Source organism: Myotis yumanensis, unplaced genomic scaffold, assembly GCF_028538775.1.
Source record: "Myotis yumanensis isolate MYYU_CA2020_CCGP unplaced genomic scaffold, mMyoYum1.0.hap1 SCAF_20, whole genome shotgun sequence".
Taxonomy (NCBI): domain Eukaryota; kingdom Metazoa; phylum Chordata; class Mammalia; order Chiroptera; family Vespertilionidae; genus Myotis; species Myotis yumanensis.
Genome location: NW_027223771.1, coordinates 14,837,114 through 14,908,937, shown reverse-complemented (window position 1 = coordinate 14,908,937; position 71,824 = coordinate 14,837,114). Strand labels below are relative to the sequence as shown.

Below are 71,824 nucleotides of genomic sequence, written 5' to 3'. Positions count from 1 at the left end.
TAAGGAAGAAGGGTAAGAGAGAAATAGATTATGGCGGTTGTGTGAACTGTAATTTTGGAAAAGAAGTTGATTAGAAAAAAAATTATCCACGCCATGGAAAATTTGCATTACCTTTGATGTTGTGCCTCTGGGAAAGAAGCTGTGTGAGAGAAGTGTTGTTCAAAGAACTATGTGCAGCAGGTAGTGCAAAGCGACAGCCTCATACCTTGGGGTTGGGATAAAGCTGATGAAGTGTGATGCCATGTTTTTGGTGTCTTCAAGGAACAATCAGAAGGACTACAAGTCTATTTCCTGAAGAGACCAGTATCAAATCACTCACACTATTTTTTATCGTCAACATCCCTTTCTAACCTGTTTTGAACACCCACTCTATTGATAAGAGGTAGTGTGGTATACATGGGATTTGCAGAGCTCAGGTATCTTCTATCTGTTCAACTGCGTTAATTGTTGTGGGAAGAAAAATATCAGCAGAAATATAAGAAGACAGTGGCTTTCATAGGATGTAAGCCTGGTATTTCATGTAATATATAGAGTGAAAAGAGAAGATGGGTGTGGAGGGTAGGGAGTAAGACAGACATATAAACTTAGGAGTGAATCTGATCATGGGCTGTACTGTCTCCATTATGACAGGATATGAACTTTGAGGATGTGGCCATTGCCTTCTCTCAGGAAGAATGGGGGATCCTTGATGAGGCTCAGAGATTTCTGTACTGCGATGTGATGCTGGAAGTTTTTGCACTTGTGTCATCTGTAGGTAAGACCTTCACATTCTCCCAGTGTCCTGAGGTGATGACCTCTCTTCCTTTATTCCTCAGCCGTAGCTTTCTCTCTCCCACAGCCAGAACATGGCCTCTGCTACTTTCCCCCACTTTCCTGTCAAACATGCTGTGGCTGTCAGGCATGAGCTGGATGGGGAGCTCTGAGTAAAGGTCTCCAGGAACATCACTAACACCTGTTACTTCAAAAAGTACAGGAAGTGTTAGGGAATCAGGAGTCTTGGAGTGAGCTTAATGGGTCCCAGCTTGCACTTTCTCTTCATGGGAGCCTGACAGTGTCCGCATGCATAGCTTCAACTTCTCCATTCTTTCTTTAGGTAAGTGTTCTTTGTAGCAGCTTGTGTCATGTTGTGGTCTTTAAATACATGAACCATTGGCTGTTCTTGTAAGGCCCTCATTCAATTGTTTGTTATGTTTTCTTCCCTGAATACTGTAGCAATCAGTGTTGCTCTGGCCCAGTGCTGACCGCTCACTTCTTCATCAGCTGTTTCTCTGCATTGTTGACTCTGCAGTATTCTGCAACATTGACTAGTGCATGTGTTATGACGTGCACATATGTGCTAAGTAGTCCTCTAAACCAGCTACTCCTTTATTGAATTTTACTTGGAGTAAGATGGAGCCAATGTCGTGCATAGCTTGCCCCAGTCCCCAGCAGACAAGCTTTGCTGAATTTTGTTAGTTGAAGGATTAGCTGGAGATCCATATTCTAATCCATGTGGTGCTTGCCATGTTTGTCATATTTCTGGTGAGGCCTCCCTGTGTTGTGATCTTCATTAGCGCAGAAAGTCAGAAGAGCCTCTTATTAATCCTTCTTGCACATCTCTTATTTTCAGACAATTGCATGGAACCAACATGTGATGTGTAACACACTTTTGTAATGGGACTTGCCCCTGTCACCACATTCAACATTCATTTCCTTACCCTTTCTCATTTTCAGGTTGTTGGCATAAAATTGATGGTGATGAGGCCTGTTCTGATCAGAGTGTATCTATAAAAGGAGAGTCAAAGGTCAGGACTTCTAAGACAGCTCCAATCACCCAGAAATTCCCTCTGTGTAAGCGGTGTTTCTCTGCGTTAAAAGGTATTTTGCACCTGACTGGATCTCATGTAGCATATTTTGAGCAGAAAGCATTCTATAGTGACTCATGTGTTGTAGACTTCTGTTTCAGTGCAAACTCTCAACAGAAACAGAGGAATGAATGTGGAGAGGAACCCTGGAAACAAGCTATGGACAGGGCTTCCTTTGTGAGCAGTTCCAGCCTCTACTTATCTACGATGCCTTCAACCAGCAGGGAGTATGGAGAAGACTTGCAATACAACTCTGATATTCCTAAGCACCACACCACTATCAACACTGAGGAGCTACCCTGTGGCCGTGAGATTTCACAGGAATTTCACAGGGGAAAAAGTCATCACCAGTGGGGTGAATGTGAAATTGCTGCAAGCCACAACCTGAAAGTTGTTCAGTGCCTGGGTGTGTGTTCTGGAGAACTGCTTTATGAGTGTAACAAATGTAGGAAACTGTTTACACGAATCTTTAACCTCAATCGACATAAGAGAGTTCACACTGGAGAAAAGCTGTATGACTGCAGAGAATGTGGGAAGTCTTTTCATCGAAGGGCTCACCTCACTGAACACCTCAGAGTTCACACTGGAGAGAAGCCATATGAGTGTACTGAATGTGGGAAGTCTTTTAGCCTAAAATCTAACCTTATTAGACACCTGAGAGTTCACAGTGGTGACAAGCGATATGAGTGCTGTGATTGTGGGAAGACCTTCAGTGATAAGTCTTACCTCAAACTACACCAGAGAGTTCACACTGGAGAAAAGCCATATGAGTGTAGAGAATGTGGGATATCCTTTCCTCGAAGGGCTCACCTCACTGTACACCTCAGAGTTCACACTGGAGAAAAGCTGTATGAGTGTAAAGAATGTGGGAAGTCCTTTCGTCAAAGTGCTTACCTCACTGAACACCTCAGAGTTCACACTGGAGAGAAGCCATATGAGTGTACTGAATGTGGGAAGACTTTTAGCGTAAAATCTAACTTCATTAGACACCTGAGAGTTCACAGGGGCGACAAGCGATATGAGTGCTGTGATTGTGGGAAGACCTTCAGTGATAAGTGTAACCTCAAACAACACCACAGTGTTCACACTGGAGAAAAGCCGTACAAGTGTAGAGAATGTGGGGTGTCCTTTCGTCTAAAGGCTCAGCTCACTGCACACCTCAGAGTTCACACTGGAGAGAAGCCATATGAGTGTACTGAATGTGGGAAGTCTTTTAGCCAAAAATCTAGCCTTAGTAGACACCTGAGAGTTCACACTGGAGGTAAGTTTTAAATGTGCAGGGAATGTTTTGTTTTTCTCAGTATAACAACACTGAAGGTGACTCTTTGGGACCTATTTTTCTGAATTTAAACCCATTTTAATGGAACATACACTCTGATATATTTCTCATAAGTTTCAGGTACAAGTGAGGCTTGAAGGAGCTGCATTGTACTTGCTAATATGCCCAGACCTGCTAACCGATTGATGTCACAGCAAACATTTGTGGCTGAAGAGATTTCACCTCTGCCACCTGGCTCACCTTAAGAGTGTGCATCACTCACAAACCCTCTGTGCTAAGGGGAAATGTATTCTATGTTTTCACTTGTGTTTAAGAAAATTATGATTACTTCAAGCTCTTGACAGGATCCTCATTCCTTCTCTCTGACTAGGGCATGCGTCTGACCCAGGGTTTGTCCAGACCACCCATCCTCAGCTAAGAAGCGCAACCTCTGTCAGGGACATTGTGTGTCTCACATTATGCTTTTCTGAATTGTTTTATTTTCTAATTCACCAACCTGCAAATTCTTACTGTCCTCTGTTCTAGTTTATGATCTTTTAGTAAAGGTGTTTTTTGCTTTTGTACCTTTAATTTTGTTGGTTATATTCACTGCCTGGGATGATTTGAAAGGTTAGTTGTGATCTGTCACACGCAGAGGTGAACAGATAAGGTAGGGTCCCAAGCTCTCTGTGCTTTGGAAGGCACATAATAATGACAAAAATGACTCTTTGGTCAATATTAGTTTATTTTGTATTGCTGACCAAGTCCTTTAACGAAAATCTGCATGACATTTTGGTTCTAATTTTTTAGCCTGGTGCCTATATTATTGGTGAGGTCAGAGAAGAGCCCTTTGTTGTGCTTCTGTGAACAATATGAATTATATTCTCTGTTCATAGTATGTCTTACATACTGTGAAGGAGCCCTGAGCCATGATGTGTGAAATTTCATAGGCTGGTTTCATTTGTTGTAACACTGTGAAGTGTAATCAATATTGGGACAAACACTGTTTTCATAGTGAGTGGAAGAGATGGCAGTACATTGGGTGAAAATTGCCTCTTCTAAACATTATCCACAAATGACCCAGTCCTGAAGCTTGTTTGTTCTTTTTGTAGCTGAAGTGATTTGTTGTGAAAAGAATCTCATGGTTTTGGGGATTTCCTGGGCCCCTCTATGGTGTTCACCTCAAGGTTATCACAACAGGCAAGAACTCGAAGCTAGAGGAGGAATCATCACATAATTAGTCCCAGGTTGTGTATTTTGTGACAGTTCAGCATTCCTGATCATTCTGATTGCAGTAGTGTTCACTTCTTGACAATATTTGCTGCCACTGAGGCAGCAATGATTCTCTCAGGAAATGAGGAGAGAGATGGTCATGTCTAAATAGAGTTGCCATCTTAATTTTCTAAATACAGAGGGATATCTGTGTTTTTATTTGGAACCACATTTTAAGGCTTTAGTTAGGTATATGTGTAACTGACATACAACAAAAAGCACTTTTCTAATGTGTACTATTTGGTGAGATTGAACATATGGATTAAGCTTCGAAACAGTTACAAGTGAAATAAACTTCTCTGTTACCCATACCCATGGTGGGGCAATAGTATGCTTACAGTTATGAGTATGCAAAACCCGTAATTTATTTTCTTATTTTAAATGACAATCTATACTAATGAAACAACAATTAGATCAGACATCTTCCGGACATCCTTCTGGACAAAGCCATGGTGGCGGGGGCCAAGGCAGAGTTGGTTAGGGGCGACCAGGCCAGCAGGGAGGGCAGTTAGGAGTGACCAGGCTGGCAGAGGAGGGCAATTAAGGGTGATCCAGCCAGGAGGGGAGGGCAGTTAGGGGCGACCCGGCCGGTAGGGAAGGGCAGGTAGGGGTGACCAGGCCAGCAGGCAGAATCTGTTAGGGGTGACCTGGCCAGCAGGCAGAGGTGGTTAGGGGTTACCCAGCTAGACAGGCAGAGGCAGTTAGGGGCAATCAGGCCAGCAGGCAGAGGCAGTTAGGAGCGATCAGTCTGGCACCGGTGGGAGGGGGGGTAATTAGGGGCTATCAGCTGGCAGGCAGAGGCAGTTAGGGGCAATCAGGCAGGAAGCAGGTGAGTAGTTAGGATCCAGCGGTCTCAGATTGCAAGAGGGATGTCCGACTGCCAGTTTAGGCCTGATCCCTGTGAGCAAAATCTGCAGTCGGACATCCCCCGCAGGGTCCTGGACTGGAGAGTGCAGGCTGGAATGAGGGACCCTCTCCTCTCATGCACAAATTTTGTGCACTGGGCCTCTAGTCTGTGTGTGTGTGTGTGTGTGTGTGTGTGTGTGTGTGTGTGTGTGTTATGCAAAGTGTCTCCTTGGGAGTTTGACCAGGAGACCGGTGGTTTGATTCCACACTATGACATGTGATGACCACCAGGGGATGGCATGGAAGGAAGGAAGGCCCAGATAAGTCCTGATTGCTGACCAGGCCTAGGGATTCTACCCGTGCACAAATGTTGTCAACCAGGCCTCTAGTTTTATATATTTTACAATGTATTTTTAGACAGAAGGGCAGAGGGTGAGAAACATCAATCTCCTGCCTCCTGCATGCCCACTACTGCAGATCCAGGCGGGCAGGTTCCCTGATCTGGAATCAAACCAATGACCTTTCAGTGAACGTGATCAAGCCCAACAAACTGTTGCAGTGTCGGTGAGTGTGTTACATTTTAAGATATGCAGATCTGTGATCTAAAATGGTCATTCCCTTTGCCTTCCCACCCACCCACAGTAATGAAATGTCCAGGTTTTACATTACCCTGCCAGCACATGTGATTTATTTTTTAAATAGTAGGCCAAGTAATGAGTATACTGTTAACTTGTTTTTTTGTTTTAATAACATTTCCCTAAGAATTCTTGGTGGTGAACATTTCTTACTGCATAATTGACACTGTCTTTATCTCCTTTGTTAAAATGTGTGCTCAGGATCCTTTGCCTACTTTTTCAGTTAATTTATTATTCTTACCAATAGGAGGACAGTGCTTGACATCTAAGACATGTGTTTGAGTTTCACTCCTTCCTCATTGACTCAAGTGATTTCTTTGCCATATGGAAGCATTGGTTTTCAATTTTGGAAAGAAAGTTGTTTTTCTCAACTTTTATCCTATGGACAATTAATAGTCACTCATACCATACACTTATAAGTTGAATCTGCATTATTAATATTCTCCACCAGTGTTCTTTAAGTCTAAACATTTAATAACACATTAAGTCAGTGGTTCTCAACTTGTGGATCGTGACCCCTTTGGCGGCCGAACGACCCTTTCACAGGGGTCGCCTAAGACCATCCTGCATATCAGATATTTACATTATGATTCATAACAGTAGCAAAATTACAGTTATGAAGTAGCAACAAAAATAATTTTATGGTTGGGTCACAACATGAGGAACTGTATTTAAAGGGCCAGAAGGTTGAAAACCACTGCATTAAGTGAAGTCTAGGTTTGTAGTATTTCTCAATTTCCCTGGTGTAAATACTCTCATCATCACTAGGTTCAGACTGCCAAAATGATGACATAGAACATAGACTTGATAAGATATTTCAGTAGTACATCGTTATAATTTATTTTCAGCATACTGATACAGTAGCAATAAAAATGCTCAAGAAAACATAATAAAACAGCTGAATTATTGGGAAGTGGCAAGTGTTAAACATCTTTAAAAGTGTAATTGATTTAAAATATTTATTTGACCTGAATACACACACACACACACACACTTATATATATAATATATAATATTTTTATTCAGAGAAGAAGGGAGATATAGAAACATCACTGATGAAAGAAAATCATTGATCAGCTGGCTCCTGCATGCCCTACACTCTGTATCAAGCCTGCAATCCTGGCTTGTGCCCTGACCAGACTCTAACCTTGACTTCTTGGTTCATAGTTTGTACTCAACCACTGAGTAATATTGGCTGGGCTAAAACACACTTTTTAACATACACTTTTATGTTTCCATACATGCCTGCCTCCCTGAAAGGAAATCCTCCTCCCCTTTTCAGTGCTTCCTCATTGGCATATGATATTACTGCTGCAAGGACATACTCTACCTTTGTAATAGCTTATTTCAAATATATCCATATAAAGAAAACATGATGAAACTTCATGAATTCTATTCTAGCCTTCCATCACAATCTGTCATCATGGTGGTTGTAGTATCTATCCTCAGATACATTAGTGACTTATTTTACTTAAAACCCCTGGTAAATTTGGCCTGGACTATACAGCTCAATTGATTAAAGCAACATCTCAATGACGCCAAGGTTGCAGGTTCCATCCCCCCTCAGGGCCCATGCAAGAATCAAATGATGAATATATAAAATTCGTGGGACAACAAATGGATGTTTCTCTCTCTCCCCCTCATACTATCTCTCTCTAATCAATATATCTGTGCGTTTTTGTTGTTTTTTTTTTACCAAATGAGTCAACACATGTGAACACTATCACTGACCAGGGGCCCTGTGGTGAACCAGCCATAAGGGTTCTCATGAGAGCAGAGCACACAGTGAGGGAGAGAACAGGAGGAGAGGGGCCCCTGCTGTCAGTGTGGAGGATGGGGAACGGGCTGAGCTGCACAGTCACCCTCAGGTAATTATGGCATCTGTGCTCCCTGAAACTAAACCCTAAGGGGCTGGGGAAAGCTCTGGGCCTGGACATCAGCCTTGTGGCCTCAGCACCTTCCAGCCACGGGTTGAAACTGGGCTATTTTGGATTCAGGTAGTTGAGACCAGATCCCTCCCAGATGTTCCGGAGCAGCTCCTGATACTTGAGGCCCTCAAATCAGCTCACCTGCCTCTGAGCAGCCCACACACCCCTGAGCCTCACAGGCATTGTTTGCATCTCTCTACTTTTGCATTTCTCGGTAATTTTCCATTTTCATTTCATTGAAAATATTTCAATGGTGAGATCATTCTGCAATACAAGCATTTCCAGAAGGAGAGGCTTGGTCTCAACAAGATACCACATTGGGGGGATGCATTACAGGTGGTCTCCCCCCTTCATCAGTTTGGCCTGTGCAGAACAGACATTTGCACCTGAAGTGAGGTGATGGAGCCTGAACTCTGAGGGACAATATACTGTGGGATGTGAGGTTGAGGGGGCAGAGAGGTGGGGTGTTGGGACAGGGTTGGTGATTGGGTTTTCTGCCAGCATATAGGGAAGTGTCCATTGTGTGCGTGTGTGTCCTGTGGCACTGTCTGGGTGGCCCCAATTATTTGTTTCTTTGTGTGTGTGTTCCCCTCAGGGTATTGCCCATGTCTACAGTGTGAGTCTATGTGAATCTGGACATAAGCCCAGCACCTGAGTGCCCTTCTGTACCTGTGTATTTCTGTGCTTGGGTTATCTGTGAGCCCCCAGGTGAGCGCCTTCTTCCCTTCCAGGTGTCTGGTGTCCCTCTGGAGGTCCCATCTCAAGTCTCAAGGATGGATTAAGCATAGGGTCAGTTCAGAGAATCCCAGGCTGTGGGAAGGTGGGGAATTGGGGGAGACTCTGATGACTGGAGATAGAGAGTGTGGATTGGGAACATTTGTGAAGGACACTAGTCTTTGTGAAGGAGTTGGAGGATCCAGGATCCTGTGAAGGAATATGAGGATCAGTTCATGTGGGAGGAAGCTGAGGGGGAAGACTTCTGGGCTCCTAAGTCCCCACTGGCAATGAGGAACTGGGCATCCCAGGAGAGGGGTGTCCCTTGCCATGTCAAAGCTAGGCTGACAACTAATACAGGAAGGTGCCTGGGGCTCTGTGGAGCATCACTCCTGGACTTCTGGGCTCTGGTCATCTACTGGGTGTGCATGGCCCACCCAACACTGGGGCCAGGAGGGAGAATGAGGACCAGTGTGGAGAACCATCCAGCGACCCTTTAGCACAGGTTCATACACAGAACAAATGGAAAGCACAGGATCACCATTGATGTTAACGTCAGCATTTTTCACCATCATCTTCACTGGGAGCTCTCACCAGGGCCATGCAAAAGATAAGGAGACTTGGAATCAGGTACTGACTGATGTCAATTGAAAAGAACAAGGATGCTGGGATGCTCACAGTCCTGTACCCTTCCCAATAAACATTCTTAATATGTGGGAATTCACCTTGACAATAGTAGGGGAATCCAGGCAGCCAGGGATTTACCCAAAGTCATACTCAGAATTGGTTTTGAGTTTGCTGCCCATGACATATTGCCAAAATCCTTTTTTGGAAGTTCACTCCTTTGAATCTTAAAAATCCATGTTGATGAGGAGAAAGCTAACCATCATGACTGACTACCATTGTCATTTCCTACCTGTCCCCACTCTCCTTTGACCTTACACAGCCCAAAAGAGGTTGGCACTATATGCTTACCTTAATGAGGCCCATCAAGTATACCAGGTTCCGCTGGTGAGGTTTGCTGCAGTTCTGTTATGTGCTTTGACCAATGAAATGTGGTGGGAGTGAAGCTTGTCACCACTAACAGAAGACTCTGGATCCATTGAGACTGTCCACCCTCTCTGTCCATCTCTGATAATGTCAACAGGTACCTACATGGTAGCACCTCCTTTATTCTGGTCCCAGGAGAATCAGGGTGGACATGTGGTATGAACAAGAAAGATACCTTCTTCAAACAAAGCCACTAAAGATTTGGGGCTGTAACATCTAGCCAATCCTAATGGCTATGAAACACCAACTCTACTCTCTAGGAGGCTTTGATGTTATTGTCAGCCTAACATTAGAGGCCAGACCTCTGTCATAGACACACCAGAGGACCGGTGCATGAAATTCTTGCACGGAAGGGGGTGTTCCATCAGTCCAGCCTTCACCCACTCCAATTGGGACCCCTCAGGGGATGTCCAACTGCCAGACACCCCTCTTACAATCTGGGACTGCTGCCTCCTAACCACTCACCTGCCTGATTGCCCCTAACCCCTCTGCCTGCCTGAGTGATTGCCCCTAACCTCTCTGCCTGCCTGTCTGATCGCCCCTAACTGCCTCTGCCTGATTGCCCCTAACTGCCCTCCCCTGCCAGCCTGATCGAGCTCCCATCTGCCCTCCCCTGCCGTCCTGATCTTGTCACTAACTGCCTTCCCCTGTCAGCCTGGTTACCCCCAACTGCCCTCCCCTGCCAGCCTGATCTTGCCGCCAGCTTCCCTCCCTTGCCAGCCTGATCTCTCCCCTAACTGCTCTCCCCTGCTGGCCTGATCGCCCCTAACTGCCCTCCCTTGCGGGTCTGATCTTGCCCAACTGCCCTCCCCTGCAGGCCTGATCTTGCCCCCAACTGCCCTCCTCTGCCGTCCAATTTGTTTCTGATTGGTCAGTTTCTATGCCAGTCAGCATCAAAAGCTCCACCTACTAGGCAGCCATTGTCTCCTTACATTCTCCCAGATTTGGTTCTGATTGGTCAGTTTCTATGCCAGTCAGCATCTCTGGGCCTATCAATGAGGCCTGATCAGAAAGGCGGGGCTGATCAGCAGCCCAGGTGGAGGGCTGGAGAGAAATGGAGGCGCTGCTGTTGGCTAGGCCAGGAGAGAAAGAGAGGCAAGTTCTGATCAACGGCTACTACAGAGGCTGCGGTTCACAACTGGCCTCTCTCTCTGCAGCCCTCTCTCCAGGTCTGATCCACAGCCCCCAAAGCAGTCAGTGCTGGGTCGGGGTGCCCACAGCAGCCCCGGTCAGTGGGGCTGACAGAGGAGGGCAGTGGGAGCAAAATCAGGCCTGCAAGGGAGAGTAGTTGGGGGTGAGATCAGGCCGGCAGGGGAGGGCAGTTAGGGGTGACCCAGCACTGTCTTCCGGTCTGGTTGAGCCTTGGGTGGTGATCGGTGGTTGGGACCCTGGCTCTTTATTATATAGACTAGAGGCCTGGTGCACAAAAATTTGTGCACTCAGGGAGGTCCCTCAGCGCGGCCTGTGCCCTCTTGCAGTCTGGGACCCCTCAGAGGATGTCTAACTGCTGGCTTAGGCCTGTTCCCCAGGGGATTGGGCCTAATCTGGCAGTCAGACATCCTCTGGCAGCCCAGGAGCCCTCGGGTGATGTCTACTTGCCAGCGGAGAGCAGGCCTAAGCTGCAGTCAGACATCCTTAGCACTGCTGAAGAGGCGGGAGAGGATCCCGCCACCACCGCTGTGCTGGCAGCCATCAGCCTGGTTTGTGGCTGAGTAGAGCTCCCCCTATGGGAGCACACTGACCACCAGAGGGCAGTCCTGCATTGAGTATCTGCCCCCTGGTGGTCAGTGTGTGTCATAGTGACCAGTCATTCTGCTGTTAGGGTCAATTTGCATATTACCTTTTTATTACATAGGAGTGCCTGGCCAGCCAGGATGAGGGGCTGATGGCTGTTTACAGTGCCTGTGAGGAACTCTGTAATGGAGGTACATATACTTGACTGGAGTCAACCCGCAACCCTTCAGTCCTAGGGCCAACACTCTATCCACTGAGCCAAACCAGGGAGGGCTAACATGTACACTTTTTAAACATGCCCTTTTGATGTTTCCATTCATGCCTGCATTCCTGAAACCAAGTTCCTCCTGCCCTCAGTGCTTCTTCCTTGGCATATAAAATAACTGATGCAAGGACACATTCTACCTTTGAAATAGCTTATTTTAAATCTATCCATATGAGGAAAATACCAATGAAACCCCATGAATCCTATTGCAGCCTTCCATCATTATCTAACATGATAGTTGTTCTTGTATCTATTTATCCGTAGGTACATTGGTGGGTTACTAAACACCCTATATGTCTGGCCTGCCCAGATAGCCCAGTTGGACAGAGCATCATCTCAATAATGCCAAGATTGCAGGTTCCATCTCCAGTCAGGGCCTATGCAAGAACATTTCTGACCAACCCAGGAAGGCCCAGTCTAATCCACTGTAGGAAATTACAGGAACAACAAATTAATGCATCTCTTTCTATTTCTCTCTCTCTAAAATCAATATACATGTTTTATTCACCCAGTCAGTCCACGTGTGAACACCAGCACAGCTCAGGGACCCCAAGGTGACCTGCAGCCAGCATCCTCATTAGGGTCAAGCATGCAAAGATCCAAAGAACAACATGGGAGGTGCCCCTGCTGTCAGTGTGGAGGGTGGGGAATCCACACTGAGCTTCACAATCACCCACAGGGGATGATGACATCTGTGCTTCCTGAGACTAAGAGGCTGGGAGTAGATCTGGGTCTTGACATGCCCTTTGTGGTCTCTGCACCTGGCAGCCAGGAGTTGAGACTGGGAGTGAGTAGATCTGGGTCTTGACATGCCCCTTGTGGTCTCTGCGCCTTCAGCCAGGGGTTGAGACTGGGCTGTTTCAGAATTCAGGTGGTTGAGGAGCTCAGATTCCTCTCAGGTGTCAATGCTGGGAGCAGCTATGGCAGCTGGGCAGGTGGGTGTGTGCAGGAAAAAGCCCAGGGCAGTTGCCAGGGACAGTTCGTGCTGAGTGATGTGAGTGGCACTGAGGCCGCTCTAGTCCCAGTTCAGGCTGGTGACCACTCTGTTCTTTGGGGCCATAGTTAGTGGGAAATGGAACATAAGTTACCAGGGTAGTCATGACCTGGGGGTCAGCATGTCCTTCAAGAAAACTTGTGACCCAGGAAGGGCCAACCTAGTCCACTGTAATGAAGGCTCCAGCCATTGACCAGCCCAGGGAGGGAGAGGAGCTGTCTCTGCAGAGGCTGATGCCCTATCTGCCCAGCGTGATGGGCTGCAGGCTGGTGAGACTCGGGGTCCTCTTCTGGGATGCAAGAGTCTTGAAGTTTAGCCACTAAAAGTTGTAGATATTATCAATCTAAGGAAACAAAATGGTCCTCTTCTTTCCTTATTGGGTAAACATCCACCATTGCCTGGCCAGTGTGGCTTAATGATAAGAGTGTCAGCCTACACACATAAAAGATGGTGAATTAAATTCCTGGTCAAGGGCAAGTGCCTGGGTTCAAAGTTTAATACATGGAAACTACTGGGGCCTCATGCAGGTGGAATCCAGTTGATGTGTGTCTTTTACTTCCAAGTTTCTCTCTCTCTCTCTCTCTCTCTCTCTCTCTCTCTCTCTCTCTCTCTCTCTCTCTCTCTCCATCCCCACTCTTCCACTCTGAATAACAATTAATGGAAAAATATCCTCCTGTGAGGATTATGAAAAACAAAATAGAACCATCCACCACCGCTACCCTGACAAGGGGCCTCTGCCTGCACAGCCCACCCCTCCTTGTGCTCTCTTGCCTTTTCCTGGGATGTTCCCACTGCAGCTTGGACAAGCTCTGTTTTTCCCAGGAGTTGGCAGAGAGGAGCCCCAGGCAAGGTCCTGGGAGGAACTTAGGTTCTTTATCTGTCTGAGAGGAGCTGGTGAGGGCTCTTCTATCTCCATCCAGAGGTCTCTCCAGCCTGCTCCTCCCCATCCCCCAGGCACCTGGCTCACTGCATCTGCACCTACTTCTGTATTCGGGAGAAGCCTATGATGCTTTGGGCCCACAACCCAGTTCACCTTGGAAAGTCCTGCCTGTGGCCAGCACACTCACACCCCTGAAGTTTTGGTATTGTTTGAGTCTCTGTTTTTGCATTTTGGGGGTAATTTTCCATTTTGATTTTATTAAAAATAAAGCTGCCTCCTCCACACACACACACAAAGCCAGTCCCAGAGGTAGCATGGATACTCCAGGAAATTGTGCTGTGTTTTTAGTTATGAGAACATTTGGCTATACATTGGCAGAGAATATAACCTAATGGTTTTGTGGATTGTACTGGCCTCTCTAGGGTGTTCACCTTAAGATTGATGCTCAACAGGCAAGAACTCAAAGGTAGAGGAAGGTTAACCCTCTAATGAATCCCAGATTGTGTCTTTTGTAACCAGTCAGCACTCCTGTTGGTTCTGATGGCATAATCTACACTGCTTGCCAAAATTTCTTGCCACTGAGGAAAGGCTCTTCCTCCCAGGATATGAGAACTGACACGCAACAAACTGCACTTTCTAATGTGTGCTATTTGGTGATCTTTGATGTACATATAAATCTGTGAAACCATCACACATGAAACAAACTTATCTGTCTCCAATACACATGGTGTAACAGAAATAAATTTACAATTTTGAGTCCCCAAAGCACAGAGTTTATTCTTTTTAAATGTATTTTAAACATTACTTTTATTGTATCTTTTAGGGAAATGGAAGGGAGGGTGAATGAGAGAGAAACATCTATGTCAGAGAAATATATTAATCTGATGCCTCCTGCCCTCCCCTCCTGGGGTTTGAGGAGTGCCCTGGCCTGATCTAGTGACCTTTAATTATAGGGGATGATGCCCAACTGACTGAGCAACACTAGCGAGGGCAGAGTAAATTTTTGTTTTATCATTTGTAAATTATTGTATTAATTTCCTACTAACAACTCTAGACCTTTTTTTTTGGCACACCCTATTTATCTCCTGTCCTTTTATAATCTTTCTCTCTCTCTCCCTCTCCCTCTCCCTCTCCCTCTCCCTCTCGCTCTCCCTCTCCCTCTCTCTTTCTCACTCACTCCCTTCCCCAGTCCTTCTTGCAGGCATTGGTTTTCCTTCCATTACAACACATTGGTTCATATTTTTTTATAATTTTACTAGAGGCCCAGTGCATGAAAGTCATGCACAGGGGTGGGGGAGTGGGGGGGGGGGGTGTCCCTCAGCCTGGCCTGTACCCTCTCACAATGTGGGGCCACTTAGGTAGGATCCCTAGGCCTGGCTGACGATCAGAGCCTATCAGGGGCTTTCCTTCCCCTGGCTGCCAGCAGCTGGCCCCACCCCTGCCGCTGCCACTGCTTGCCATCTGTGCGGCACTGCCCGCCCCTCCCCCAGGTTGCCTCCCTCTGCGACAGGCTGGGGTGCGATTGCTTGGTTGGCCTGGGCCTTCCTCTGAGGGGCGACCGCTAGCTGGCCTGCACACCACCTCAGTGTCACTGGCCAGTGGCCTGGGCCTCCCTCTGTGGGGCAGTCGATTGCAGGGCTCCAGGATTGATCGCCCAGCAGAGGGAGGCTGCGCCCACCTGGCCAGGGCTTTGTGATCAGTCGCTGTGCAGAGGGTGGCCTGGGCCTCTTTCTTTGGGGCGATTGTGGAGCCCCCTCTCACCCCGCAATGGATTGCCCCGCTGGCCAGTGGCCTGGGCCCCCCTCTTTGACAGAGCCCCTCCATTGATCATCCCACAGCGGGTAGCCTGGGCCTCCCTCATAGCGTGGTCATGGTTGTGTGCTGTTTGGTTGTTCAGTTGGTTTGCATATTACGCTTTTATTATTATAGATAGGCACTATAATGTGTGTCTCTTAACAAATATTGGTTTCCTCCATGCTGCACAATTATTTTGAGATTCAACACAAATGTAAATAGTTAATTTTTTATTGCTGAGTAGTATTGTAATCTGTGAATTACCACTTTAACTATTGATCCGTCTATGATTTTGGTCATTTCTAAGGTTGGGATATTATAAATAAATCTGCTGGGAATATTTGCATTCACTTCTCTATATTGATATATGTTTTACTGATCATAATGTTGTTGTGTAGGTGAATGTGTTACATTGTAAGATATGTGGAACTGTGATGTAAAATAGACATCCTCGCCCTAACCGGTTTGGTTCAATGGATAGAGTGTTGGCCTGCAGACTCAAGAGTCCCAGGTTCGATTCTGGTCAAGGGCATGTACCTTGGTTGCAGGCACATACCCTGTAGGGAGTGTGTAGGAGGCAGCTGATTTGTGTTCATCTCTCATCGATGTTTCTAACTCTATCCCTCTCCCTTTCTCTCTGTAAAAAATTAATAAAATATATTTTAAATGGTCATCCTCTTTGCCCTCCTACATACCCATAGTAATAAAAATTCCACATTTTCTGCCATCACATCCAATGGTTAATCTTTTTAAATACTAACACCATTAATGAGCATAGTATTAACTCCCTTTCTTTTTAATTCTATTTACTTAAGATTTTTTATGGTGAGAATTTTTTCATACATTTATTTACACTACCTTTGCCACATTTGTTAACATGTCTGCTCAGAATCTTTCACCAATTTTTTAAATGAATTTATTACCTTGAGAACATTATGCTAGGAAAAATAAGCCAGTCAGAGAAAGATAAATATAACATGATCTCACTCATGTGTGGAATGTAATGAACAACATAAACTGATGAAGAAAAATAGATCGCGAGACAGAGAAGATGCAAGCAGACCTTCAAACCTAAAAGTGAAGGTAGGAGAGGGTGGCTGGGGTGTGGGAGGGGTAAAGATCAACCAAAGAAGTTGTATGCATATAAGCATAACCATTGAACACAGACAATAGGGGAGTGAAGGCCTGGGCTGGAGGGTGGGCACGGGTTGGAGAGAAAAAAAGGGGGGATATGCAATGCTTTCAACAATAAAGAATTTTAAAAAAATAAAATGAATTTATGAATTTAAACAATAGGAGGACAGTGTACAAGGTAAGACATGTTTGAAGTTCACTCATTTCTCAGTGACTGCAATGACTTCTTTGCTATATGGAACCAGAGGTTTTAAATATTGGAATGGAAATTTTTTTCTCAATTTTTAACCCATGTAGAATTTAAACGCACTTGTACCATATACTTACAGATTTAATCTGCATTGTTAACATTCTTCACCAAACTTAATAAGTCTGACCATTCAATAATGCATTCAGTGAAGTCTACATTTGTAATCTTTGTTAATATCCCTGATGTAAATACTCTCATCATGTGGTTCAAACTGACAAAATGATGACACTGAACATGGACATGATGAAATATTTCAGTAGCATATCATTATATTTTATTTCCAACATGCCAAAATGGAAGCACCAAATATGCTCAAGAACTTTCATAATAAAACAGTCAAATTATTGGGATGCATCAAGTTTAAAGCTTTCTTAAAGTTTGATTCAAGTAGAATTGATATAAAATGAACATTTAAAAAACACAACATACCCTTTTGATGTTTTCATATGTGCCTGAAAACAAGTTCCGCCGACCCTTACCAGTGCCCGCAGACAGTGATGTCATAAGGTGAAGCCAGTGGTGGTCAGTGGGGGCCTCCCTGAGACAATCCGGGAAGGGGTGGCAGAGTCCAGTTGGAAGGCCGGCTGGGAGCACCTCCATTTGGGAGGTGAAGGCAGGTCACTGTAGCTGTTTGGACAACTGAAATTAGAAAGGGGGTGCTGACTGGCATGTGGGCACTGTGGCAGGACTTGGCCTTCTCCTCAGGAGGCCTCACAGTTTGCCTCCAGCCCCAGGCTGCCTTCAGGAGGGCTGATGGGCAGCCCCTTCAGAAAAATCATTGCCACAGGGAAATTTGCAGTCCTGAATGCACATAAAGAATCCAGGGACATAAACATGTTTGCTTATTTATGAGGAAAAGTGCATCTGGAAGGTACATTAATAGTAAACTCTCCACAAGGATGGTTCTTCAGAGAATATGACAAACGGAAATGTACAAGGAGACAGTCATGCTAGTAACCTTTCACAGAAGTTCAAAAACTGGCTGGAGGACACAGTAATAGGGTATGATATGCAATAGAGAAAATACTATGTGAGATCCTGAGGAGCCTTAGACATTTACAACACATGTCTCAAGAAATCATCTTTCGAATCCCAACACCGGCCTCCATGTGGTCTCCAGAGGATTCTCTGCTTTAAGAAAGACTGCAAGTTGGCTGACTCATGCCTCCTGTGTCACTAGCTGTATTTATAGACAATAAAACATGGGTTTCACTAGGGAAAGCAGTTTCTAGTTCACCATGGGCTCTGCTCACTCCAGTGTCTAAAGTTAGAATCCCTCAGAAACAGCTTCTCGCATGGGAAAGTTCATTTTTATCACTCAAAGACTAACCTAAGTTAAAAACATAAAGAGATGACTTTAATCAGAAACCATCAGATTTTAGGGATTAAATAAAAACAAGGTGGGGATCATGACTATGACCCTAATGGTGTGGAATTTCTCTGAAATCCGTGATATTGATTCTTTTATCCTCTTACATGAAAGAAGACAGACTTCCGCCCTAACTGGTTTGGCTCAGTGGATAGAGCGTCAGCCTGTGGACTGAAAGGTCCCAGGTTTGATTCCAGTCAAGGGCATGTACCTTGGTTGCGGGCACATCCCCTGTAGAGGGTGTGCAGGAGGCAGCTGAGCGATGTTTCTCTCATCGATGTTTCTAACTTTCTATCCCTCTCCCTTCCTCACTGTAAAAAAAAAAAAAAAAAAAAAATCAATAAAATATATTTTTTAAAAAAAGAAAGAAGACAGACTTCTTGATGATTCTGATAACTCTTCTAGAGAGATAGCTTTAGATTTAACCATATGTACTTGAAACATAACCACCTTAATTGTTTAATTCTTTTTCAGGAAATTGGTTATTAATTTTAGAGAGAGAGAGAAAGGGGGGAGGGAGGGAGGGAGAGAGAGAGAGAGAGAAGAAGAAGAAGAAGAAGAAGAAGAAGAAGAAGAAGAAGAAGAAGAAGAAGAAGAAGAAGAAGAAGAAGCATCGATACGAAAGGAAACAAAAGGAAATCAATTGCCTCCTCTATGATTTCCAAACAAGGGTCAATTTTGAAACCCAGTTATGTGCCCTTACCAGGAATCAAAGACGCCTTCCTTTAGTTGGGGTGCTTTATGGGAGGATGCCCCAACCCACTGAGCCACCTGAGCAGGGCAGCACCTTAATTCTTTTTTTTTTTTTTTATTGATTTTTTACAGAGAAGAAGGGAGAGAGATAGAGAGTTAGAAACATCGATGAGAGAGAAACATCGATCAGCTGCCTCCTGCACATCTCCCACCGGGGATGTGCCCGCAACCCAGGTACATGCCCTTGACCAGAATCAAACCCGGGACCTTTCAATCCGCAGGCTGACACTCTATCCACTGAGCCAAACCGGTTTCGGCAGCACCTTAATTCTTAATGTTTGCTTTAAGAGTGTAAATTAGGTCCTAGATGGCTTAACTCAGTGGAAAGAGAGTGGACCTGTAGACTGAAGGGTGCCAGGTTCAATTCTGGTCAATTGCACATGCCCAGGCTGTGGTTCTAACACCAGTAGGGGGCGTGTAGGAGGCAGTGATCAATGATTCTCTCTCTTCATTGATGTTTCTATCTCTCATCTCTCCCTTTCTCTCTGGAATTTTATATATATATATATATATATATATATATATATATTATAGTAGAGGGCTAGTGCAAAAATGTATGCATGGTGGGTGTCCCTCAGCCCAGCTGCACCCTCTCCAATCTGGGACATCCTTCTCACAATCCAGGACTGCTGGCTCCCAACCGCTCGCCTACCTGCCTGCCTGATTGCCCCTAACTGCTTCTGCCTGCCAGCCTGATCGATACCTAACTGCTCCCCAGCTTGCCCGATTGCCCCTAACTGCCCTCCCCTGCCAGCCTGGTCACCCCTAACTGCCCTTCCCAGCTGGGCTGGTCACCCATAACTGTCCTCCCCTACAGGTCTGGTCACCCCCAACTGCCCTCCCCTCCAGGCCTGGTCACCCCTAACTGCCCTCCCCTGCCAGCCCAATCACCCCTGTCTTCTCTCCCTTTCCAGCCTGGTTGCCCCTAACTGCCCTCCCCTACCAGCCTGATTGCCCCTAACTTCCCTCGTCTGCCAGCCTGGTTACCCCTAACTGCCCTCCCCTGCTGGCTTGGTCACCCTAACTGTCCTCCCCTGCTGCCTTGGCCACCCCTGACTGTCCTCCCCTGCAGGCCTAATTGCCCCCCAACTGCCCTCCCCTGCTGGCCTGATCACCCACAACTTCCCTCCCCTGCCAGCCATCTCATGGCAACCATCTTGTGTCCACATAGGAGCAGCCTTCTGGTGTGTTGGAGTGATGGTCAATTTGCATATTATTTCTTTATTATATAGGATATATATGTATCTGCACTAATAATAGACAAACATAGTAATTGACCGTACCTTTGCTATGCAGGCAATTAGCTGATCAGAGTGATATGCAAATTAACTGCCAACAAAGATGGCAGCTAATTTGCATACTGCAGGCACGGCGGGACAGCGCAAGCCGCCATCCAGGCCCCCATGTGCAACCTGGGGGCGGGGGCTCAGGCAAAGCCGTCACTGATCGCTTCGCCTGAGCCCCTGCCTGCTTGCCGGAGACATGGGGCCCACTCCCATGTGCGAACCAGGGGCAGCTGGGGGCGCAGGCAAGGTGATTGGCATCACTTGCCTTTGCTTGAGCCCCCACCCGCCCACAGGGGACACGGGGCCCTGAGAGAGAGAGAGAGAGAGAGAGAGAGAGAGAGAGAGACAGAATTTGACACCCCACTTCCCTCCCTGATAGACCACTGTGATTCCAAGCCAGCGAGGGCTGCCTTCAGGCCACAGCTCCAGGTCCCTCATCCCCACCCCAGGCCTGAGAGCACAGTGCTGGGCAGGGGCACCCAGGAGTTTGGGAATGCAGTGCGAGGGGCCGGTACGACGTGGGGGTGGGCTGTGTTTATACCACCAAGTTCCCCACATCTGCCCTGGCCCGTGCATGCCTCCTTCTTCCCCTCAGAGGCCCAGCTCCTGCCTACATGCTTGCTGGGCACGCCCAACTGCACCGGGGAGTGAGCCATGGAGATCGGGATGGCCACTTCCTGGGATGGGATGGCTGGACCACGGCGATTCATGAGGGCGATGAGGCCCATGGGGCATGCGCAGCCTTCGGGCGGCAGGGGTGGCTGGCCAAGCCGAGTCTGGCTTCAGTGGGGCCAGTGGGAGCCTGAGGCCACCCTAACCCCCACAGGTCCTGGGTGGATGGTGGCTCAGTGGATAGCGGTATCTCCATGCATGGTGCCCAGGGGCAGCTGTGAGCTGCTGCAACCCCGCCCCATGCTTCAGGGAAGGGGAGAAGGCTCGCAGCCACCAGCACCCTAGGCTGCACTGCCTGTGCCTCTGCCTGCCAGGTTGGCAGGTTCCAGAGCAAGTGAGCTGCTCCCTTCCCCCAGTGGTAGAACAGGAAGGAGAGCACTGGGTGAAGGGAGGGGACCTCAGCTGGGATCCTCCTGGTGTGGGGAAGGGGCCCGGCCTGGGCCCAGTGGGGAGCTTAGGAAATCTGGCTAAGCAGGCACTGGTTCATACCAACTCTTACTCTGCCATCTTCCTCCAACTCTTCAAGCTAGCCCCCCTGCCCTAACTGTCTGGGGGAATGGACTCTGGGTGACCTCCCTGAGCTCAGACTGTGGACCCAGAGACCTCAAAGAAGAGTGCCCGGCCGGGCCTGAGCAGGGGCCAGTGTGGAGCTACCAGGGCAGAGTTGCTTTGGTGTCTCGGTGAAGTTTGCAACTGACCCAAGGAGGAAACCCGAGAGGGGAAAGGCCGGGAGGCATGAATTGCCAGCACTTTAGCCACTTGAAAACAGCTCCACTTGGAATGTGAGGCGGTTGTATGTTCTGCTGAGAAGTGAGGGGGCTGAACTCCACCGTCACTGGGCTGCTGTCAGTCTGAGGCGCAAGCGTCCACCACAAGGAAAGAACAGAGTGAGGGGCCTGGAGGAAGGGAGGACAATTGAAGAAAACTGTGTCTAGACTTTCCCCAGCCCTCTACTTCTTTCTGCTGCCTACAAGAGCCCCAGGCCTGGCCACAGTTCTGTCTCCACCTTTTAGTCCCCTATTCTCCAACCACAAAGGAAAGAAATAAGGAAGGAGTCTGTGCTGCCTTCAGAAACTATATACCTGATCGGCCAGTTACCTCCCACAGAGGAGGCCAGACTGCGGCTTAGGCCCGCTCCCCACCGGGACATCAGTAGGACATCCTGTGAGGGCTCCCAGACTGTTACAGGGGGCAGGCTGGGCTGAGGGATGCCCCCCAAGTGCACAAATTTTTGTGCACTGGGTCTCTAGTGTATTTATATTAAAGAGAGTAAATTAGTATGATAACATTTGTGGGGTGCCAAACTTTCTGTGCTTTGGAAGGAATATAAAAATGGCAGAAAATCACTCTTTGTCCAATATTGGGTTATTTTGCATTGCTGACCAAGGCCTTGAAAGAAAGTCTGCATGACTTTGTGGTTCTAATTTGCAGCTTGGTGCCTCAATGGTCACCCAGGATAGGAGTTCTTTGTTGTGCCTGTGTGAACAATATGAATTATATTCTCTGTTCACAGTATTACATAATTCTCAGCAATGTTTAGAAGAATACTTCCCCACATACTGTAAAGGAGCCATGTCCCATGATGTATGAAATATCATAGGCTGGTGTCACTTGTTAAGGCTCTTAGATTTAAATGGAACTAGCATTAGAACAGAAACACTGTATTCCTAGTGAGTGGGAAAGACCAGAAAATTGTATGAAAAGTGCCTACTCTGTGGCTTCTGTGATGTTTGCTTACAGACATTCTAAGGGCCTCCATAACTATTCTGTGACTGAAGTCATTGGCAGAAAAATAAATACACATTTTTTTTGGAGTTCCCTGGCCCATCTATGGTGTTCACCTCAAGGCTTCCTCAACTGGGAAGACCTCAGAGCTGAGGAGGGATAATCCTATAATCAGTCCCAGGATATATTTTTTTGTAACCAGTCAGGATTCCTGGGAATTCGGATGGCAAAAGTCTTCACTGCTTGCCACTATTGGCTGCTTCTGTGGCAAGGCTGGTCCAGGAAATTAGGAGAGAGATGGTAGAATCCATGTAAGTTTGCAATTTTAATTTCCTAACAGAACAGGGATATCCATGCCTTTATTTGGAAGTGGTTCTTAAGGCTTTATTAAGTATATTTATAACTGACATACAACAAAATGCAGTTTTTCTAATGTGTACTATGTGGTGAGCTTGGACATATGGATAAAGCTCTGAAAACACATGTGAAATAAACATATCTCTCACATATAGAGGTTAGGTCAAAAGTAGGCTTACAGATGTGAATATGCAAAACACAGAGTTTATCTTCTTTTAAAAATAAGTCTTTTATATATTTAAAATATTTTTATTGACCTTTTAGAAAGAAGAAGGGAGAGAGAAAGAAATGTTGATAAGAGAAAGTAACATTGAACTGCTGCCTCGTGTCCACCACCTACAGGACATCTAGACAGGCATGTGTCCTGACCTGGAATGGAACCAGTGACCTTTCAGAGTAAGGGATGGTGCCCAACCAACTGAAATACAATTCCAGGGAAGAGATTATTCTTGTGTTATTATTTATTAACTATTGTATTAATTTCCTGACCAACAACTCTAAACCTAACTAACAACACCTATATTTACCTCCTGCCTTTTATATTCTCTCTTTATGCCTTCCCCAGCTCTAAATGCAGTCATTGACTTTCCTTCCTTTACAAAATTTGTTCATAGTTATATAGGATTTCTGACTCTATTACAGATATTCCCAATTTTTGCCATACTCCTGCCCCCTTCTCTCCCTCTACCCTACCCCCACTGTTTCTAGTCCCTCACCACATGATTGTCTATGTCCATGGCGTGTGTATATATATATATGTTTAAAATATTTTTGTTGATTTTATAGAGTGGAAGGGAGAGGGAGAGATAAAAACATCAATGATGAGAGAGAATTGCTGATTAGTTGCCTCGTGCATGACTCCACCCACACACTGGGAATTGAGCCTGCAACCCATGTATGTGTCCTACCAGGAAAAGAAGCAGTATCATATGACCTCATCATTTGTAAAATATAATAAACAGCATAAATTGATGAACAAAAATAGATTCAGAAACATAGAAGTGTCAAACAGATTCAAACTTCAGAGGGAAGTCAGTGAAGGGAGGGGTTAAGGGATCAACCAAAAGACATATTCATTCGTATAAGCATAACCAATGGACACAGACAGACACTATGGGAGGTAAGGGCATGTGCTAAGGCATGGGGGAACCTGGGCAAAGCTCAATGGGGGAAAAGGAGTTATAAGTAATACTATATGTAATACTTTAAACAATAAATAATTTTAAAAAGAAAAAGAAAAAAAGAACCATGACCTGGTTCACAGGTAGAGGTTCAACCACTGAGCAACACCAGCTGGACTACATTATTTTAAAATTTATGAAAATACATATAGTTTTTATTGTTGATAGTATTGCGATGTCTCCCATTTCCCCCCTCTCTATATATTCTTTGGTGGATCTCTTGCATTCCTCTCCACCTCCTTCCCCTCAGAGATCTGTTAGTCTGCTCCAGTGAGCCAGGCCTCTGGTCCCATCTACTCCCTCCCCTGGCGTCACTTGCTGGGCCACAACACCTTTATTCCCCTAAGTCAGTGGTTGGCAAACTCACTAGTCAACAGAGCCAAATATCATCAGTACTTCTTCAAAATAGACTCTCCCAGGCCGAAAACTGACTTCTGCGATGGGCCACGAAGTTTCAATCGCACTGTACGTGATCGCCCGCACGTGGTATGTTGTGGAAGAGCCACACTCAAGGGGCCAAAGAGCCACACGTGGCTTCCAAGCCTCAGTTTGCCCGCCCCTGACATCTGCTGGGACTCTAGTACTCCCCTGGGCGGTTGAGAAAACTACATTACCCAGAAGAAACTGCACTCATGTGGGCGGAGTTAAACGGCATTTTGGTGTCTGCGCATTTGGTTAGGGCAGGACTTCCGCCTTCATATTCGCGCTGGCCATTTTAACTTTTTAGGTCTTTGTTCACAGACTCACAGGCTTCAGGGCGCTGGTCGTGAGGAGGAGGAGGCCTGGGAGGCAGCGCGCCTGCCGTGCGGGGTGTGTCTGAGGCTCCTTGAGCCCAACAGCCCGAGATTGGGGTCCCCGTGCCTCCCGGACTCCTCTCTGCTCACAGCGTCCCCGCAGCCTGACCCCATTTCCCCCTCCAGCCTTGGGGACCGGCCTCTCAGGTCCCGCCGCCCAGGTCCCAGCGCTCAGAATGGTGAGTCCCTCGTGGGTGACACATGGCTGATGGGGGAAGAGGGTGAAAGGCCGCAGGGCCGCCTTGTAAGGACGTGATGGTGCGAGTGAGCAGGGAGGACTCGGGAACCCGGGCCTATTGTGGGTGTAAAGCAGTGGTTCTTAACCTTCCTAATGCCACGACACTTTAATACAGTTCCTCATGTTGTGGTGACCCCCCAACGATAAAATTATTTTCGTTGCTACTTCATAACTGTAATTTTGCTACTGTTATGAATCGTAATGTAAATATCTGATATGCAGGATGTATTTTCATTGTTACAAATTGAACATAATTAAAGCACAGTGATTAATCACAAAAACAATATGTATTTATAGGTGTGTTTTACGATGGTCTTAGGCAACCCCTGTGAAACGGTCGTTCGACCCCCAGGTTGAGAACTGCAGGTCTAAAGAAAACAAAGAGATGAGGTGTGGTTTTGCACGAGGCTGGGAGCATAGATGGTTGTGAAAAAAAGGGACATTTTCTGAGGCCGGATTCTAACTTTTCCTAACATTGCTCAGAGGAAGAACAGACTGGAAGACAGAGGACAGCAGCTGTGGACAGGAAGGGCAAGTCCTGTAAATGATAAGGGAACTGGCGAGAGTGAGCCCTGAGGACTGAGACCTGATGTAATACAGGCATCTGGAGGGCACCTGGCCTCTGGGCTGGGCAAGGACACTGAGCAGCCTGAGCCCATAGAGCCTGGCAGTGGCCAGGCTCACAACAGACCATTATCTTTCCATAAATTCCTGAAAATACAGAATCGATTAGGTGTAAGGGTTTGTGATCTTATTTCAAAGCCTCACCTCCTTTTGGCCTCTGAGATAGTGGAGTCCTTGGACTATCAGCCGCTCTTGTATCCCACTGACCTAGGTACTTCAAACAGACTCTAAGCCCAGAATCCTAAGACCACGACTAGGGCTTCATAACGTGGACCTTGTATTTGGAAACCATTGTAATGAGTGCGAGGTCCTCCAGACATAGGGTCCAGAATGTGCAAAGGCTGGGAGTGAGAAGAGAGCTGAATCAGGAACCCTCAGGTATATGTTTTAAAATACATGTATATTTTTATTGATATTAAATGTAGAAACAAAGGGAGAGGGAGAGAGACAGAGAAACAGGGATGAGCAAAAAACAAGGATTGGTTGTCACTTGCACAATCTCTACCGTGGATCCAGCCCACAACCCAGGCATGTGACCTCACCAGTGCATGGGTCTATGCTCAACCAATTGAGACACGTCAGCCAGGACCATACATCACTTTAATTCAGGGAATCATGGTAAGGTTGGTAATGGTAGTAGTAGCTCAGAAAGGACAGTGAGCCTGAGGACTGGCTTTCTTGCTGTGGCCACTATTTATGAGACGTGGATTTCACAACACAGTAAAGGGACAGAAGTTGTCCTGTAGAGTGTGGGGGATAGATAATGGTTTTGCAGTGGCCAATACCTTTAAAAGATCAGTGGACCTGAGATTAATTGGACGCCAAAGAGTAATTTAAACATGATGAGACTAGGGCTGGTACATAACTTTTCTAAACTCTCACCAGGATTTTGTTGTGACCCTTGTTGTGTCCTGGCTGTGGGGAGTTGCAGTCAGTCTTGTGGATTAGCTCAGAGGCTTGAGTGGTCATCTGTGAGACTCACTGGGCTTGGTGCAGAGAGCCATCGGGGCTGGGACTTGAGTGAAGGTTAAGGGAGAGATGTTGGCTGTAACTAGTGAAGGGACATCAAGTGCAGCATCACAGGAGGTGGGCTATGGATATCTGAGATCTGGTTGTTGTTCTTAATAGTTGAGGTTGAAGGAAAAAAACAGTCATGGAGAGAGGTATACATAGCAGGATTCAAGGCTGCCTCTATGAGTGTGGACTATCAGAGTCTGTGCAATGCTTGATCCTGATTAAATCTGGCAACCATCCTCTGGACTATACATGCTGAGTAATAAGTAAAAGGCCAGGAGATGAATGTGGGGGTTGCAGGTTTGAGAGAGGTGTGGTATAAACAGTGATGTGCACTTGGAGAGGGAATGGGAATTCATGGCCACAGCACCATGAGAGTGACAAAAGAGTGAATGAAGGAAGAGTCTATTTATGGTGGTCCCTGGATGTAACAATAAGGTGAATTTTAGGATAATTGCCTGTAGAGAGAAGTGTTTGGGTGCTACATTCTAGGTTAAGAGCTTAGGTGCCATTTAACTATCCACCTGCCTTTTGTTGGGAGTGACACACTGGTTGATGGGAATGAGGTAGCATTCATCAGTGTTACCCAGTCTTGTAAATCTCCACTGCCATGGGTAAGGAAGAAGGGTAAGAGAGAAATGGATTATGGAGGTTGTGTGAACTGTAATTTTGGAAAGGAAGGTGATTAGAAAAAAAATAATCCACGCCATGGAAAATTTCCATTACCTTTGATGTTGTGCCCTGGGAAAGAAGCTGTGTGAGAGAAGTGTTGTTCAAAGAATTATGTGCAGCAGGTAGTGCAAAGCGACGGCGTCATACCTTGGGGTTGGGATAAAGCTGATGAAGTGTGATGCCATGTTTTTGGTGTCTTCAAGGAACAATCAGAAGGACTACAAGTCTATTTCCTGAAGAGACCAGTATCAAATCACTCACACTCTCTTTATGGCCAACATCCCTCTCTAAACTGTTTTTGACACCCACTCTATTGATAAGAGCAGTGTGGTATACATGGGAGGTCCAGAGCTCAGGTATTTTCAATCTGCTCAAGTGCCATAATTGTTGTGGGAAAAAAAATATCAGCAGAAATATAAGATAGTGACTTTCATAGGATGAAAGCTTGGTATTTAACATAATATGTAGAGTGGAAAGAGAAGATGGGTTTGGAGGATGGGGAGTATGACAACTTATAAACTTAGGAGTGAATCTGATCATAGGCTATACTGTCCCCATTATGACAGGATATGAACTTTGAGGATGTGGCCATTGCCTTCTCTCAGGAAGAATGGGGGATCCTTGATGAGACTCAGAGACTTCTGTACTGCAATGTGATGCTGGAAGTGTTTGCACTTGTGTCATCTGTAGGTAAGACCTTCACATTCTCCCAGTGTTCTGGGGTGACGACCTCACTTCCTTTATTCCTCAGCCATAGCTTTCTCTCTCCCACAGCCAGAACATGGTCTCTGCTACTTTCCCCCACTGTTCTGTTAAATATGGTGTGGCTGCCAGGGATGAACTGGATGGGGAGCTCTGAGCAAAGGACTCCAGGAACATCCCTATCATCTGTTACCTCAAAAAGTATAGGAAACTGAAATTCAGGAATCTTGCAGTGAGCTTAATGGGTCCCAGCTTGCACTTTCTCTTCATGGGAGGCTGACAGTGTCCACATGCATGACTTCAACTTCTGCACTCTTTCTCTAAGTAAAGGTTCTTTGTAGCAGTTTGTGCCATGTTATGATCTTTACATACATGAACCATGGGCTGTTCTTGTAAGGCCCCCTTCAGATGTTTGTAATATCTTCTTCCCTGAATACTGTAGCAATTAGTGTTGCTTTGGCCCAGTGCTGACCGCTCACTTCTTCATCAGCTGTTTTTCTGCATTGTTGACTCTGCAGTATTCTGCAACATTGACTTGCGCGTGTGTTATGACGTGCACATATGTGCTAAGTAGTCCTCAAAACTAGCTACTCCTTTATTGAATTTTACTTGGAGTAAGACGGAGCCAATGTCGTGCACAGCTCGCCCCAGTCCCCAGCAGACAAGCTTTGCTGAATTTTGTTAGTTGAAGGATTAGCTGGAGATCCATATTCTAATCCATGTGGTGCTTGCCATGTTTGTCATATTTCTGGTGAGGCCTCCCTGTGTTGTGATCTTCATTAGCTCAGAAAGTCACAAGAGCCTCTTATTAATCCTTCCTGCACATCTCTTATTTTCAGACAATTGCATGGAACCAACGTGTGATGTGTAACACACTCTTGTAACGGAACTTCCCCCAGTCACTACATTCAATATTCATTTCCTTACCCTTTCTCACTTTTCAGGTTGTTGGCATAAAATTGATGGTGATGAGGCCTGTTCTGATCAGAGTGTATCTATAAAAGGAGAGTCAAAGGTCAGGACTTCTAAGACAGCTCCAATCACCCAGAAGATCCCTCTGTGTAAGCGGTGTTTCTCTGTGTTAAAAGGTATTTTGCACCTGACTGGATCTCATGTAACATATTTTGAGCAGAAAGCATTCTGTAGTGACTCATGTGTTGTAGACTTTTGTTTCAGTTCAAATCCTCAACAGAAACAGAGGAATGAATGTGGAGAGGAGCCCTGGAAACAAGCTATGGACAGGGCTTCCTTTGTGAGCAGTTCCAGCCTCTACTTATCTACGGTGCCTTCAACCAGCAGGGAGTATGGGGAAGACTTGCAATACAACTCTGATATTCCTAAGCACCACACCACTATCAACACTGAGGAGCTACCCTGTGGCCGTGAGATTTCACAGGAATTTCACAGGGGAAAAAGTCATCACCAGTGGGGTGAATGTGAAATTGCTGCAAGCCACAACCTGAAAGTTGTTCAGAGCCCGGGTGTGTGTTCTGGAGAACTGCTTTATGAGTGTAACAAATGTAGGAAACTTTTTAGACAAATCTTTAACCTCAATCGACATAAGAGAGTTCACACTAGAGAAAAGCTGTATGAGTGTAGAGAATGTGGGAAGTCCTTTCGTCGAAGGGCTCACCTCACTGTACACCTCAGAGTTCACACTGGAGAAAAGCTGTATGACTGCAGAGAATGTGGGAAGTCCTTTCGTCAAAGTGCTCACCTCACTAAACACCTCAAAGTTCACACTGGAGAGAAGCCATATGAGTGTACTGAATGTGGGAAGTCTTTTAGCCTAAAACATAACCTTATTAGACACCTTAGAGTTCACAGTGGTGACAAGCGATATGAGTGCTGTGATTGTGGAAAGTCCTTCAGTGATAAGTCTTACCTCAAACAACACCAGAGAGTTCACACTGGAGAAAATCCCTATAAGTGTAGAGAATGTGGGATATCCTTTTCTCGAAGGGCTCACCTCACTGTACACCTCAGAGTACACATTGGAGAGAAGATATATGAATGTACTGAATGTGGAATGTCCTTTCCTCAAAGGTATCGCCTCACTGAACACTTCAGAGTTCACACTGGAGAGAAACCATATGAGTGTAGAGAATGTGGGAAGTCCTTTCATCGAAGGCCTCACCTCACTAGACACCTCAGAGTTCACACTGGAGAGAAGTCATGAATGTACTGAATGTGGGAAGCTCTTCAGTGACAGAAGTGCACTCAATAAACACCTCCAAGTTCACACTGGAGAGAAGCCTTATGAGTGTAGAGAATGTGGGATGTCCTTTCGTCTAAGGGCTCACCTCACTAGACACCTCAGAGTTCACACTGGTGAGAAGCCACATGTGTGTACTGAATGTGAGAAGTTCTTCAGTGAAAGAAGTACATTCTTTAAACTCCAGAGAGTTCACACTGGAGCAAAGCCATTTAATTGTAGAGAATGTGGGATGTCCTGTCGTCAAAGGGCTCAGCTCACTGTACACCTCTGAGTTCACACTGGAGAGAAGCCATATGAGTGTACTTACTGTGGGAAGTCTTTTAGCCAAAAGTCTAACCTTATTAAACATATCAGAGTTCACATTGGAGAGAAGTGTTAAATGTTGACGGAACGTTTTATTTTTCTCACTTAAAATAACAACACTGAAGCAAACCCTTTTCCGACCTATTTTCCTGAATTTAAACCCCTTTTAATGGAACATGCACTCTTCTAGATTCCTATATGTTTCCAGTACAAATGAAGCTTGAAGGCAGTTCATTGCCCAGATCTACTACCCGATTGAATTGTGGCTGAAGAGATTGTACCTCTGCCACCTGGCTCACCTGAAGACTGTGTATCAGTCCCAACCCCAGCGTGCTCAGGGGAAATGCATTCTGTGTTGTCACTTGTGCTTGAGAACATTATGATCCCTCCACTCCTGACAAGATCTTCATTTATCTCCAAGGAGGTAATGCACCTGACCCAAGGTTCATCCAGGGCACCCATCCTCAGCTAAGAAGTGCTGCCTCTGTCAGGGACATGTGGTTCTCACATTATGCTGTGATGAATTGTTCCAGGTTCTAATTTACCAACCCGCTTTCTGTCATCTGTTCTGGTTTGTGATCTTTTAGTAAAAGTATTTTTTCTTTAGTACCTTTAATTTTTTTGGTTATATTCACTTCCAGGGATGATTTTGAATCACAATTATGTGATCTCTCATGGTAGAGTTAACAGATATTGTGTCGTTCCCAACCTTTATGTGCTTTAGGAGGGACAGCATAATGCCATAAAATCACTCTGACCAATATTTGCTTATAGTGCATTGCTGCCCAAGTCCTTGAAAGAAAGACTGCATGACTTTGTGGTTCTAATTTGCAGGTTTGATCCCGGCCCATATGGGGCTATGTAGGAGGCATCTAATTTTTTCTTCTCTCTCACATTGATGTCTCTCTCAATCTCTCTCTACCTCGCCCCATTCCCTTGCACTCTATCTAAAAATCAATGGAAAAATATCCTCAGATAAGGATTCCAAAAAAATCATACATTCACCTTGGTGCCCTGAGATGGGGCCTCTGCCTGCACTCACTCTTTCCTGCCTTTGCCTTGGTTGTTCCCACTGCAGCTGGGCTCACTGTGCCCTTCCGAGGGTTTGGTAGAGAGGAGCCCCAGGCAAGGCCCTGATAGGGATTTGGGTTCTGTGTCTGCCTGAGATATGCTGGTTGAGACTCTTCTGTCTCTATCCAGAGGTCTCTCCAGGTTGCATTTCCCCATCCCCCAGGCACCTGTCCTGCTGCAGATGAACTTAGTTCTGTATCTGGGAGAATCCCCATGATGCTAGGGGCCCCCAAATGAGTTCACCTTTAGAAAATCCTTCCTCCTGCAAACCCATTCACAGTCCTTTGACCCACTAGTTTTTGAATCTCTTTTTTTGCATTTTGGGGATTATTTTCTACTTTGATTTTATCAAAAGTATAGCATACCTCTTCCCCACCCCATCACCAAGCCACTTCTGGAGATAGCATGGGTTCTCTAGGATATAGTGCTGTGTATTTTCAGTGGTGAGAACATTCTGCAATATAAGCGTTTCCAGAAGGAGAGTCTTGGTGTCAGTATAATTCCACATTTAGAGGATGAGTTGTAGTTGGTGTGCCCCCCCATTAGTTTTGCCTGTGCATGGGAGATCTTAAATGAGGTGATAGTTCCTGGATTCTGGGAAATAGTGTGCTGCTGGGGTGTGTGGTTGAGGAACAGAGAGGTTGGGTGCTTGTGATCGTGTTTCTGCCAGCTCATAGGCCAGGTTCCTTGAGTGTGGGCTGAGGGAAGGCCGTAGAGATGAGACCTTGAATCAGGCTGGATGGAGGCTCAGCAGCCATGGTTATGCATAAGGGACACATATAAAGACTGAGGCTGTGGATATTTTTGAGCCCAGCTGTTCCAGATTCCCCAAATACCAAGTGTCCTCTCCTTGGGAACTGGCATCTAGTGGAGGACAGTCCACAGAGAATGGACCAGGATACCTGTGACAGGTGACAGCAGCTGTAGGGGAGGAGGTGAAACCAGCGTTGGTCAGTGGGATCTTCACTGAGGAAGTCTGGGAAGGAGGGTCAGGTTCCAGGTGGGAGTCTGCAGGGAGCCTGCCCTGTGCATTTGTGAGCTGTAGGGAGGTCACTCTGGCTGGTTTTATCAGCAGAAATCAAAAAGTGGTAAAAAAAAATAAAAATGAAATAAATGGTGTCCAAATAGGCAGAGGTTATTGTACATCTCATTCTGAGCCAGACTGGAAATACAACTAAATCAAAGTACATCCACCTGGTATTAACAAATTGGATGCAGCATATTTTACAAGACGGAAGTACAGAGGACGCCAGGAGAACGGCAAGAACTAGGAAGTGGGCTTGAGAGTGACGGCCACCAGGGACCAAGAGGGTGAGGAGAAACCTGTGTTGCACCAAAGCTGTGTCCCTTCACGATTTGGGTAACACCCAACTGTGTAAGGAAAAGCCACAGGGTAGTTGGCTGCCAGGGAAACTGGACCAAAGGCAAAAGCCCCAAAAGACTGCCCCATGAAAAGCTGCCCAAACAGCATGGTGCTGGGGAGAGACCAAAGAGCAGTTTCATTGTTTTGGTTTTGCTTTGTCTTTGCTTTTATTCTCTAAATGCAGAACACAGGACTTTTCTATTGCAAACACTTTCTCGGGGCTTTGGAGCAAGGAGAGAGGCACAGACTTGAGGTGCCTGAGGAGAAGCTGGGGAGTGAAGCAGGGCGGGGAGAGGTGGCCAGGAGTCCGTCATTGGGACATTCTTAACTTTCCCAACCTACGCAGCCATTTCTCTCCTGGGTTCTCCTATCCTTCCTTCCTCTGCTCCATAGTTTCATTCATTCCCTGGATATAAATTGTGTGGCCACACTCACCAAGTGCTGCACAAAATATGTCCCTAAATGTGGGTGCTGCCTGAAATCCCTATTTAGCTCATTGTGCATTTTCTCCCTTCCATTTACATGCATGTATACACACACACACACACACACACACACACACACATATATACTTTTAAACAAAGTTGATTTTTATTTACTTTTTAAAATATTTTTTATTGATTTCAGAGAGGAAGAGATAGAAACATCAATGATTGGCTGCCTCCTGCACGCCCCCTACTGGGGATGGAGCCCACAACCTGGGCACAGCCTCTGCTGGGTCACTCCAGCACCAGCACAGTGGTTGCTTGACAACACTGCTTTCCATAGTGCTTAGGAAGCTGGGCCCGGGGACAAGGTCGGAGGTGCGGGGCATGCTTTTGGTCTGCAGCCTGAGATGCGCCCGGCTTTGTGATGGCTGTGGGTGGGGAGTTGGGCACCACTCATCTGTGCTTATGGGACTTAACCTGGTTTCACTCACAGGCAACAGTGCCCCCCTCTGGAGCAATTGGGTAAGGGATGCTCCAAGAGGCGCCTGTGGGGGTGCAAACAGACCCAGGGTCCCGCCTTGGGAGGAAGAGGCCCATGGGCTGCGGCGTGGTTCCTTCTGTCCCTATGCGGTGCCCTGGGTGCCATCTGCCTGGAGTCCGGGTTACTGTGTCATTGTCTGATCAATATCACTTTCGCCTCCCTGGAGCACTGAGCCCACTGTCACCTGCATTGAGAGCAACCATCTCTAGGTCTGGCTGATGTGGCTCAGGGGATAGAGCATCAGCCCCTGGACTGAAAGGTCCAGGGTTCGATTCCAGTGAAGGGCACGTACCTGGTTGCAGGTTCCCCAATCCTAGTCCGGGTGTGTACTGGAGGCAACCAATCAATGTGATTCTCTGACATCTATGTTTCTGTTTCCTCACCTCCCTTCCACTCTCTCTAAAAATCAATGGGAAAATATCTTCAGTTGAGGATTAACCAAAAAAAGAATAATTATCTCCAAGGAGCCATCAACAGCCCATTCAGTCCCTGGGATAAGTCACCAGATGGGAGACCCAGCTCCCTTGGTGTGTCGCTGACAGTGTCATTTCGCACAGGGACCAGAAGTCTCCAGTCCATGGCCTAGGCCAGCCATGGAGGGGCCTGGAGCAACCTGGTTGAGCCCCGTGTCCAAGCCGAACCCAGCAGGTCAGCATCTTGGAGGCATCTGACCTCCAAAGGCCCTGAGGGCTCCCAAGACCTACCACCCACTCCTCAGAGTTACACCTCCCCCTCCAGCCTCCACCTCAAACAAAGAACTCCTCTTTCTGGGCCCTCAGCATATCTACTGGGATGGCCAAGGGCCCCCCATTCCCTGGCGCCTACCCCTGGCGTCCTGTTTTCTCCAGGACAGAAGTCACCCAGCCTCTCCTTTGCCTTAGCTCCCAGCTGCTTTATCCCTAACTTCATCCAAGTGAGGATTGGGCTGGGAACACACACCCCCATTCCTCAGTGTCCCCACATTCCCTTAGAGGGGTGGACAGGAGCATTCTTCCTCTGAGATGGGAGAAAATGGATCAATCAAGCCGAGGGGATGAAGGCAGCTACCCAAGCGTGAATCAGTATGGCTTGGCTGAGTACTGTGGGCCTGACTGGGTGAGTAGCCACCCTCTCCCCAAAAGGGTAGCTGGGTCAGGAAAGGGGCGCAGGCCCCCTTGTCCTGGGCAGGACTGCTTGGAACCAGCCCATCTGTCTTTTTTTCTCCATGTCCAAGAGTTGTTTAAATAGCAAAGATTTGAAGAAACTGTCCCTAAACGAATCTCTCTACCCTTTGGGATGGGGGTGATTATATATTTACTTATCTAAGAGTATAGGATTGGTGCACAAAATTCATGCACTCGGGGGAAGGGGGTCCCTCAGCCCAAATTTCGAGAGGGCCCTGGCCAGGCCAAGGGAGCTCATCTGTGCATGATCAGGGCCGGGGAGGGACCACAGGTGCATATATGTTTACCTAAGTTATAGCCTCCTATTGTATAGATCCCTGTAGTATTAGGAAGTGGCCTTCTTTATCTCTTGTTATGGCCTCTTCTTTGAGGTCTGTTTTATCAGATATAAGTATTGCTACCCAAGCTTTATTTTTCATTTCCATTTGCCTGAAAAAAAAATTTTTTTTACCCTCCCTTCACTTTCAGTCTGTGTGAGTCCTTTGTTCTGAGGTAGGTCTCTTGTAGACAAGCAGATATATTGTTCAGGTTTTCTTATCCATTCAGCTACCCTATGTCTTTTGATTGGAGCATTTAATCCATTTATGTTTAAGGTTATTATTACTTGCTTTTTGCCATCAGAGAAAAGAACATTAGGAAAGAGAAAAGAGAGCAAGAATGACAGTGAGGAATAAGAGAAAGAAGAAAGAAAGAAAGAAAGAAAGAAAGAAAGAAAGAAAGAAAGAAAGAAAGAAAGAAAGAAAGAAAGAAAGAAAGAAAGAAAGAAAGAAAGAAAGAAAGAAAGAAAGAAAGAAAGAAAGAAAGAAAGAAAGAAAGGAAGGAAAGAAAAGAAAAGAAAAGAAAAGAAAAGAAAAGAAAAGAAAAGAAAAGAAAAGAAAAGAAAAGAAAAGAAAAGAAAAAAGAAAAGAAAAGAAAAGAAGAAAACACAACAAAACAAACAAACCAGAAAGAAAGAAAGAAAGAGAGAGAGAGAGAGAGAGAGAGAGAGAGAGAGAAAGAAAGAAAGAAAAGAAAGAAAGAAAGAAAACAACAAAACAAACAAACCAAAAGGCACAAACAACAAACACCCAGAAAGAAAGAAAGAAAGAAAGAAAGAAAGAAAGAAAGAAAGAAAGAAAGAAGAAAACACAACAAAACAAACCAAAAGGCACAAACAACAAACACCCAGAAAAAAAAAATAGGGGTGGCAGAATCTGTAGATGCTGAGCTTAAATAAAGAAAATAAGGTTAAGGAATTGGATAAATAGGGGAAGGACAACAGTTTACAACAGAGGATGGAGAAAAGAAATGAGAAGGCAAAAAGAAAATTAAAAAATAAAATGAAATAAAATTTTTTGTAAAGGCGATTAGAGGAGACAGCAGAAAGCCCTACATTTAAGAAGTGAAGCAAGTTAAAAAATTAGAAGAAAAGAGCAAGACAAGAGAGAAAGAAAATAAAAAGCGTAGTAAAGAAAAGGGGAAATGGAGTAGGAGCAGGGAAGAGGAAATTAGATATATGAATAAATCAACAGAGACTAGAATAGTAATACATCAATACAGCAGATAAATTAGAGCCATTTGTAAAAAAGGGGAAAAAAGAATATAGAAAAACTAAAATGGGTAAAAGAGATGAAAAACGGGAAGAAATAAGAGAAGTGAGAAAGAAAAAGCAAAAAAATAAAAGTAAAAACAATAATAAAAATAAAAAAGTGAAGTGTTCACTTTGGCTGAGATTTAATGCCCCACGGCAGCTGGTGTAGAACCCCACTCTTCTGTTCTGACTGCTAATTCTGGGCTTCCTGTTAGGCACTGAGGTGCTGGCCCCTGTCAGTCACTGTTTTTTGGCTTTTAGCTCCCTGCTTGGAGCTTCAAGAGACCCACAGGTCCTCTGCTTGTGTCTGTCTCCACAGAACTTGGTTCAACCAGTCAGGGCCAATTGGCCCTTTTTGCCTGTCTGCCAGCTGTCAGGCTTAATGACTCAAGGATCTGTTTCTGACAGGGTTTTAGGTGGAGATGGTGCTGTTTCGCTTTAAGGGAACAAGATGGATGTTTATATCCTGACCCAGAACTGCTCCTTCACATGTGTCCCAAAATACTATTCTGGCCTTGGTTGGTCAGAGCTCCTTAAATATATGCCAATGGGGTTGGCTGGCAACCTGGAGCTTTTATCATTCTGATTCCTCGAATAGCAGGGTGGACCAGTCCCTCTTCCAACCAAGTCACTAAAGACTCTGGAATTATTCAGACCCATTAGCTTGGCCTCTGCCTTTGTTTCCTCTGTAAAGCTCAAAATGCAGGATGTGGCAGTATGTATTCCCTCTTCTGACCCTACTGGGAGGGGCTAACAATTCTGGGGAGAAATGGCCACTTAGGTTTGGAAGCTTAAGAATGTCACACTCCTAGGAAAATAACCCAAAAAATCAGAAAGTATAGATGGACGCCTTTGTTCATAGCAGCACAATTGTACTTGCAATAGCTACGATTGGAAACAACCTAAATGCCTATCAGCAGATGACTGGATTAAAAAATTGTGATATAGCTACATAATGAAATACTACGCTTCTGTAAAAAAGAAGGAACTCTTACCATTTGCAACAGCATGAATGGACCTAGAGACCATTATGCTAAGGGAAATAAGGCAATCAGAGAAAGATAAATATGATGATCTCATTCATTTGTGGAATATAATGAACAGCATAAACTGATGAACAAAAAAAGAGCCAGCATCATGGAAGCATTGAACAGACCATCCAAACTAAGGGGGAAGGTAGGGGAGAGGAAGGGGTGAAAGATCAACCGAGACCTTGAAAAGAGGGCCGCTGGCAGGACGGAGGTGAGGGATAGGAAGTGAGTGAGTGAGAGTATAAAAGGAGAGTGTGTGGTGTGTGTGAGTAAGGGAGGGACAGTTAAATCCGGCAGGAGCAGCAGAGACTGGCAGACCAGCAGAGAGGACAGAGAGAGACTACCACTGCTGTGGGCACTCCCCGGACTGTGGGACTCAGCCCATGCGATCTTGAAGGGGAGAGTGGCAGCCTCTTCTTGGAACTCATCAGCACCACCACCCAGACAGGCCTTGGATACTGCCCATGACCCAGCAGCCACTCTAGCCAAAATCCTGCTGCCCCACCCACAGACTCGCAGACTCTGGGATCTCCACCTCCAAAGGAGCACCATACCCACAGCAGTAAGTGCAGCCTCCTCCACCCCAGCAGCAGACCTCTGACATTGCGCGTTCATGCGTCTCCAGCGTGCAGGTCTCCGAGGCACACCACTCCATAGACTTCTATTAGGAGTCACTGTGAGCCCCAGCTGAGTGTGATTTTGTACAGACACAGGCACACTGCACCCCAGTAGAAATTCTGAATTCCCTCTGCCTGAATAACTGCCCACACACACCCAGCTCTGCAATTTCAGCACCAGGGCCCTTCAGCGTCAGGGCCCCTCAGAGTGCATCATGCACTGCCACAGTTGCTCATTCCCCCTGAACCCAACTATCCACAGGGCACTTTGGAAAGCCACAGTGAGCCTCTGTTGGGTCCGATCTTGGACTAATAGGGACGCACTCCCCTGGGTAGTAGAAATTCTGAATTCACCCTTCCTGGATACCTGCCCAAAGACGCCTCGATAAAGCATGCCAGGGCCCTTCAGAGTGCTTCAGTATGCCTGCACTAGCAAACTCACTGCGGGTGCTCCTGTGTGCCACCACTGGGAATGCACACGCCTATCCAACACAGGTGTATCAGCAAAAACTGAGTTTCCCCACCCCATAGCTGCAGAACTCTGGACACTACTGTTGCATGCTTTTCCAGTGTGCAGGTCTCCCAAAACCACCACTCCACAGGCAGCCCTGGGGCCCACTGTGAGCCCCACTGGACACACACGTAAACAAACAGGGTGCACTGCTGGACTGTAGAAACGCTGAATTCCCTCTTCTGGGATACCTGGCCACAAACACTGCAATCCAGTGGCTTCAGTGCCAGGGCCCTTCACAGTGTATCAGTACACCCTGATGGCAAACACACCACAGATGCCCCTGTGAACTGCTGCTGGGATCGTGTGTATCCAACCATGGAGGCAGCAGGAAAAGCTGAGTCTGCCCACCCCACAACTATAGAACTCTGGACACCACAGTCACGCCATTCCAGAACACAGGCCTCCTGAGCCCCAACAGACGGTTCCTGGGTGCCACTGTGAGCCCCGCTGTGCACGCGTGACTTCAACCAAGGGCATAAGGCAGTAAAAATTGGATCACCCCCTCCACACTGCTGACTTCTAGACATCTCAGTTGCGCATTTCCAGCTCACAGGCCTACATCAAGAGAACCCAAATAGCTCAAGTAGGAAGCTACACTAGACTACCAAGCCCAGGAGACCTGAGAGGTGACACCAGTAGCACCATACACAAAAGAAACTGGGTCGCAAAGCAATCGGAGCTACAATTAAAACATTACAGCAAAACATGGGAAGACAAAAAAGCAATCCATAAAAGAAAGTAAAGGAGGAATCACCAGAAAAGGAGTTAAATGATATTGAGGCTACTAACTTATCAGAGAAAGAATTCAGAGCAATGGTTATAAGGATGCTCAAATGGCTGGATGACAAATACACACAACTCAATGAAAATTATAAGGAGCTGAATGAGAATGTCACCAACATGAAAAGGAACCAAGAGGAAATGAAGAACGACATAGCTGCAATAAAGAAGACAATGGAAGGCTTAAACAGCAGACTAGAAGAGGCTGAGGACCGCATCAGCGAATTAGAAGACAAGGTAGGAAAAAACACACAAACACAGGAGCAACTGGAAAAAAAAACTTAAAAAGCAAGACGAGAGCCTAAGGGAGCTTTGGGACAATGCAAAACGAAACAACATTCGCTTCATAGGGGTACCAGGAAGAGAGGAGGAGAAGCAAGGAATAGAAACCTGCTTGAAGAAATAATGACTGAAAACTTTCCTGATACTGGCAAGAAAAAAACTACACAAGTCCTAAAAGCACATAGAGGGCCAAACAAGATGAACCCAAAAAGACCAAGACACATCATAATTAAATTGGCAAACACCAATGACAAAGTAAGAATCTTAAAGACTGCCAGAGAGAGACAGAAAGTTACCTAGAAGGGCTCTCCTATTAAAATACAGTGGGGCCTTGACTTACAAGTTTAATTCGTTCCGTGATGGAGCTCGTAATTCAAATTACTCATATGTCAAATCAAAAAGTGAACAAGTGAGACATGTGATTCTGGGCTGATGTTGTGGCATTCACTGTGACATTTGCTGCGGGATCTAGCGGTGGGGTATCTGAAGCTGGCTCGTAACCCGAATTTTAGCTCGCAACTCAAAGCAAAAAATCGGTCGAGAGATGGCTCATATCTTGAAAAACTCGTTAGTCAGGACACTCGTAAGTCAAGGCCCCACTGTATCAGCTGACTTCTCAACAGAAACACACAAGGCAAGAAGGGAATGGAATGAAATATGCAAAGTGATGCAAAGCAAGGGAATGAATCCAAGAATACTATAACTAGCAAGGCTATCATTCAAAATTGAAGGTGGAATCAGGAGCTTCACAGACAAAAAAGGGCTAAAAGAGTTTATTACCACCAAGCCAGCAATGCAAGAAATGCTAAAGGGACTGCTGTAAAAAGAAGAAACAGAAAGACAAGAAGAAACACAAACATTAAGAATAAAAATGATCACAAACAAGTACTTTTCAATAATAACATTAAATGTAAATGGATTAAATGCTCTATCAAAAGACACAGGGTAGCTGAATGGATAAGAAAACATGACCCATACATTTGCTGTCTACAAGAGACCCACCTCAGAACAAAGGATTCACACAGACTGAGAGTGAAGGGATGGAAAAAAATTTTTCAGGCAAATGCAAATGAGAAAAAAGCTGGGGTTGCGATACTTATATCTAACAAAATAGACCACAAAGTAAAGGCCATAACAAGAGATAAGGAAGGCCACTACATAATACTAAAGGGGGCAATTCAACAAGAAGATATAACTCTGATAAACATATATGCACCCAATACAGGAGCACCCAAATACATAAAACAACTTCTGGAAGATATCAAGGGAGAGATTGATAGCAATACAATCATAGTAGGGGACTTTAATACTCCACTGACACCACTGGATAAATCCTCTAAACAAAAAATCAGCAAAGAAACAGCAATCCTAAATGACTCACTAGATCAGATGGACTTAATTGACATCTTCAGAATATTTCACCCCAAAGCTACAGAGTGTACATTCTTCTCCAGTGCACATGGGGCATTTTCAAAGACAGACCATATATTAGGACACAGGCAAAGTCTCTTCAAATTCCAGAGAATAGAAATCATAACAAGCATCTTCTCAGATCACAATGGCATAAAACTAGAAATCAACTACAATAAAAACATTGACAAAAAAATCAAACACATGGAGGCTAAATAGCATGCTATAAAACAATGACTGGGTTACCAGAGAGATCAGAGAAGAAATAAAAATCATTCATGACAATGAAAACACAACAATCCAAAATCTATGGGACACAATGAAAGCAGTCCTGAGAGGGAAGTTCATAGCTCTACAGGCCTACCTCAAAAAAAAAAAAAAAAAAAAAAAACAAGAAAAACTGGTAATAAATGATCTAACCCTACAACTCAAAGAGTTAGAAAGAGAGCAACAAGAAAAGCCCACAGTATCCAGAAGGAAGGAAATAATAAATATCAGAGCAGAAATAAACAACATAGATACAAAAAAACAATACAAAAGATCAATAAAACCAAGAGCTGGTTCTTTGAAAGGATTAACAAAATTGATGAACCTCTTGCCAGGCTCCCCAAGATGCAAAGAGAGAAGACCCAAATAAACAAAATCAGAAATGAAGGAGGTGAAGTAACAACAGACCCTACTGATATACAAGGATTGTCAAAAAAAACTATGATCAACTCTACTCCAACAAACTGGACAACCTCGATGAAATGGACACATTCCTAGAAAAATACAAGCTTCCAAAACTCAATCAGGAAAATCAAAAAACCTGAATAGGCCAATAATTACTGATGAAATTGAAACAGTAATCAAAAAGCTTCCAGCAAACAAAAGCCCTGGAACAGATGGCTTCAGAGGGGAGTTTTACCAGACATTCAAAGAAGAACTAAAGCCATTCCTTCTCAAACTATTCCAAAAAATTCAAGAGGAAGGCACACATCCAAGCTCTTTCTATGAAGCCAGCATTACCCTAATCCCAAAACCAGATAAAGCATGGTTATCAACCTTCCTAATGCCGTGACCCTTTAATGTAGTTCCTCATGTTGTGGTGACCCCCCCCCCCCCCAACCATAAAATTATTTTCGTTGCTACTTCATAGCTGTAATTTTGCTACTGTTATGAATCGTAATGTAAATATCTGATATGCAGGATGGTCTTAGGCGACCCCTGTGAAAGGGTCGTTGGACCCCTAAAAGGGTCGAGACCCACAGGTTGAGAACCACTGAGATATATACACCACAAAGAAAGAATTACAGGCAAATATCCCTGATGAACACAGATGCTAAAATCCTCAACAAAATTCTAGCAAACTGGATCCAACATTACATTAGAAAGATCATACACCATTACCAAGTGGGATTTATTCCAGGAATGCAAGGCTGGTACAATATTTGCAAATCAGTAAACGCGATACATCACATAAACAAGTTGAGAGATGCAGAAAAGGCATTTGACAAAGTCCAAAACCCTTTATTGATAAAATCTCTTAGCAAAGTGGGTATAGAGGGATCATACCTCAGCATAATAAAAGCCTTATATGACAAACCTACAGCCAACATCATACTCAATGGGCAAAAACTAAAACCATTTCCCTTAAGAACAGGAACAAGACAGAGATGCCCACTTTCACCACTCCTGTTCGACATAGTACTAGAAGTGCTAGCCAAAGTGATCAAACAAGAGGAAAAAATAAAAGGCATTCACCCCAAATAGCTGCAGCGATCCTGAGAAAGAACAAAGTAGGTGGGATCTCAATACCAGATATTAAGCTGTATTACAAAGCCACTGTTCTCTAAACTGCCTGGTACTGGCACAAGTACAGACATATAGATCAAAGAAATAGAATAGAGAGCCCAGAAATCAGCCCGAACCACTATGCTCAATTAATATTTGACAAAGGAGGCAAAAACATACAATGGTGTCAAGATAGTCTCTTCAATAAATGGTGTTGGGAAAATTGGACAGACACATGTAAAAAACTGAAACTAGACCACCAACTAACACCATACACAAAAATAAACTCAAAATGGATAAAGGACTTAAATGTACGACGGGAAACCATAAAAAATACTAGAAGAATCCAAAGGCAACAAAATCTCAGACATATGCCAAAGCAGTTTCTTCACTGATACAGCTCCTAGGGCATTGGAAACTAAAGAAAAAATAAACAAATGGGACTACATCAAAATAAAAAGCTTCTGCACAGCAAAAGAAACCATCAACAAAACAAGAAAGCCCACTACATGGGAGAACATATTTGCCAATGTTATCACTGATAAGGGCTTAATCTCCAACATTTATATGGAACTCATACAACTTAACAAAAGGAAGATAAACAATCCAATCCAAAAATGGGCAAAGGACCTAAATAGACACCTTTCAAAAGAGGACATTCAGAAAGCCAAGAGGCATATGAAAACATGCTCAAAGTCACTAATCATCTGAGAGATGCAAATCAAAACAACAGTGAGGTACCATCTCACACCTGTCAGAATGGCTATCATCAACAAATCAACAAACGACAAGTGCTGGAGAGGATGAGGAGAAAAAGGAACACTTGTGCACTGCTGGTGGGAATGCAGACTGGTGCAGCCACTATGGAAAACAGTATGGTGTTTTCTCAAAAAACTAAAAATGGAACTCCCATTTGACCCTGTGATCCCACTTCTAGGAATATATCCCAAGAAAACAGAAACACCAATCAGAAAGGATATATGCACCTCTATGTTCATAGCAGCGCAATTCACCATAGCTAAGATCTGGAAACAGCCTAAGTGCCCATCAGTAGATGAATGGATTAGAAAACTGTGGTACATCTACATGATGGAATACTATGCTGCTGTAAAAAAGAAGGAACTCTTACCATTTGCAACAGCATGGATGGAACTGGAGCGCATTATGCTAAGTGAAATAAGCCAGTCAATGAAAGAAAAATACCACATGATCTCACTCATTTATGGATAATAAAGACCATTATAAACTTATGAACAAAAATAGATACAGAGGCAGAGCTGCCTCAGACATACTGTCAAACTACAGCAGGAAGGTCGTGGAGTGTTGGGGGGTAAGAGATTAACCGAAGGACTTGTATGCATGCATATAAGCATAACCAATGGACATAAGACACTGGGAGGTAGGGGAGGCCAGGGGATTGTCAAGGGTGTGGGAAAAAAAGGAGACATATGTAATACTCTTTGTAATATTTTAAGCAATAAAACAATTTAAAAAGGGGTGGGGAAAAAAATGATGAGAGAGAATCATGGATTGGCTACCTCCTGCATGCCCTACACTGGAGATCGAGCCCACAACCCTGGCATGTGCCCTGACTGGGAATTGAACTGTGACCTCCTGGTTCATAGATCAATGCTCAAACACTGGGACAATTCTTTAAAAATATTTTCTTGGTGGTTTGATTTCTTCTATTCATTGTACATTAAGTTGTAGACTTGTGGTGCTATTATCAAATAACCTGTTGAAATTTCTTTTTCTTAAATAGAAAAATCACCTTTATGACCTTGGAGAAAAGACAGAACATGAACATCCTCTAACCCCTCAAGTTCAAATGCATCCTCCTCAGTCCCTGCTCCCCTTCCCATACCCACACCATACACCACATGCCACACCAAGAGGGCCCTAAAAGTTTTAATGTGTTGACAGTTCTTAATTTTTGAAATAACATGCTTAATACTAAATCTCTTTATTTCTTATTTTATTACCTTTAAAATCTTTATTGTTGAAAGTATTGCATAGGCCCACCTTTTCCCCCATTAAACTCTTCCAGCCTGCTCCCCCCTCTCCTGCCACCCCCAACCAGGCCCTCACCACCCTGTTGTCTGTGTTCATGAGTTATGAATATACACCTATGAGTTCACTGATTGATCTCTTCCCTTACACCCCTGTCTTTCTTCTGAGGTTTGATAGTCTGTTCGATGCTTCTATGTCTCTGGGTCTATTTTTTAAAATATATTTTATTTATTTTTTACAGAGAGGAAGGGAGAGAGATACAGAGTTAGAAACATCGATGAGAGAGAAACATCGATCAGCTGCCTCCTGCACACCCCTACTGGGGATGTGCCCGCAACCAAGGTACAGGCCCTTGACCAGAATCGAACCTGGGACCTTTCAGTCCGCAGGTCGACACTCTATCCACTGAGCCAAACCTGCTAAAGCTCTCTGAGTCTATTTTTATTCATCAGTTTATGTTGTTCATTAGAGTTCACATATGAGTGAGATCATGTGACATTTATCTTTCTCCAACTGGCTTATTTCACTTAGCATAATGCTTTCCAGATCCATCCACGCTGTTGCCAATGGTAAGAGTTCTTTCTTTTTCACAGTAGCGTAGTATTCTGTTGTGTAGATGTACCATCGTTTTCTAATCTACTCATCTGCTGATGGGCATTTGGGCTGTTTCCAAATCTTAGCTATTGTAAATTGTGATCCTATGAACATAGGGTTACATGTATTCTTTCTGATTGGTGTTGTTGATTTCTTGGGATATTTTAATGGGAGTTCCATTTTTAGTTGTTTGAGGAAACTCCATACTTGTTTCCACAGTGGCTGCACCAGTCTGGATTCCCACCAGCAGTGTATGAGGATTCCCTTTTCTCTACTTACTCACCAGCACTTGTTGTTTGTTGAAGGTAGCTGTTTTGACAGGCGTGACATGGTACCTCATTGTCATTGTGATTTGCATATCTCAGATGATTAGTGATTTTGAGCATTTTTGCATTTGTCTCTTTGCTTTCTGTATGTCTACTTTGGACAAGTGTCTATTTAGGTCATTTGCCCATTTTTTTATTGGATTGTTTGTGTTGCTTTTGTTAACTTGTATGAGTTTCCTATATATTTTGGAGATTAACCCCTTATCAGATATATTGTTGACAAATATGTTCTCCCATATAATGGGCTCTCTTGTTTCCCTGATGATTTCTTTTTCATGCAAAGCTTTTTATTTTCATGTAGTCCCACTTGTTTATTTTTTCCTTAGTTTCCATTGTCCTAGGAGATGTATCGGTAAACATATTCTATGAGAAATGTCTGAGATTTATGGTCTATGGTTTCTTTTAGGACTTTTTTTTGGTTTCACATCTTACATTTAAGACTTTTATTCATTTTGAGTTTTTTCTTGTGTATGGTGTAAGTTGGTGGTCTAGTTTAATCTTTTTGCATGTACCTGTCCAATTTTCCTAACACCATTTATTTAACAGACTATCTTGTCTAAATTGTATGTTCTTGCTTCCCTTGTCAAAAATTAATTGAGCACAGTGGCTTGAGTCAATTTCTGGGTTCTCTATTCTGTTCCATCAAACTATATGCCTGTTCTTGTGGCAGTACCAGGCTATTTTGATTACAGTGGCTTTGTAGTATAACTTGATAACTGCTATTGTGATTCCTCCAATTTTGTTCTTTCTCAAGATTGCTGCAGCTATTTGGGGTCTTTTTGGTCCATGTAAATTTTTAGAGTGTTTTTTGTAGGACTGTGAAATGTGCCTTTGGTATTTTAATAGAGATGGCATTGAATCTGTAGACTGCTTGGGGTAATAGGGACATTTTAATGTTGATTCTACAAATCCTTGAACATAGTATATTTTCCACTTGTTTATATCTTTCTCTATCTCTATTTTCAATGTCCTCTAGTTTTTGGAGCACATGTCTTTTATCTTCTTGGTTAGATTTATTCCTAACTATCTCACTTTTTTGTTGTTTCAATGATAAATGGGATTGTTTTTTTAGTTTCTATTTCTGAAAGTTCACTATTGTATAAAAAATGCCATAGATTTCTGGTTGCTAATTTTATATCCTATTACATTTCTGAATTCATTTATTAAATCTAGTAATTTTTTATTGAGTCTTTAAGGTTTTTTATGTATAATATCATGTCATCTGCGAATGAGAGTTTTACTTCCTCCTTTCTAATTTGGATGCCTTTTATTTCTTCTTTTTGTCTGATCACTATGGCCAGTAATTTTCAGTACTATTTTGAACAAGAGTGTGAAGGCGGATATTCTTATTCCTGTTCTTAGGGGAAATAGTTTTAGTTTTTGCCCTTTGACTATGATGTTGGCTGCATGGTTGTCATATCTGGCCTTAGTTATATTGCGGTGTGTTACCTCTATTTCCAATTTGCTGAGAGTTTTTATCAAAAGGGTGTTGGATTTTGTCTAATGGTTTTTCTGCATCGATTGATATGATCATGTGGTGTTTGTTTTGCAATCTATTTTTGTCTTGCTATCTATTTATGTTCTGTATCACATTTATTGACTTGCAAATATTGTACCAGCCTTGCATCCCCAGAATTAATCCCACTTGGTCATGATGTATGATGTCTTTATTGTATTACTGGACCTGGTTTGCTAAAATTTTGTCAAGGATTTTAGTGTCTAGGTTCATCAGGGATATTGGCCTGTAGTTCTTTTTCTTTGTTGTCTCTTTATCTGGTTTTGAAATTAGGATAATGCTGGCTTTGTAAAAAGAGCTTAGAAGTGTTCTATCCTCTTGGATTTGTTGGAATGGTGTGAGGGGTTTAGTTGCTAGTTCTTCATTGAATATCTGGTAAAACTCTGTTTTGGTAAGCCATCTGAACCAGAGCTTTTATTCACTGGGAGTTTGTTTGTTTGTTTGTTTGTTTTTTAATTACTGCTTCAATTTTGTCAGTAGTTATTGGTCTATTCAGGTTTTCTGATTCTTCCTGAATGAGTTTTGGAAGGTTGTATTTTTCTAGGAATATGGGCCTTTTGTCCAGGTTGTCCCGTTTGTTGGAATAACATCTTTCATAGTATTTTATTACAGTCTTCTGTATTTCTGTGGGGTCAGTTTTTACTGCACCTCATTCGTTTCTGATTTTGTTTATTTGGGTCCTCTCTTTTTGTTTCCTGGTGAGCCTGGCTAGAGGTCAATCAACCTTGTTTTTCCTTTAGAAGAGCCAGTTATTGGTTGTATTGATCTTATGTATTGTCTTTTTGGTCTCTTTGTCATTTATTTACACTCTGATCTTTATTATTTCCTTCCTTCTACTTCTCTGAGCATTTCTTGTTGTTCTCTTTCTAATTCTTTATGTTGTAGTGCTAGATAACTTATTATCAGTTTTTCTTGTTTTGAGATAGGCTAATAGTGCTATGAACTTCCCTCTCAGGACAGATTTTACTGTGTCCCATAGGATTTGGATTGTTGTGTGTTCATTGTCATTTGTATCCAGGATCTTTTCCCCTTATTTTGATCTCCTTGGTAACCCATTCATTGTTTAATAACATGGTATTTAGCCTCCATATATTTGATTGTTTTTGAGCATTTTTATTGTAGCTGATTTCTAATTTCATGCCATTGTGGTCTGAGAACATGCTTGATATGATTTCAGTCTTCTTGAATTTGTAGAGACTTAGCTTGTGTCCTAACATGTGGTCTATCTTGGAAAATGTCCCATGTGCACTTAAGAGAATGTATGTTCCATATTTTTGGGATGGAATGTTCTGAAGATGTCAAGTAGTTCCAACTAGTCTAGTGAGAAATTTAGGATTGCAGTTTCTTTGTTGACCCTTTGTCTAGAAGATTTATCCAGTGATGTCACTGGGGTATTAAAGCCCCCTACTATGATTGTATTGCTGTCAATCTCTCCTTTGATATCATGCAGAAGTTTTATCATATATTTAGGTGCTCCTGTATTGGGTGCATATCTGTTTACCCAAGTTATAACCTCTTGTTGTATTATGAAGTAGTATTACAAAGTATTATGAAGTATTATGTAGTATTATGAAGTAGCCTTCTTTATCTCTTGTTATGGCCTCCATTTTGAGGTCTATTTTATCAGATATAAGTATTGCTACCTCAGCATTTTTTTTTTTTTCATTTCTATTTGCCTGGAAAAAAAAAAAATTCCCTCCCTTCACTTTCAGTTTCTGTGAGTCCTTTGTTCTGAGGTAGGTCTGTTCTAAATAGCACATATATTGTTCATGTTTTCTTATTCATCCAGCTACCCTATATCTTTTGATTGGAACACTTAATCCATTTATGTTTAAGGTTATTAATGGTAGGTACTTGCTTTTTGCCTTTTTTATTGTTTATGCCTGAGTTCCTTCTTCCCTTTCTATTTCTTCCTTTTTTTTTCAGCAGCCCCTTTAGCATTTCTTGCATTTCTGGCTTTGTGGTAATAAACTTCCTTGTCTGTGAACCTCCTGATTTCACCTTCAATTTTTAATAATAGCCTTGTTGGATAGAGTTTTCTTGAATTCAGTCCCTTGCTTTGCATCACTTTGTATACTTTATTCCATTCCCTTCTGGCCTGATGTGTTTCTTTCGAGAAATCAGTTAATGGCCTAATGGGAGATCCCTTGTTCGTAACTCTGTATCTCTCTGGCAGCCTTTAAGATTACTACTTTTTCATGGATGTTTCCCAATTCAAGTATGATGTGTCTTAGTGTCAGTCTTTTTGGGCTCATCTTGTTTGGGATACCCTGTGTTTCTTGGGTTGGTGTGACTTGTTTTCTTCCCAAAGTCAGGGAAGTTTTCTCTCATTATTTCTTCAAACAGGTTTTCTATTCCTTGCTCAGCTTCCTCTCCTTCTGGAACCCCTATTATGTGCATGTTGTTTTGTTTCATGTTATCCCAGAGCTGTCTTAGACTCTACTCCTGCTTTTTTATTTTTCTCCAGTTGCTGCACTGCTTGGGTGGTTTTTATTCTACTGTGTCTTCTATATGGCTGATTCAGTCCTCAGCTTCTTCTAGTCTCCCATTGAAACCTTCCATTGTGTTCTTTGTTGTATATATGTCATTCCTCATTTTCCCTTGATTCTTACACATGTTGGTGAATTTCTCATTCAGATGTTTGAGCATCCTTATAACCATTACTTTGAACTCTTCCTCTGACAAACTGCTTGCATCCATTTCATTTAGTTCCTTTTCTGGTGATTCCTCCTTGACTTTCATTGAGGATTGTTTCTTTGACTCCCCATTTTCTTTGCCCTTATCATTGATTCTATATATTAATCAAACTGATATGCTGCCCAGATTCTTTTCAATTAGGCTTATGTACTAGCTGTTTTGTAGTACCTAGTGGTGCAGTCTCTCAGGTCACCAGGACTGGGTATTCTAGGGAGGCATCCTACTTGAAATATTTGGGTTATTCTGATGTAATTAGGTCTTGAATGTTATTGTCCATTTCATAAATGGAGTCTCTTCTCAGGGTGTCTGATTATGTGGCTGGCTTCCTACCACATTGTGCCAACAGATGTGGAGGCGCTGGGACAAATGCACAAAATACAACAGGATAAGACATGACACAGAAAGAACAGAACACGAATGTACACAAGGCACCTATAACCCTGTCAAAAGTGACCACCAGAGGAAAGATAATTAGGAAAGAGAAAAGAGAACAAGAATGATAGCAAGGAGAAAAAAAAGAAAAAATAGGGGAAGAAAAAACACAACAAAACAAACAAAGCAAAAGGCACAAATAAGAAACACCCAGAAAAAAATGAGAGTGGCAAAATCTGTAGATGCTGAGCTTAAATAAAGAAAATAAGGTTAAGGAATTGGATAAATAGGGGAAGAACAACAGTTTACAACAGAGGATGAAGAAAAGAAATGAGAAGGCAAATAAAAATTTTTTGCAAAGGAGATTAAAGGAGACAGCAGAAAGCCCTACATTTAAGAAGTGAAGCAAGTTTAAAAATTAGGAGAAGAAAAGAGCAAGACAAGAGAGAAATAAAATAAAAAAGCATAGTGAAGAAAAAGAAAAGAGAAGGGGAAATGGAGTAGGGTCAGGGAAGAGGAAATTAGATATGTGAATAAACCAACAGAGACTAGAATAATAACACATCAATAAAGCAGATAAAGTAGATCCATTTGTAAAAAGGGGAAACAAAAAGAAAATCCAAAACCTAAAATGGGTAAAAGAGATGAAAAATGGGAATAACAAATGAGAAAGAAAAAGGTATAGAAAATAAGATGAAAGTAAAAACAACAATAAAAATTTTAAGATAATGAAAATAAAAAATGAAGTGTCGTTCACTTCGGATGAATTTTAAAGCCCCATGGCTGCTGGTGTAGGGCCCCACTCTTCTGTTCTGTCTGCTAATTTTGAGCTTCCTGTTAGGTACTGAGGTGATGGCCCTATCAGTCACTGCCTTTGGCTTTTAGCTCCCTGCTTGAAGCTCCAAGCGATTCACAGGTCTTCTGCTTGTGTCTGTCTGCACAGGCCATGGCTGCAAGCAGGCAGGGCCAATCTGCCGTCCTTGCCTGTGTCTGGCCTTCAGATTTAATCACTCAAGCATCTGTTTCTGACAGGCTTTAGGTGGGGGTGGTGCTGTTTCTCTTTCAGGGAATAAGATGGTTGTTTTTTCCTGACCCAGAGTTGCTCCTCCACATGTGTCCCAAAATATTACTCTTGTCTTGGCTGGTCAGAGATCCTTGTATTGAGACCAATGGGGGTTGGCTGGCAACCTGGAGTTTTTATCAGTCTGATTCTCCAAATAACAGGGTGGACGAGCCCTGCTTCCAATCCAGTCACTGGGCTTTTAGAGACTATTCAGACCAATAAGCTTGGCCTCTTCCTTTGTTTCCTCTGTAAAGCTCGAAATGCAGGGTGTGGCAGGCTGTATCTCCTGCCCTGAGCCTACTGGGAGAGGCTAGCTCTTATGGAGAGAAATGGCTGTTTAGGTTTGGAAGCTAAGACTGTCACACTTCTAGCAATATATCCCAAGAAATCAGAAACACCAATCAGAAAGGATATATGCACCCCTATGTTCATAACAGCACAATCATAGTTATAATGATTTGGAAATGAAGCAAGTTTAAAAATTAGCCTAAATGTCCAGCAGCAGATGAATGGATTAAATAACTGTGGTACATCTACACAATGCTGCTGTAAAAAAGAAGGAACTCTTACTATTTGCAAAAGCATGAATGGACCTAGAGCATTATGCTAAGGGAAATAAGGTCGTCAGAGAAAGATAAATATTGTATGATCTCACTCATTTGTGGAATATAATGAGCAACATAAACTGATGAACAAAAATAGAGGCAGCGTCATAGAAGCATTGAACAGGCCATCCAAACTAAGGGAAGGCGGGGAGGAAAAGGGATAAAAGATCAAACGGAGGACTTGCATGCTTGCAAATGAGCATAACCAGTGGACATAGACAGTAAGGGGCGAGGGTATGTCCTGGGGGGTAGGAGCAGCTGGGGAGAGGTCAATTGGGACAAGGAGACATGTTATAATTTTAAACATAAAGAATTTTTTAAAAGAATGTCCCAAAGCAGGACTCTTGGCCAGGTCTCCCTGCCCTGCTTTCCTCCTTAGCCTCTCCTCAGGCACCTCAAGGCTGTGCCTCTCTCCCAGCTCTAAATCCCTGGGTGAGTGTTTGCAATAGGAAAGTCCTGTGTTCTGGGTTTAGAGAATAAATGCAAAGACAAAACAATGAAACTGCTCTTTGGTCTCTCCTCTTTCATGGGGCAGCCTTTTGGGGCTTTTGCCTTTGGTCCAGTTTCCCTGGCAGCCAGCTGCCCTGTGGCTTTTCCTTACACAGTTGGGTGTTACCCAAATCGTGAAAGGACACAGCTTTGGTAAAACACAGCTTTCTCCTCACCCTCTGGGCCCACTGGCTGGCTGTCCTTCTCAAGCCCACTTCCCAGTTCTTGCCATTCTCCAGGCATCCTCTGCCCTTCCTTGTTGTAAACTGTCTGCTCAGCTGCATGTAATGTGTTAATGCCAGGTGGATGTTCTTTGATTTAATTGTATTTCCAGTCTGGGTCAGGACGAGATGCACAAAACCTGTGCCTATTTGGCCACCATTTATTTTATTTTTATTTTTTTTTATCACTTTCTGATCTTTGCTGTTAAAACCAGCCAGAGTGACCCGCCCCCCCCCCTCCCCCCGCAACTCACAATTGCACAGGGCAGGCTCCCTGCAGGCTCCCACCTGGAGCCTGCCATCCCTCCCCAGACTTCCTCAGTGAAGACCCCACTGACCAACGCTGGTTTCACCTCCCCCCATAGCTGCTGTCACCTGTCACAGGTATCCTGGTCCATTGGTACTGTCCTCCACTAGATGCCAGTTCCCAAGAACAGGGGACTCTGTATTTGGGGAATCTGAAACAGTTGGGCTCAACAGTATCCACAGCCTCAGTCTTTATGTGTCCCTTATGCCCACCCATGGCTGCTGACCCTCCATCCAGTCTGATTCAAGTTCTCAGCCCTACAGCCTTCCCTCAGCCCACCCACTCAAGGAACCTGGCCCATGAGCTGGCAGAAACATGTTCACAGGCACCCAACCTCTCTGCCCCTCAACCACACACCCCAGCAGCACACTATTTCCCAGAATCCAGGAACTATCCCCTCATTGCAGGTCTTCCATGCACAGGCAAAACTTAGGGAGGGGGCACACCAACCGCAACCTATCCTCCAAATGTGGAATTATATTGAGACCAAGCCTCTCCTTCTGGAAACACTTGTATTGCAGAATGTTCTCACCATTGAAAACACACAGCACCATATCCTGGAGAACCCATGCTACCTCCAGGACTGGCTGTGCAATGGGGTGGGGGAGTGGTGTGCTATATTTTTAAAAAATTAAAGTGTAAAATAATCCCTAAAATGAAAAAAATTGACTCAAACACCAGTGGGCCTCAGAGGTGTGAGTGGGTTGGCTGAAGGCAGGATTTTCTAAAGGTAAACTGATTTGGGGGCCCCTAGCATCATGGGGCTTCTCCCAAATATAGTAGGTTCATTTGCAGCAGGCTAGGTGCCTGGGGGTGGGGAAGAGCAAGCTGGAGGGAGCACTGGATGGAGACAGAAGAGCCCTGGCCAGCACATCTCAGGCAGACACAGAACCCAAATCCCTCCCAGGGCCTTGCCTGGGCCTCCTTTCTACTAAACCCTGGGAAGGGCACAGTGTGCCCAGCTGCAGTGGGAACATCCCAGGAAAGGGCAGGAAAGAATGAGCAAAGGTGGGCTGTGCAGGCAGAGGCCCCATCTCAGGACACCAGGGTGAATGCTTGGGTTTTTTTGGTAATCCTCACCTGAGGATATTTTTCCATTGATTTTTAGACAGAGTGCAAGAGAAGGGGGACAGAAAGAGAGAGACTGAGAGAAAAAAAAATAGATGCCTCCTACATAGCCCTATAGGGGCAAGGATCAAATCTGCAGGTTAGAACCACAAAGTCACACAGTCTTTATTTCACGGCCTTGGGCAGCAATGCAATATGACCAATATTGGTCAAGGAATTATTTTCTTGCATTATGCTATCCCTCCGAAAGCACAGAAAGTTTTGGATCCACACAATATCTGTTAAATCTACATGATGACAGATCACAATCGTGCTTGAAAATCATCCCTGGAAGTGAATATAACAAATTAAAGGTACAAAAGAAAAAAACATCTTTACTAAAAGATCATAAACCAGAACAGAGGACAGCAAGCGGTTTGCAGGTTGGTGAATTAGAACCTGGAACAATTCATCACAGGATAATGTACGAACCACATGTCTATGAAAGAGGCAGCACCTATTAGCTGAGGACAGGTGCCCTTGATGAACCCAGGTGCATTACCCCATCAGAGAAAAATGAATGAAGATCGTGTCAAGAGCTGGAGTTATCATAATGTTCTCAAGAACAAGTGAGAACACAGAATACATTTCCCCTGAGCACGCAGGGGTTGGGACTGATACACACTCTTCAGGTGAGCCAGGTGGTAGAGGGGAAATTGTTACAGAGAACTGGAATAAATCAAGCAATGCTCAGAGAGTTTGGAGTCACACTTTATTCACCGCAGTGGGCTTAGAGGAAATAAATTCAAATTCTAAGCAGAGCTACAAGCAGAACTTCCCTTTTTATTAAAGAGCCAGCCCTATGTGTGCTTAGTGGTTATCTTGCTGGTGGCCTTTAAGACATTACAGTTCTATCCAATTAAAAAATACACCTGGCATGGCATTGAGAGTATGGTGTATCTAGTCTCTGGCCTACAAGGTCAGACAGCTAAGTTTATCTTCCTCATTATTCAAGCAGGCTAAAGCAGGCTAGAAAGGAAAGTTATTTTTTTTTTTTTTTTAGAAAAAGAGACCGTCTAAAGAATGGCAGAGAATTCCAAACAGTAGTTTTACAAAATAGGGGTTAGCTTTCTCAAAATCCCTTCAGCCACAAATCAATCAAGTATTAGTTCTGGGCATCTTACCAAGTGCAATTCATCTCCTTCAAGCCACACTTGTACCAGAAACTTAGGAGGAATCTAGCAGAGTGTATGTTCCATTAAAAAGGGGTTTAAATTCAGGAAAATAGGTCCCAAAGAGTCACCATCACTGTTGTTATTCTAAGTGAATAAAATAAAACACTCCCCACACATTTAATACTTCTCTCCAGTGTGAACTCTCAGATGTTTAATAAGACTATTTTTTTGGGTAAAAGACTTTCCACATTCAGTACATTCATACGGCTTCCCTCCATTGTGAACTCTGAGGTGATCAGTGAGATGAGCCCTTCGACGAAAGGACATCCCACATTCTCTACACTCATATGGCTTCTCTCCAGTGTGAACAGTCTGATGTTCAATGAGGTGATCCCTTTCACAAAAGGACATCCCACATTCTCTACACGCATACGGATTCTCTCCAGTGTGAACTCTGAGGTGTACAGTGAGGTGAGCCCTTAGACGAAAGGACATCCCACATTCTCTACACTCATATGGATATGGCTTCCCTCCAGTGTGAACTTTGAGGTGCCTAGTGAGGTGATACCTTCGAGGAAAGGACATCCCACATTCTCTACACTCATACAGCTTCTCTCCAGTGTGAACTCTGAGGTGTCTAGCGAGGTTAGCCCTTAGACAAAAGGACTTTCCACATTCTGTACACTCATATGGCTTCTCTCCAGTGTGAACTCTGAGGTGTACATTGAGGTGAGACCTTTGACGAAAGGATACCCCACATTCTCTACACTTATATGGCCTTTCTCCTATGTGAACTTTGTTGTGTTGTTTGAGGGTAGACTTATAACTGAAAAACTTCCCACAATGTCTGCACTCATATGGCTTCTCTCCAGTGTGAACTCTCTGGTGTTTAATGAGTGCGGGTCTTTTTCTGAAGAACTTCCCACATTCATTACACCCATATCGCTTTTCTTCAGTGTGAACTCTCTTATGTCGAATGACGTTCAAGTTTTGTCTAAACACTTTCCTACATTTGTTACATTCATAAATCAGTTCCCCAGAACACACACCCTGACATTGAACAACTTTCAGGTTGTGGCTGGCAGCGTTTTCACATTCACCCCACTGGTGATGACTTCTTGCATCAAGCAATTCCTGTGAAATCTCACTGCCACAGTGTAGCTCCTCAATGTTGAGAGTGGCCTGGTGCTGGGGAAGCTGTGAGTTGTATTGCAAGTCTTCCCCAACCTCCCTGCTGGCTGAAGGCACTGAAGATAAGGAGAAGCTGCACCTGCTTACAAAGGAGGCCCCGTCCATAGCTTCTTTCCAGGGCTCCTCTCCACATTCATTCCTCTGTTGCTGGTGAGGGTTTGCACTGAAACAGACGTCTCCAACACATACATCAGTACAGAAGGCTTTCTGCTCAAAGTATGCTGCATGTGACCCTGTCAGGTGCAAAATATCTTTTAACACAGAGAAACACCGCTTACACAGAGGGATCTTCTGGGTGGCTGGAGCTGTCTTAGAAGCCCTGACCTTTGACTCTCCTTGTATAGATACACTCTGAATTGAACAGGCCTCCTCATCTTCCATTTTATGCCAACAACCTGAAAAGTGAGAAATGGTGAGGAAATGACTGTTTAATGTGTGACAGGGGGACTTCCCATTGCAAAAGTGTGTTACACATCACACCTTGGTCCCATGAAAATGTCTGAAAATAAGAGATGTGCAGGAAGGATTAATAAGAGACTCTCATGACTTTCTGGGCTAATGAAGATCACAACACAGGGAGGCCTCACCAGAAATATGACACAAACATGGCAAGCACCACATGGAATAGAATATGGATCTCCGGCTAATACTTCAACTAACAGCATTTAGCATGGCTTATCTGCTGGGGACCAGGGCGAGCTGTGCAAGAGGTTGGTTCTGCCTTACTCCAAGTAAAATTCAATAATGGAATAGCTGGTAATTAGCACTTATGTGCACTTCATAACTCATGTGCAAGAATAATGTTGCAGAATAATGCAGAGGCACCAAGGCAGAGAAATAGGTGATACAGAAATGACCAGTCTCCACTGGGCCAGAGCAATACAGCTTGCTATAGTATTCAGGGAAGAAAATATTACAAACATCTGAATGGGGGCCTTACGAGAACAGCCCATGGTTCATGTAGGTAAAGACCATAACATGGCACAGGCTACCATTAAGAACCTTTACCTAGAGAAAGAGTGCAGAAGTGGAAGCAATACATGTGGACACTGTCAGCCTCCCATGAAGAGAAGGTGCAAGCTGGGACCCATTAAGCTCACTGCAAGACTCCTGATTCCCTAACACTTCCTGTACTTTTTGACGTTATGGGTGTTAGGGATGTTCATGGAGTCCTTTACTCAGGGCTCCCCATCCAGCTTATCCCTGGCAGCCACAGCACATTTGACAGGACAGTGGGGGACATTAGCAGAGGCAATGTTCTGGCTGTGGAAGAGAGAAAGCTATCGCTGAGGAATAAAGGAAGAGAGGTCATCACCTCAGGACACTGGGAGAATGTGGAGGTCTTACCTAGAGATGATACAAGTGAAAAAACTTCCAGCATCACATCGTAGTACAGAAGTCTCTGAGCCTCATCAAGGAGCCCCCACTCCTCCTGAGAGAAGGCAATGGCCACGTCCTTAAAGTTCATATCCTGTCATAATGGGGACAGTTCAGCCTATGATCAGATTCACTCCTAAGTTTATAAGTCTGTCATAATCCCCACCCTCCACACCCATCTGCTCTTTACACTCTTCACATCAGATTAAATACCAGGCCTTCATCCAATGAAAGGCACTGTCTTCTTATTTTCCTGTTGATATTTTTCTTCCCACAACAATTAAGGCAGTTGAGCAGATAGAAGATACCTGAGCTCTGGACCTCCCATGTATGCCACACTGCCTCTTATAAATACAGTGGGTGTCAAAAGCATAAGTTAGACAGGGATGTTGTCCATAAAGAGAGTGTGAGTGATTTGATACTGTTTTCTCAGGAAATAGCATTATAGTCCCTCCGACTGTTCCTCTAAGACAGAGGTCAGCAAACTCATTAGTCAACAGAGCCAAATATCAACAGTACAACGATTGAAATTTCTTTTGAGAGCCAAATTTTTTAAACTTAAACTACATAGGTAGGTACATTGTTATTAACTCAATTAGGGTACTCCTAAGCTGGCCTTTGCTAAAAACGTCCTCAATCTGATTGAGGTATGTTCGCTGAGGTCGACACCTTCCAACTCTCCCATCCACACTCATCTTGTATACTTGTTTCATCTATCTCAGTGGTCGGCAAACTCATTAGTCAACAGAGCCAACTATCAACAGTACTTCTTCAAAATAGACTCGCCCAGGCCAAAAACAGACTTCTACGCATGGGCCATGAAGTTTCAATCACACTGTACATGCGCGCCCACACGTGGTATTTTGTGTAAGAGCCACACTCAAGGGGCCAAAGAGCCGAATGTGGCTCTCGAGCCACAGTTTACCGACCACGGCTCTAAGACACCAAAAACGTGGCATCACAATTCACCCTCTTGACCCTAATCCCAAGATGCTGAAGCCATAATTTTCACAATCTGCTGCACATAGTTCTTTGTACACCACTTCTCTCTCACAGCTTCATTCCCAGAGGCACAACTTCAAACTAATGCAAACATGCGGAGGCGTGGGTGAATTTTATCCTAATCACCTTCTTTTCCAAAATTATAGTTCACCACCTCCATAATCTCGTTCTCTCTTACCCTTCTATCTTACCCATGGCAGTGGAGATTTACAAGCCTGGGTAACACTGATGAATCTACCTCATTCCCATCAACCAGTGTGTCACTCCCAACAACAAAAGGCAGGTGGTTAGTTAAACAGCACCTAAGCTCTTAACCTAGAATGTAGCACACCCCTCTTTACAGGCAATTATCCTAAAATTCACCTTCTTGTTACATCCAGGCATCACCAGAAATACACTCTTCCTTCATTCACTCTTATGTCAATGTCAGGGTGCTGTGGCCATGAATTCACATTCCATCTCCAAGTGTACATCACTCTTTGTACCACACCTCTCTTAAACCTGCACTCCCACAGTCCCAGCCCCCATGTTCATCTCCTGGCCTTTTACTTATTACTCAGCATGTGTGCTCCAGAGGATGGTTGCCAAATTAAAACAGGATCAAGCACTGACCAGACTCTGATAGTCCTCACTCATAGAGGCAGTCTTGTGTCTTGCTATGTAGGCCTTCACTTTTTTTTTTCTTCAACCTCAACTATTAAGAACAACAATCAGATCTCAGATATCCATAGCCCACCTCCTGTGATGTTGCACTTGATTTCCCTTCACTAGTCACAGCCAACATCTCTCCCTTAACCTTCAATCAAGTCCCAGCCCCAATGGCCCTCTGCAGCAAGCCCAGTGAGTCTCACAGATGACCACTCAAGCCTCTTAGCTAATCCACAAGACTGACTGCAAGTCCCCACAGCCAGGACACAACAAGGGTCACAACAAAATCCTGGTGAGAGTTTAGAAATGTTATGTACCAGCCCTATCATGTTTGAATTACTCTTTGGCCTCCATTTAATCTCAAGTCCACTCATCCTTTAAAGGCCTTGACCACTGCAAAACGATTATCTCTTCCCCACACTCTACATGAAAACTTCTTTCCCTATGCTGTGTTGTGACAGCCACCTCCCACAAACAGTGGCCCCAGCAAGAAAGCCAGTCCTGAGAAACCAAGATGGTGGCATAGGTAAACACCGGAAATTGCTGCCTCCCACAACAACTTCAAAACTACAACTAAAAGATAAAACAGACACCATCCAGAACCACAGGAAGCCTGGCTGAGTGGAAATTCTACAACTAGAAGGAAAGAGAAAAGCATACCAAGACTCAGAGGAGGTGTGGAAGTAAAGTGCAGAAGTACGGAGGCACATGTGGAAAGGGCTGGCAGCTGAGGACACGGTTGTCTTTTTCAATCGGGAGGGAGTCTCAAGCGCCCGACTGCTCTGAACTCCAGTTCCGGGTGAGTCTCTGGGGACCCAGACCCATATGGGTAGAGGTTGACTGTCTGGCATCCGTCGGACCTCGAGGGCAGCTTTCTCTCAGAGGTGCTTGCAGCGAATACCGGAACACTAGGAAGCAGGGCCTCTTAGGACAGGACTGAGGAGCAGCCATAGCTGCTTGCTCCACCCTGTTGATCCCCTGGGACACCGCCCCGCCCAAGTTGTGCGCCAGCTTTTGCATATGAAAGGCTTGGCCCTTTGCAATCTGAAAACTACCTAACCAACTGCAGATTGCATTCCTTCACAGCTGAGCTCCTGCTAGGTAGCCTCAGGCAGAGACTAAATTAGTACCTCCTTAGAGATCCAAGAGCCAGTGTACCCAGGGGTCAGAGTGGGACCATCCAGATTACAACTACTCAGATCCATAAGGGACACACTAAGGGGACAGACTCAGTGAGCACCAAAGCCTCATCGAAGCAAGTCTTGCCCCAGAAGGGTATCTCCAGCACAGAAGTTCTCCCACTGCAGACACCGCTGATTCTCACAGCCAATTGGCCTGGAGGTCAATTCCTCCCAGTGATACCTACAACAAGACTGTGCACAAAGCCCACAAGGGGGTGCACCAAGAGTGTCCACCTCAGGTAATTGGGGAGGCTGAGCCACTGGGCCCTATTGGACACCTAGCACATAAAGCCACTCTATCAACAAAGGGAAGCATAAAAAATGCGGAGACAAAGAAACAGGTCACAAATGACAGAAATGGAGGAGAGCAAATTACTGGATATAGAGTTCAAAACCACACTTATAAGGTTTTTCAAGAATTTTCTAGAAACTGCTGATAAATTTAGTAAGACCCTCAAGAAATCTAGTGAGACAGCTGATAAATTTAATAAGATCCTCAATAAGTCTAGTGAGACCCTCGAGGTTGTGAAAAAGGACCAACTAGAATGTAAGTATACACTAACTTAAATAAAGAATATTATACAGACATCCAACAGCAGACTAGAGGATCGCAAGAATCAAGTCAAAAATACGAAGAAGCAAAAAATACCCAACCAGAAAAGCAAAAAGAAAAAATAATCCAACAATATGAAGATAGTGTAAGGAGCCTCTGAGACAGCTCCAAGCGTACCAACATCTGAATTATAGGGGTGCCAGAAGATGAGAGAGAGCAAGATATTGAAACCCTATTTGAAGAAATAATGACAGAAAACTTCCCCTACCTGGTGAAAGAAATAGACTTACAAGTCTAGGAAGCGCAGAGAACCCCAAACAAAAGGAATCCAAAGAGGACCACACCAAGACACATCATAATTAAAATGCCAAGAGCAAAATACAAAGAGAGAACCTTAAAAGCAGCAAGAGAAAGACAGTTACCTACAAGGGAGTATGCATACGACTGTCAGCTGATTTCTCAACAGAAACTTTGCAGGCCCGAGGGGAATGGCAAGAAATATTCAAAGTGATGAATGCCAAGAACCTACAACCAAGATTACTTTATCCAGCAAAGCTATCATTCAGAATTGAAGGTCAGATAAAGAGCTTCACAGATAAGGAAAAAGCTAAAGGAGTTCATCACCACCAAACCAGTATTATATTAAATGCTGAAAGGTATCCTTTAAGAAGAGGAAGAAGAAAAAGGTAAACATACAAATTATGAACAACAAATACACATCTATCAACAAGTGAATCTAAAAATCAAGTGAATAAATAATCTGATAACAGAAATAAAAAAAGCCAGTCCTCAAGCTCACACTGTCCCTTCTGACCTACCAACCTGACCATGATTTCCTGTATTAAAGTGATGTACAGTCCTGGATTATGTGTCTCAGTTGATTGAGCATAGACCCATGCACTGGTGAAGTCACATGCCTGGGTTGTGGGCTAGATTCACAGTAGAGATTGTGCAAGTGGCAACCAATCCTTGTTTTTTGCTCATCCCTGTTTCCCTCTCTCTCTTCCTCTCCCTTTCTTTCTACATCTAATATCAATAAAAATATACATGTATTTTTAAAAATATACCTGCAGGTTCCTGAATCAGCTCACTCTTCACTGCTTGCCTTTGCACATTCTGGACCCTATGTCTGGAGGACCTCGCACTCATTACACTGGTTGACACAAACAAGGTCCAGGTCATGAAGCCCTAGTCCTGGCCTTAGGAGTCTGGGTTGAGTGTCTGTTCAAAGTCCCCAGGTCCACGAGATACAAGAGCAGCTGACAGTCCCAGGAATCTACTCTCTCAGAGGTCACAAGTGTGTGAGGCCCTGAAATACACTCCACAAACCCGTACACCTAATTCATTCTGCATTTGTAGGAATTTGTGAAAAGAAAATGGTCTGTTGTCAGCCTGGCGCCCACCAGGCTCTATGGGCTCAGGCTGCTCATGCCCAGCCCCGAGGCCAGGTGCCCTCCAGATGCCTGTGTTATCTCAGGGCTCAGTCCTCAGGGCTCACTCTGCCGGTTCCCTTATCATTTACAGGACTTCCCCTCCCTGTCCACAGCTGCTGTCCTCTGTCTTCTAGTCTGTCCTTCCTCTGAGCAATGTTAGGAAAAGTTAGAATCCGGCCTCAGAAAATGTCCCTATTTTTTTCACAACCATCTATGGCCCCAGCGTTCTGAGAGTGAAAGTAAAACTCCTCCTGCAAAACCTCACCTCATCTCTCTGTTGCCTTTACACCCACAACAGGCCCGGTTCCCGAGTCCTCCCTGCTCAGTCGCACCATCACGTCCTTACAAGGCGGCTCTGCAGCCTTTCACCCTCTTCCCCCATCAGCCATGTGTCGCCCACGAGGGACTCACCATTCTGAGCGCGGGGACCTGGGCGGCGGCACCTGAGAGGCGCCGGTCCCCAAGGCTGGAGGGTGAAATGGGGTCAGGCTGCGGGGACGCTGTGAGCAGAGAGGAGTCCGGGGGGCACGGAGATGCCATTCTCGGGCTGTTGGGGCTCAAACAGGCTCGCTGCCTCCCAGGCCTCCTCCTCCTCACGACCAGCGCCCTGAAGCCTGCGAATCTGTGAACAAAGACCTAAAAAGTTAAAATGACCACCGGGAGGTGGAAGACGGAAATCCCGCCCTAGCCGGATGCGCAGACACCAAAATGCTCTTTAGCTCCGCCCACATGCGTGTAGTGCCTTCTGGGTAATGTAGTTTTCTCAACCGCCCGGTGTAGTTGAGTGGCTAGTATCCCAGCCACTGACTTAGGTGAATAAAGGTGTTGTGGTAGAGAGAGTGAAGGCTGGGGAGGTACTTGACGGGACCAGAGGCCTAGCTAACTGGAGCTGACTAACAGATCTTTGAGGGGAAGAGGTGGGAGGAATTCAGGAGATCCACCAAAGAATATATACAGAGGGGGGGAATGGGAGACATCGATAATACTATCACCAATGAAAAATATACGCATTTTCATAAACTTTAAAATAATGTAGTCCAGCTGGTGTATCTCAGTGGTTGAGCCTCTACCTATAAACCAGAAGGTTATGGTATTTTTCATTAAATTTTTATTTTTTTAATTATTTATTGTTTAAAGTATTACATATACTATTACATATAACTCCTTTTTCTGCCCAGCCACCCCCACACCTCAGCACATGCCCTTTCCCTCCATAGTGTCTGTGTCCATTGGTTATACTTATATAAATGCATATAAGTCCTTTGGTTGATCCCTTAACCCCTCTCTCCCCTGGCTTCCCTCTGAAGTTTGACAGTCTGTTTGACACTTATGTTTCTGGATCTATTTTTGGTCATCAATTTATGCTGTCCATTATATTCCACAAATGATGAGGTCATGTGATACTGTTTCTTTTTCTATTCAGGGCGCATACATGGGTTGCAGCCTCAATTCCCAGTGTGTGGGTGGAGTCATGCATGAGGCAACTAATCAGCAATTCTCTCTCATCATTGATGTTTTTATCTCTCCCTCTCCCTTCCACTCTCTAAAATCAACAAAAATATGTTAAACAAAGTATATACATATATATATATAGGCCATGGGCATAGACAATAATGTGTTGAGGGACTAGAGGCTGTGGGGGCAGGGTAGAGGGAGAAAAGCCGGGAGCATGGCAGAAATTGGGAACATCTGCAATAGAGTCAGCAATCCTATATAATAAAGTGCTAATATGCAAATGGTCATCGTGCCCTTGAGCCCCTGTGCCCTTGCACCAGGGCCAGGGGAATGGAGGCCAAGCCGGGGGACCTGAGGCCGCGCTGCCTGCCTTGGCAGCAGTACCGGGGGAACTGAGGCTTGGCCAGGGTACCTAAGGCCATGCCCATTGCCCTGGCACTGAGGCCAGGGCTGGGGGACCTGAGGACATGCTGGGGGACCTGAGACCATCACCACCCCCCACGCCAGTTCTGGGGCCGGGGAACCTAAGGCCACAATCCCTGCCCTACTGGGCTTGATGGAGGTGGGGCCAGCTGGGTCTGGGTCTTGTGTAATTACGAGGTGTGCATGGGTGAATGCGGACTTGACTCTGGGTCCCACGGCCCACCCCAGACTCTGACAGAAGGGAGATTTTCATAAACATTTTACTGTTTCTCTTTCATCTCTGACACTTCTATGATAAAGGGCAAATAGCAATATTAAAATATTTCCTCCAATTAATTCCCTTTTAATGTGCACAAATTTTATGCACCTGGGCCACTAGTCTATTCATATAAAAAGGCAGCTACCGTAAGGGCCATAACGATCTAACAACTGGTCATTATGAAGCCCACTGTGGCCAGCAAACTGGCCTGATCAGGGGGTAGGGCTTGTGGCCAAACTTGTGGCCCCTCCCCCTGCCGGCCTGCCCCTTATCATGAGCAAGACTTGCCAGCCAAATGACCCCTCCTTTCCCAGCCCCCGCCGGCCAGCTGCACCCCTGATCAGCTCGCCCCACCATGATAAGCCCACAGCCTCTCCCCCCAACTAGCCTGCCCCTGAGAGCACCCCCCCTCCAACCCAATAGGGGATAGGGCTTGGCAGGCAATCTCCTGCAGCTCCTCTTCCTATTCAGCCCCACCCTTGATTGTCCCTCCACCTCAATATGGGGTGGGGCTACCTGGCCAATGTCCTGTAGCCCCGCCCGGCAGCCAGCCATGCCCCTGCTGGGCCCCCACCACCCTCATCGCCCGCAGCCCCTCTCCCTGGCCAGCCCCAATCCTGATCACCACCACACCTCAATAGGGGGCAGGGATGTATGGCCAACCTCCTAAAGCCCCTACCCCCGGCCAGCCCCACTTATGATCCACCCCCAACCCAAATACGGGGTGAGGCTGGCTGGCCAATCTCCTGCAACCCCTCCCCCCACCTGGCCCCATCCCAAATAGGCTTCTCCACCCCAATCAGGGGCAGGGATGGCCAGCCAACCACCTATGGCCCTTCCACCAAACCGATGGCCCTGATTGGCCCCCCACCCACCCCATTTGGGGGCGGGGCCAGCAGGCCCACTGCCAACAGCCCCTCCCCAAGGCCTGCCCAGCCCCCTATAGGCCCTGCAATAAGAATCAGGGGCACAGCACACCAGCCAGTTGCCGGCAAGCCCAGCCCTGATCCGGTGCCCTGATGGGGCCCTGAACCAGGCATGCTGGCCAGCACCTCCTGCCATCTCCTGCTCCTGACAGGCCCAGCCCCAATCCGCCCTGATTGGGGCCGGCGGGCTGGACCCCACCCATGCACTAATTCCTGCACTCGGCCTCTAGTAAAAAATAACAGTGTGCACAGCCAGTGGGGCTCAGTGTTTGGGCGTGTACCCATCAACCAAGATCTTGCTAGTTCCATTCCAGGTCAAGGCACATACCCAGGTTGGGGGCTCCATCCCAGTGGGGGAATGCTGGAGGCAGCTGGTCAATGATTCTCTCTCATCACTGATGTTTCTTCCTTCCTGTTCTCTCTAAAAAATCAATAAAGACATTTAAAAAATGAAAAGTGTTAAGATTGATTTGACTCAACACAACAAAGTGATTGTGGGCCATCACGTTATCTTCCAACTCTTGTAAGCACAATCATGCCTAGTTCTATCTTTACACAGGATGTCCCAGGCACAGTTTGTAGGGAACAGGAACCAGCCTGGAGCTGGTCTGCCTCAGCTGGGCCTATAGTGTTTGAGTTCTTGACTTCATGCAGAAAGATGGTACAACAGGAGTTCAGAGATTGTGAGGAACATTTATTAAAGATGGGGATGATGAAAAATATCTAAGGCTTAGGATAGAACAAGGAACAGCAGAGAGACTAGGTGGGACTCCAATGGCTCTCTAGAAACACCACTGTGAGCTCACTGGAGAATCAGAGAAAAGGAGGCCTTGAGCACAATTCAGGGGGTTAGCCCAGGATGAGCTGTTGCTGCTCATTGCTGCCTCAGTTGCAGGTCGAGAGGGATCCCAAAAGCTTATGAGGGCCTGGCCGTTGTGTTTCAGTGGTTGAGTATTGACCTATGAACTTGGAGGTCACGGTTGCATTCCCAGTCAGGACACATGCTCAGGTGATGGGCTGGATCCCCATTGTGAGGCATGCAGGAGGCAGCCTATCAGTGATTCTCTCTCATCATTGATGTTTCTATCCCTCACTCATCCCTTCCTCTCTAAAATAAATAAATATAATTTTGAATGTATGTTTTAAATCAATTATACTTACATCAAAGTTTAAAAAATGATTAAAACTTGCCACTTCCAAGGAGACATATGTAATACTCTTTGTAATACTTTAAGCAATAAAACAATTTAAAAAAAACTTGCCACTTCCCAATTATTTTACTATTTCACTATGAAAGTTCTTGAGCATGTTTATACCTACTGTATCAATATGTTGGAAATAAAATATAATGATTTACTACTGAAATATCTCATCCGCTCATATTCAGTGCTATCATTTTGGAAGTTTGAAAGTGACGATGATGAGAGTATTTACACCAGAAAAATTGACAAATACTACAAACCTTGACTTAACTTTATATACTATATTGAATACTTCAACTTAAAGTGAATGGTGGAGAATGTTAGCAACTTAGGTTAATCTTATAAATGTATCATGCAAGTGGGCTTTAAATTGTTCATAGGATACAATTTGAGAAAAACAATTTTCTTCTGAGTTTTATGGTTCCAAATGGCAAAGAAAGAAGTTGAGTCCTTGAGGAATGAGTGAGTTACAAACAGATGTCTTACATGGTGAAACGACTTCCTATTGATTAAATCATAAATTCACTTTAAGAATTGGCAAAAGTTTCTGACCAGACTTTTCAACTGAGGAGATAAAGGCAGTGTAAATATTGCATAAGGAAATGCTCACCATCAACATTTCTTAGGGAAATGGAGTTAAAACAAAACACTTTAACACTACTGATTTTCAGGCCTATAATTTAAAAATATTAAACATCACATGTGCTCACAGGGATAATGAACAACTAGAATTTTCATTATTGTGAGTGTCTGGGAAGGCAAAGAAAGGACCATTTTAGATCACAGTTCTGCATATCTTAAAAGTAAAATACTCACCTATACTGCAACAGCTAGATAAGAAAAAAAGATAAAGGACCGAACCCAATGTTCCCAGAAAATTTATTTATAATACCTCAAACCTGGGAATAACCAAAAACTATAGTCAGATAAATAGATAACATGGTTATTCACAGAACACAATACTACTCAGCAATAAAAAAAATAATTAACTTTTCACATAAGCATTAGTGTTGAACCTCAAATTAATTGTGTATCATGAAAGAGTCTCATACTTGTTAAAGAATACACACATTATAGTGTTTATAACATTATGAAAAATATGGACTAATCTTGTAAAGGAAGGAAAATCAATGACTGCCTTGGGGGAGGCAGAAAGAGAGATTATAAAAGGTAGGAGATAAATATAGGGTTGGTAAAGTAGGTTTAGGATTGTTGGTAAGGAAATTAATACAATAGTTAGTAAATAATAAAACAAGAATAATCTCTTCTCTGGCCATTGTACTTCAGTTGGTTGGACACCATCCCTTGCCCTGAAAGGTCACTGGTTCCAGTCCAGGTCAGGGCACATGCCCACCTGGATGCGCTGTAGGTGGGAGACAGGAGGCAGCAGTTCAATGTTTCTTTTTCTTATCGCCATTTCTTTCTCTCACCCTTCCTCTCTTTCTAAAAGTCAATAAAAATAGTTAAATATATAGAAGACTTATTTTAAAAAGGGAATAAACTCTGTGTTTTGCATATTCACATCTGTAAGCCTACTTTTGACCTAACCTGTATATGTGTGAGAGATACCTTTATTTCAAATGTGATGTATCCATATGTCCAAGCTCACCACATAGTAAACATTAGAAAAAGTGCATTTTGTTGCATTTCAGTTAGAAATATACTTAATGAATGAAATAAGCCAGTCAATGAAGGAAAAATACCACATGATCTCACTCATTCATGGATAATAGAGACCATTATAAACTTTTGAACAATAATAGATACAGAGGCAGAGCTGCCTCACACAGATTGTCAAACTGCAGCGGGAAGGCCGGGGAGGGTTGGGGGGCAGGAGGGAGGGGGGTAAGAGATCAACCGAAGGACTTGTATGCATGCATATGAGCATAACCAATGGACATAAGACACTGGGGGGTAGGGGAAGCCAGGGTATTGTCAAGGGCTGGGGAAAAAAAAGACACATATGTAATACCCTTTGTGATGCTTTAAGCAATAAAAAAATAAATAAAGAAACAGAACAAAAAAAAAGGAATATACTTAATGAAGCCTTAAGAAGCACTTCCAAATAAAGGCCTCAATATCCTTGCCTAGGAACTTTACATGGGTTCTACCATCTCTCTCCAAATTTCCTGGGAGGACCAGTCTTGCCCCAGGGGCAGCAAATATTGGCATTCAGTGTAGGCTTTTGCCATCAGAATCCCCAGGAATGATGACAGATTACAAAAAATACAACCTGGGACTGATTATAGGATTATCCTTCCTCAGCTCTGAGGTCTTGCCAGTTGAGGAAACCTTGAAGTGAACACCCTAGATGGGCCAGGGGACTCCAAAAAAATGTGTGTTTATTTTTTCTGCCAATGACTTCAGCCACAGAATACAGTTATGGAGGCCCTGAGAATGTTATAAGCAAACATCACAGAAGGCACAGATCATTGATCATTTGTGGAAAGCGTTCAGAAGAAGCACTTTTCAACCAACTTACCAGTCTTTCCCCCTCACTATGAACACAGTGTTTCTGTTCTAATGTTAGTTCCATTTAAACCTCAGTATGTGGGGAGTAATTCTCCTAAATCATTGTAAGTCACTGTAGTCTTTCCTACTCACTATTGTGGTTCCATCTAAACATCAGTCTTACAACAAATGATATCAACATATAAAATTTTGTACATCATGGCACATGGCACTTTTCCAATATGTGGGGAGGATTTCCCCTAAACATTGCTGAGAATTAGGTAATACATACTGTGAACAGAGACTATAATTCACATTGTTCACACAATGATGGCAAAGGCCTCCTCTTCATGGAAAACATTGACCTCACCAATAAAAGAGGCACTAGACTGCATATTAGAACCACAAAGTAATGCAGTCTCTCTTTCAAGGCAGCAATACAAAATAAGCCAACATTTGACAAAGAGGAGTGTTATGCTATCATGCTATGCCATCCAAAGCAGAGCATATTCTTGTATTATTATTTATTAACTAGAGGCCTGGTGTATAAAATTTATGCACGGGGTGGGGGGGGGATCTCCTCAGCCCAGCCTGCACACTCTCCAACCCGGAACCCCTTGGGATTGGACCTAAACCAGCTGTCAGACATCCCTCTCACAATTCGGGGCCTCTGGCTCTTAACTGCTCACCTACCTGCCAACCTGATCACCCCTAACTGCCCCCCCCCCTGCTGGCCTGGTCGCCCCATGCAGCCTGCTGTTCAGTCATTACTGTTACTGTGACAGCGCCCTGGACAATTTGCATATTCCTCTATTATTAATATAGATTATATTTTTCATACCATCAAATCTAAACCTACATTGATGCTTCCTGCCCTTTTATAATTTCTCTGTTTTCCTCAGCCCTTAATGCAGTCATTGATATTCCTTCTTATACAATAGATCAGTTCATATTTTTCATAATTTTATAGGCACTATAAGGTGTGTTGTTTAACAAATGGTCATTTTCTTCATGCAATACAGTAATTTTGAGATTCAACAATTGTCCTTATGTGAATAGCTAATTTTTGATTGGTACGTAGTATTATGTTCTATGGATAATGACTTTGCATATTGATCTTTCTAAGATTATGGTTATTTCCAGGTTTGGAGTATTATAAATAAACTAGAGGCCTGGTGTACAAAATTCATGCACTGGGTGGGGTGTCCCTCAGCCCAGCTGTACCCTCTCCAATCTGGGACCCCTCAGAGGATGTCCAACTGCCTTCTTACAATCCAGGACTGCTGGCTCCCAACCACTTGCCTGCCTGCCTGATTCCCCTAACCGCTTCTGCCTGCCAGCCTGATCACCCCCTAACCGCTCCCCTGCCAGCCTGATTGACACCTAACTGCTCCCCTGACAGTCCGATCACCCCAAACTGTGCTACCCTGCAGGCCTGCTCCCCCCCCCCCCCCGCCCCCGCACAACTGTTCTCCCCTGCTGGCTATTTTGTGACAACATGGGGGTGGCCATCTTGTGATGCTAGGGTGTGAGGGTCAATTTGAATATTACCTATTTATTATATAGGATCTGCTTGGAATATTTGTGTTCAGTTATCTCTACTTATGTATATGTTTTACTTATCAAACTGTTGTTGTGTAGGTGAATGTTTCACACGTTAAGATATGCAAAAATATGACACAATATGGTCATTGCTTTTGCCTTTCACAAACCCATGGTATAAAATAAATCCAGTTTTTATGCAACTCTGCCAGCACCTGCAATGATTAATTGTTTTAAACAACACCTGGAATTGAGTCTAGTGTTAACTCACTTTTGTTTTAATTCTATTTACCTAAGAATTTTTTCTGTTGAACATTTTTTCATACATTTATTTACACTATCTCTATCTCCTTTGTTATAATGTCAGCTCATAATCTTTTTCATATTGTTTAAATAAATTCATTATTTTAACCTCTTTTTCATATTGTTTAAATAAATTCATTATTTTAACCAGGAGGAGGACTGTGCAGCATCTAAGACATATATTTGAATTTCACTCATTCCTTAATGACTCAAGTGACTTCTTTGTCATATGGAACCATAGGTTTAGAATATTGGGGGAAAAACTGTCTTTCTCAATTATTATCCTCTGTTCAATTTAAGCCAACTTGTAGCATATACTTATACATTTAATCTGCATTATATACTTATACATTTAATCACATTCTCCAGTATCCTTTTTTAAGTCTAAACATTGAATGATATATTAA

General features: G+C 44.3%; 3 protein-coding genes and 1 long non-coding RNA gene across 4 annotated transcripts in view; 3 read left to right on the top strand and 1 right to left on the bottom strand.

The window, feature by feature from the left end:
- The window catches only part of LOC138998293 (zinc finger protein 211-like), a 12,882-nt gene extending 7,908 nt beyond the window's left edge, over positions 1–4,974 (top strand). Inside the window, exons 2-4 of the mRNA XM_070400352.1 lie at positions 631–754; positions 1,714–3,105; positions 3,244–4,974. Coding sequence (XP_070256453.1) covers positions 631–754; positions 1,714–3,105; positions 3,244–3,260 — 1,533 coding nt within the window. The 3' untranslated portion in view covers positions 3,261–4,974. The remainder of the gene's footprint in view (positions 1–630; positions 755–1,713; positions 3,106–3,243) is intronic.
- Positions 4,975–24,771: 19,797 nt separating this feature from the next.
- On the top strand, positions 24,772–29,077 carry LOC138998294 (uncharacterized). Its single transcript, XR_011469128.1, has 3 exons — positions 24,772–24,914; positions 27,850–27,973; positions 28,930–29,077. It is a non-coding gene; the product is annotated as an uncharacterized lncRNA (long non-coding RNA).
- Positions 29,078–29,219: 142 nt separating this feature from the next.
- LOC138998586 (zinc finger protein 211-like) lies at positions 29,220–30,164 on the top strand. The gene has a single exon (XM_070400729.1). The coding sequence runs from the start codon at positions 29,220–29,222 to the stop codon at positions 30,162–30,164; it is 945 nt and encodes a 314-aa protein (XP_070256830.1).
- Positions 30,165–55,063: 24,899 nt separating this feature from the next.
- Positions 55,064–63,491, bottom strand: LOC138998305 (zinc finger protein 211-like). Its single transcript, XM_070400363.1, has 3 exons — positions 63,268–63,491; positions 58,010–58,133; positions 55,064–57,057 (listed from the first exon to the last, which is right to left on the bottom strand). Exons 1-3 carry the CDS (start codon positions 63,394–63,396, stop codon positions 55,649–55,651), a joined length of 1,662 nt encoding a protein of 553 aa, XP_070256464.1. The 5' UTR covers positions 63,397–63,491; the 3' UTR covers positions 55,064–55,648.
- Positions 63,492–71,824: the final 8,333 nt, after the last annotated feature.

What these genes read in the sequence shown, in the direction of transcription:
- LOC138998305 (XM_070400363.1), bottom strand. Translation starts at nt 63,396, where the DNA reads ATGGCATCTCCGTGCCCCCCGGACTCCTCTCTGCTCACAGCGTCCCCG. An exon ending in AGGTCCCCGCGCTCAGAATG is followed by an intron (nt 58,134 to 63,267) that starts GTGAGTCCCTCG and finishes CCATTATGACAG; the next exon opens with GATATGAACTTTAAGGACGT. An exon ending in TTCACTTGTATCATCTCTAG is followed by an intron (nt 57,058 to 58,009) that starts GTAAGACCTCCA and finishes CTCACTTTTCAG; the next exon opens with GTTGTTGGCATAAAATGGAA.
- LOC138998586 (XM_070400729.1), top strand. Translation starts at nt 29,220, where the DNA reads ATGGACAGGGCTTCCTTTGTGAGCAGTTCCAGCCTCTACTTATCTACG.